Source organism: Taurulus bubalis, assembly GCF_910589615.1.
Source record: "Taurulus bubalis genome assembly, chromosome: 15".
Classification (NCBI taxonomy): Eukaryota; Metazoa; Chordata; class Actinopteri; order Perciformes; family Cottidae; genus Taurulus; species Taurulus bubalis.
Window position 1 is genome coordinate 14,703,955 of NC_136603.1, and position 58,085 is coordinate 14,762,039.

The following is a 58,085-nucleotide window of genomic DNA, read 5'->3' on the forward strand; positions in this document are numbered from 1 at the left end:
TGTATGGTAGGCGCACTTCCTGCCATAGAGCTGGGGCTGACCTCCTAACAAAGAACAGGTTCAATCTGCCTCCCCTCCCCCAACCCGGGAAGCTGATGAGGGTCACATGACCTTTCTAGACAGCACTGAGGAGCAATGGTAATATGTACGGGTGGGGGAAGGGTGCTGCGAGTCACACGACTCTTGTTGTGCCGTTATTAGGCCAGGGAAGCGTGTGGAAAGCTCAGTTTGTAGCAGGGGAATATCCAGTCGGGTATCTATTCCTCATTGTGCTCTGGTGTCCATTGACATATTGGATTTAGTTCCCTAAACCCTGCTGCTTTATTTACACTGTAAAGAGAATAGGAGCATTAGGCCCGGGCTGTCAGAGCCAGTCTGGAAGAAAAGGCTTTGCTATTTGTGTGTGTGTGTGTGTGTGTGTGTGTGTGTGTCATGAGAAAGAAAAAGCGAGCCTTGTGTAGGCCCTCTCACTGTACAACACCACCCCCACTGTCTTCCTCCCCTCCCCCTCTGTATGCAGGAGGCTTTCTGTGGTACACTGTTATGTCATACGCTACAGACCCATTTTCCAGACAAAGCAAAGTAGAATGAAAGAAAAGGACATCTGTATTTCCTGGTGCAAATGCTTTGCGCAAGCAGAGAAAAGTAGACATAGACTGAGCAGTTGACAAAGTGGAGCTCCAATGAAACTATACAGTACATTAGCTGCTGAAAACATGTTGTTTTTATACCACTTGTTCACTGAGTCAAGATCATTTTCACAAGAACTTGAGAATGTCAATTTAAGCCACTTCTCACCCATGATCAAATTCCTTTATCAGAAAAGGGGTAGGGGGAGAGAAGGCGGGAAAAGCAGACAGCTGTCATAGATTCAGGGGTTGAGGACAAAGGTTAAGGGTTGGTGACCTGGGCATCCAACAGACTCGCCTTCCCTTTCCTCCCCCTCCGGCACAATGGAAGTCATTGACTTTACAATGCTTTTATTTTTTCTTCTTACAGTGACATTTAAATCTTTAAGTGGCAGATTTGAAATTCCAACTCAAGCTCTATGTTGTTCAGAAGATATATGTCTGCAGTTTATCAATATTCTTTCCTCTTTTGATATTAGATGTTAAAAATGTTTTTCTATAGAACATCAAACATAGTGCCTCACAGAAGAAAACGTACGTATTCGCTTCCTTGCTGAGAGTTCGATAAGAAGATTGATACCAGTATATAATCAATCTTTTTTCAGGGAAAAATATGTTTTTTTTCAAATTGTCAAACTATTCCTTTACCCCAGTTCCCATTTTTGTGTCAGCTCTATATTTTAGACTATATTGCAATGATCCTTAGTAGTTAGTCCTTTTCATTAAGACATTTGGACATATCCAGAGAGTGTGTGTTATAGGACAAAGGTCACATGGGTTTCCATGAAGACCATTGTATGAGTTGCAATGTTAAGATGTTATGCATGATGGAAAATATTTCTGCTAGGTATCACAATGTATTCATTTAGTGATTGAGTTTGATAGCACAATGGTGAAGCTGCACAATGCATCCTCACTGAAGATAAAACCATTAGCACTTTTGTGATGTGTCACACTAATGTGGCTGAACTCAAACGGACCATGCAGTCAAAGGTCAACTCAAATATGTCCATACCTAAAACAAATTATTATCATGTTGTTTGTTTACCTGCCATTACAGACTGTGTTATTCCTTTGATTTGTTTTTCTAAGTTCCTGTAAGTTAGTGTTGAGCGACCTCAAAATAGCTCTTTAGAAACCAGGCTGGGCGGGGTTTGCTTTTTACAACCTGAGGGCGTTGTAAAACATTCCTGCCGTATGATTTCTAGCCAGGGGAATCTCACTTGAGCTGTGATCTCAGTGACACTGTATTGTTAGCTCAGAGGCGGGGGATGGGCATGTCTGCTGTGCAAAGGATCACTGATTTCAGCCTCCTGCTTTGTCATAGCAACATAATGCTGTGTAATGGGCCTCCACTCAGCAAACACCTACAACTATATTGTGACATGTCACTCTACATGATCACTCTCCTGACCTCCAGGTTCATGACATTTGAACAAGGTTGTCACGGTTCTCGTTGTTCCCTCTGGATTTAAGTGATGATGACAACGAGACGCACACAGATGTACATGTGGCTGAGAATGAGGGGGTTGTATAACACACAGGAAAGAACAAATTGTGTTATCACACATCAAGATACAAGTCATTCATATGGAGATTGTCAAGCGCCTCGTGATCTGATATGTAAAATAAATATCGTTAAAAGAGCATTATCATCTGTCAACATTTCCTTATCAAATTATGTAATATGCATGAATAAATCCCGCTTCACTATGTAAGAGCTGTGTCTGTGTAAACCCATTTGAATGTGTTATTCCTCCGCATGTGTGTGAGACAGATACAGAGAAAGAGAGATTGCGTTTCGAAACGTGTTTTATTTTCCATTATCTCTGAAAATTGTTTGCCTCAGACGAGAACAAAATCCCCCTGATAAATTCCCCATTGTCGGGTATTAATGCTGGATCATCTCCTGGAAAATATTGTAAGAAAAAGAGAGCAAGAGAGAGAGGGGACAAAGCTCTTGTCTGGACCTAAATTTTGTCTGTGCACACATTGCCATCTAGTGGTCCAAAAGGGTACACTGCCCATTAAAAAGTATTGAGATCACATATTTTTTGCCTTTATACTGTGAATACACAAGTTGAAATCAGTGGTGTTTCATAACTCCCCCCTCCATGCCTCGTCTACTCATTTGATGCAATCTGAAATCAATCATCAGCACACTTTGTAAAAAGGTGCTATTATGGTCATCTGGCCTGCTTACAACCACCTTGGGATACTCAGCTGTCAGTAAACCATCACTGTATGGACTGAAACCACAATGTAGCTCCAGCTCGAAGTGGGTGGTTTGTATGTGAATAACAGCTTGTACTGGACCATCATCCTCCACCATTGCACAACGCTGCATTGTTTCGTGTCGTGGTGAAACAAGGAAAATGTTTCATGCAGGCATCTATTTAGAAGTCCTCCACGCCAAGTAGGTTTTTCCAACCTCATATACAAGACAAATATTTTCACAGGGAATGTTAGAAACTCTTCTGAACTCACCAGGAGGGAATACACTTGAAACTATGAATAGACACAAGAGTGACTGTGGTTTTTATCAGTGAGACCGCCTATTTAGAGATATTTTCCACATTCTATTTTTTATTCGTTTTGAAACATAAACATCCACTCATGGTTCACCTGAAAGGATAGCAGTGCACAGAATCATAGGCATAAAGGCATAACTCAAGATACCAGAACATCATCAAGTTATTTCCCAAATCAGAGACGCTGAATAGAAAGCACATTCAGACCCAAATGATGAGGCATACTGTAAATCTATGTCAGCGCCTTTAATCTGCAAGAGATGTGCACAGCATTTCTTTTAAATTATTCTCCCTGTGGCTAACATATCAATACTGAAAGAAAATATTCTGCTGATGGAATTGAATAATTAACATGCTTGCGATGCAAATGAACTTGCTCTGGTTATTGCAAATGAATATGACAGACATTGACTGAATGTTTTAATATTACTGCCTACATTTGAAGCCTGTGTCTTGCCACAACATGTTATTTGAGCTGGTAAAAGAAACAAAAGAGGATCAATAAACAAAATACCTTTTTAAAATAGCTTTTCCATGTGTGTTTCTGTGCGTGTGCCACTTCAAGAACAGTGATTTTCATAACTTGGCATGTGATGAAAGGTGTTTAATCAACTGCTTCGTGAGTATTGACTTGAGAAAGAGTTAAATGTGTTCTGCATCTACCTGGTGGATACCACTGTCTGTTGCAATGATGTCATTGTTGTAGCTTGCTTTATGAGACAGAGCTTATGCTTTTTTATATAGCGCTGGCTGTTGATTTGCCTGAAGCCATTTTCTTGATATTAGTATTTCTCTGGGAATGGGATAGGTGTGCATAGCCGTTACAGATTAAGCAATGATAATGTCAGGTGTGGTGGAATTATAGACTCTCACAGTTTTGTCTGTCATCGAATGGGAGGTCTTTGAACTTTCCTTTCTCATCTATTAGCGGGTGTCAACCTGTTCTGTAGCAGGTGAAACTTTACTGTTAAACAAAATATGCAACTTTATTGGGAAGATCTGTGTACCCTGTTTATTCTATGAACCCTTTCCTAACATACCGCTTGTATCCATTGTTAAAACAAAATACAAAATATTTCTGGAACAACATGATAATATAATTTCAACAACATAATTACTGCACCTCCAGTTCATAAAACTTAAACTCTCCGTGTTGAAATCCTCCCTCCGTCTGAGCTCATCTCTTTTGTTTGCTCGGGGTCGTCTCCTCTGATCCGGGTGGCCTCTCATCAAAGGTGTGAACTAGGAGTCCACCTGCAACTTTAAGCATCAAAGATACTCAAGTGTTTGATCACCCTACACCCTCTTTCTCTGGAGTATGCGGGCTGAAAACAGATACTGCTGTTTTATCTTTAAAAGATGTCTTTTGTGAGATCATATGATAGAAACCCTCATTATTGCAGCTGTATTACTGCAGCCGGTCCACCGCCACACCAGCATATCAAGTCATCTTGAAAACCAACAAAAGAGGCTGCAATGTCCACATGGGTGCTCTTGAACACATTTAAGAAATAATCATATTGATTGGCTGTGTTAAACTGGGGTTATTATATTTTGTAAAATGTGGGCAAATTGAGACTGGCAATTGGGGGATGACTGAAAATTTGAAATTCTAAAAAAGCTGCATTGATCTACTGGTTTGTGTTTGAATTTGAGTAATATCTTCTCTATCAGTCACGTCATGAAGTTGTAATGACTGGGCGCACCATGCAGGACCAGAACTGCATCCTTTGTTGTGTACAGGTTTTATTGGATCATGAGCCAGTTCATGCCCTTGCAGCTTTATTTACATTGGTAAACACATGTTGTCAACGGTGACTCGTTGTAAATATAGGCGTGAATGCAGCGATGTGACATAGAGATAAAATCCTGTCAGACAATTCCCCATCCAGACACCTTCATAGTCTGAGTTCACTATATTGGTGGAGGCTTTTCCCAGTCAATGAAAGCATGGCGTCGGAGGGGTACGTGTCCCACAGGCTGCAGGAGACATCAGGACCGCACACAGACAGTGTGTTTCCTTCACTGCGCACTATAAAACCCCTCACCACACATGGATGTAATAAGCCAACAAATTAAGCCATTATACTGTTTTTAAGGTACACAGACATCCGCGTTTAAATATTTTAAGAGTGGCAAGGGATCTCTCACCCCGACTAACATTGTATGTCTGAGACCACCAGGGAAATGATAGCACATCCATCTTATCTTTAGAGAACTGTGGGATGGTGAGTATGATAAATAGCCATACTTTTGCAGAACCATGATGGGCCAGTGCTCTCTTTACAGCGGCCTGCTTACTCTCACCGAGCAGTAGGGTGAGTATTCGTGAATGACATTGGGGATTTTCTATCTGATGGGATTCTCTTGTTTGATTTCAGGATTCCCCATCATAGAGACAGTTGTTGCGGTTCAGGAAGTGCTAATATGGGCATATCACAGTTGCGGGTGCAGAGGCATGGGTCAAATCGTTTGGCACACCGTGTAATCGGCCTACGGCAAGATGGCGACCGAATCCAAATCTAATGATGCCGTGTAAGTGTGTGTTCACTCCCACTCTGCACTGAGTTTAAGAGCAACACCTATAAAACTTCATTATGCTGCTGCTGTAATGGGGTTCAGGGAAGTACTCCATGAGCTGACAAAAGCAGGAGTGTCTTGTAAACCCTCAAGGGAACTTTCTAATTAAATGCTCACTGTTTAACTCCAATAAATAGCGAGGATTTCAAGCTTTTCCTACATGTCATATTTTCTCCATACCTCAGGCCAGAAGTTGGGAGTCCAGCTTGAGGAATTTAGTCAGGATGGTTTTAATAGTTTTCCGAGTAGATTTGTTTTTCCAAGCTACTGTTAAACTGGGAGGTGAGAGCTAATGGGAAAGGGCTTCCCTGGGATGTTGGCAAGCTTCACCAAGGCCATATGTGAGGGTTTGATATGGAAAACCTGGCTTCTCCACATTTCAGATGAGTTGTGTCATCAGTAAATGGTGGTTGGGTTAACCCTCCTGCTTCGTACACAGGTGTGTACCTGGGTTTCCATTGTGCATGACGTGTGAGTATGTTGTTGGGGCTTTCGGATGACGCCAGGAGCTGGTACACAGCCAACACATGAATTAATTAATGAAAGGCAGGAAGGACACAACCAAATAAGATAAATTAGTTCATAACTAGTCTAGGCACAACATATTAACAAATATCTCTGTCCATGTTCCTGGGCTTAAATGTAAAATTATAGAAATGATTCGTGTCTGTCCGTTATTTACCTTTAACTAAGATTTGTGAAGTCATGAAGGGCACTCAAAGGAAAAAATATCATCGGGGTTATCTCTGATTGGACTTGAGACTTTAGCCAGAAAGACTGTGTTTCCAACTGGAGGTGTGGAGAGGGCAATTCAATGTGTGAATGAAGAAATGTGTTATCTCGTTGGATTATGGAAAATGAAGGATTCCCATGATAGGGGACTAAACATCAAGATATCTTGGCATCTGCTGCTCCTTTATTTACTATTCTGTCTATTGTGAGCCCACCAACTTTATGGATGTGAAATATTAAATTGCTCTCCAGTGTGTTGCTGTATTGTTTAATGTATTGTATTTTTTCAATGACTGACTAAGTTAAAAACTAACAGTACAATATCAAATATGAGTATATATATTGACCATGTCCCAAGTAATAAAACACTGTAGATCAATGGTACAAATGGTGCACGGTAGGTACAAGATTCATGGTTGAGCTTAACAAATAATAATTATCTCTTTTTTCTATTTTTACTGTTTCACATTCCCTGACGTTTTATATAACAAATTATGATTATAGAGCAAGCTTTCCATTCACCCTCCTTATGGAACAACCTGCCCATGCTTTTGCACGGCGTGCAGGTCTCTGCAGCAGCCTACCTGCCTTAACGCTCCTCGTGGCTGTCAGTCAGCGCGGGATCCTCCAATCACAGGGCCCGTGAGCCCGTGACTCCTCCCCGGTGTATAATTGAAGTTTCTTTAGTTTCTCCGGAGGAGCCTGCACGCAGTATTGTACGATCCGTGGAGGGATTAAAGCCACAACCGCGGGATCATGTTTTCCAGGAGCCTGAGCGTGTGTGTGACGCTGTGTTTGTGGATTACAGCGTTAATGAGCCCGGGAAGTGTGTCCGCGAGGAAGCAGGACGACTCTTTCTTCACTGCCAGCATTTACCGAGCAAGATGTGCCTCGAGATGCCTCAGTCTGCACATCACTCGCATCTCCGCTTTCTTCAAGCACTCTCAGGTACGAGCACGCGAACTTCTGGCTTTGAAAATGAGAAATAATGGGGTTTGAGATGTTGTGTTTATGAAATGAATGAGCGCTGGTGGAATCCTCCCCTCATGTGTCAACCCTGTTTCTCTGGAGCCCATCGAGAGGAGACAGAGCAGGTCACTAACGGTGCTGAAATACTTTCACACTTGTGTTTTCAGTCACTGGCAAGTATCCTAAATCAGACCTCTCTCAACTAAAAGTGTCACCAAAATAAAAGCACCAGTTGCAGAGATAAGCATCTGCATGAAGGGTTAAGTTGCTTATAAAGTTGCCACATACTGTTCGCGTATGGGCCGCTTTAAAATATATTAAATTATACACATTGCAGTATTGCGACTGAGGGATGATGGACGCCTTTCGGTGGAGCCAGTTTCCATTCATTACTTGCTAATCACTAGAAAAGGAGACACCCGCGTCTGTCAGTGCAAATGTGATGGACTCAACTCCCGCTATGACTCTGTACAGCGTTACTTTTCTGTTGCCCAGTTATTTATAAGGCATCTTATATGAGAGGGAACACTGCTTCATGTGTATATAATTTACATGAATGTCCCCACAAAGCATGTTGTGATGCAGACTTATCGGAAGCCTACTATAAATTAGCTTTTTTCTTTTGTATTATTTGGTATGTGGTGTCAAAAGTTGTTTTCCACCCTCCACTGGACACACTGTTCTCCGCCAGGACTAAAGGACTGGTCCCTGATCCTTCTGCGCTCTGCTCCTTTTCACCAGCTATCTATCTGGTGACCACCTTTTATTCTCACCTCATTTGCATTTGCAAGGCTCGTCTTTCCCAAGGTGCATTAATGCATCCGTAATTGTCCGGCAACATTGTGGCGCAAGGTGAATTTGTCTTTAGGTCTAATGAATCAACAGAGTACATTGCGTGTTTCTTTGTCACCAATTAACTTTACTTTGCAAGTCCTGATTGCAGTGCTCAATGCATGTCCGTGGGACACGGAGACCCACTGTGGTTAATTCTAGCAATGTTATTAAGGGAGGGAGATATACACCCAGGGGAGAGGGATGAATGCAGTTAACTGCATTTGTTTGGACAGAAAACAGCAGTGCTGTGCATCCAAAGGACACATATTGAAAACAGTGTTTCTTAATTCACAACTTGGCAAGCAGTGTTAAGGATTTGTTTTGAGAAGAAGCCAGGGGTGTATTGCTGCTCTGGATTGCAAAACCGGGTAATTAAATTAGTCACCAGATGACTGAGAAGTCAAATAACTGATGAAGTCTCACCTCTAATGAACAGCTAATAGTGTATATAATTGACTGCAGAGCCTCTGAGTCTGAGGCAGCCTTTTTTTCAGTGAGGGGCAAATGAGAGGGAGATATTTGTCTAAAGGGAGAAGCATTTTTGTGGTTAGTGATAAGCAAGGTCGCTTGAGCAAGCTTGTGGGTCTAAGAATAGAATGCAATTGTTGATAATCTGCGAGGACTGTCTCATGCGGAGGGTTTGCAACAGTCCTTTCATGTGAAAATGGGGGGTCTGGTCAGCTGCAAAAACATATCCCCCCTCCAGTCCACCCCCTCCGCCCTCTACCCCCTGGCCCTGCCAATAAATGCCAGCATCACACCTCATAGGCATGTAGAGGATACACACTGAGCTACCGATGCCGCTTCGCCGAGGTCACCTTCCTGCTAAATGCTGGCGCCCAATTGTGCTAAATGTGATAAGCTCTAATGTAGTGTTGCCATAACACTGGAGCATGCTCAGTCAGCACAACCTACAGGTGGATCTGCTTCCTCTGCCAGATCTTATTACAGCAGCAGGCCGACAGGCAGCAGCAGCTCGGAGCTCCACTCCAGTGATTGAGACGACATACCTCTTAATTCAACTCGGACATCCTTCAGAGGTCACTTAATACTCGATAGGGAAACCAAGACACACAACACTTTCCATTTTAATGGAAATAAAATGCCTGGCTGGATGTCAAAGCGGTGACTTTTGCGTACTGTTTCGTAATGCTTTACTGTGTTGACTCAATTTCGAGTAATATGGACCACTACTTATGTTGGTCACAGTACAAGAAACAATTTGTCTACTTAACACATTTAGCAGCTGGAATTTAAAACTCTGTTTTTCATATCAGATTTTATATGATCACTCTGTGAATACTGGAATGATACTTGGAGAATTTAGCACTTGCAGATGTTCTGAACACCCACGTGTCTTTCCTTTTTCATGTGACTGAATTGGAAGACATATCAGAGACTTTGTTTTAATTGTCGCAATTATGAATTAGTGTGAAATGGAAACAAGCATGGTGTTGCAGAGTTGGGAAACACTTGGGCTGTACATTGGTTGTCAGATTTATAGCAACTGCAGATTTATTGATATAATCATGTTTCCAAATACAGATTTATTGACATTTTGCTCCACATTTGGGGAAATTGTCACCCCTTGTACAATAGACAGAGGGGAACACCCAACCATAAATATTAGCCTCGGATACTTTAAAATATTAAGAGCGAGCTGGGAGCCCTGTGCAATAATGTATTCTGAAAGCATCAGCCTTGTAGTGGATTATTTATGTGGGGACCTGTGAAGCCAAAAACAAGGTGTGTCCATGAGGTCTTGTTATTACACTCAAAGCAATAAAACCATTTTAAATTCAGTCATTCATTTCTACTGTGCCGCACGGTTAAGTCTAAGCATCTTGTTTGAGAGATTTGTGTTTTAAGCGAAGGGAAGAAAAAACAGTGGAAAGTAGTTTTTCCGTGTCCCCTTGTTTTCGCCTTTGATATTAAATAACATGCGGTGGAATCAAACCTCCGCCAGTGCTTGTCTCATGTGTGGAGTTTTTCATTAGTGAAGACAGCGGATGAATAGAGGACTATGTAGCTTGGCCTCACCTCTCTGTAAACGCTTTTAAAGCATGACAGTCCTGTCGGTAAATCTCAGCCTCCAGTGCTGCTACACCCTGAGCTACCTCATTTGACAAATAGCCTTCATCGCGAAGCGCGGACAACTTTGCACCAGTGTTGTTTGAGATCTCTGAAACACCCTTTCATGTTGACATTAGATGTGCGCTGGACACATTAGCTCACTTTCAGAGGTCTGTCAAATAATTCAGTTCAAGTGAATAATTGATCAGCAGAGTGGCCACAGCCCTCACACCCACTCAAGTCAAAGCCTCAATCTTGAGGCCCTTTATTTTAGTGCTGCATATGTGCCCTTAAGGATCAGTTATTTTGGTGTTGCCCGAGGACCTCTGGGCTGTCAAAGGACACACAGAGACAGAGGCTGTCCTTTGAAGTCCCGTCTCCCGTTTAACTTGACCGGAAATGTACAAGGTCTCAGAGAGCAGCAGTATTCCTCCAGTAGTTTACTGCCGGGAAAACATATCGGCAAGATTAGAGAGAACTCAAACACAACTCATCGGTGTAATCTGAGATCCATTCAACTCAAATCAGAGTCTCAGAGGAAACAAAAGATTCCCATGTTCAAAAGGTGGAACGCTACCCTCAAAGATAAAAGGGGTTTTGTCCATGTTCGCCTTAGTTGTCTAGACAATACAACACGCCCATGACCACCTGCTCGGTCTTCTCAGCTGACAGCCCGCCATAATGTATCTCTGTGATAAACCCTCTGTTTACACGACTCCCCCGGTGTCGCCAACAAAGCAGAGAGTTCACCTCAGCTTCGCATTCATAGGCCACTGTCTGGTCTTCTCTCCTCGACCCCATCACACGAGAGGATATCTGGAAAGCATTCATTCACTTGAGTCCTTGACAGTCCTCAACACTGCATAATGTTAAGACTGCAGAGGAATGTCATGGTGAGTCAGAAGGATGAAGTCCTGACCTATAATTATTCCCCCGTTGGTCCCTGACATGGTGGGGTCAGGCCTGGGCAGCTGGGGCAACATCCTGCTGAGCTTCTCTGCTATAGGGATGCTGTCACGCAGCAAAATTAGCTCCTCTGTGGATCTGGCCCTGTTGCCATTGATGGATGGCTTAAGAAAGGTGTAAAAAACAGGATTGATGATTTAGAACATGGTCTAGAGTTGTGACTATCTGTATGAATTACCCAGAGGCTCAGACTGCCAGCCTAAATGTCAAGGTTTTATTTACGGAGTGTCACCAACGGGGGTTCGGCAAGGTTGGTTTGATCATTTTCTATAAGTTAGCAAAGTCCACAAGGATTTTAATCATGCGATATAGTACAGCATGATGTATTGCTAGTGAGGAATAATTCATATTTTAATCCACATTCGGCCAGGCAGAGGGAAGGTGTTCCACGACCCAGGAAAGGGCACAGAACTTGCTGATGCACTCCTCAGCCAAGTTAGTGCTCAGTTCTACTTCATTTGGTAAAAAAATGAAACGACTATTCCTAGTCTCCTTGGTGCCCAGACTCATATTTTTTTCATCCTTATCAACATTTTTTTTGTTGAAGAGATTCTTCCTTTGAAGCCATTTGACCATTATCCTTGACACTAAAAGCACAGCACTTACTGGTACTGGATGTCAAATTAAACCCTTTAATGATAAGTTCTCTCCTAAGGTCTCATGGGAAATTTCTTCTGGATTACATTGTGGAAAAGGCTTTGAACTTGACATTGAACTTAAGCAGACTTTTTGCCTGCAGAGCCCGAAAGTTTGGCTGCTACATTTCTTTCATTGAGAAATGCAGGACACATCCAACGTTGAAGCTCAGATTTAGATCATTGACTAGAGTGAATTCATTTCACGAAACTCTGTTTCTCTGTTGAGAATATTTGCATTAGATTTGTATCACTTGTCCAGAGGTGTAGTAAACCGGTGGTCCACAAAAATCTGTTAGTTAACTTTGATGTCAATTTTTCTGACGCACATCACATATTTACATCTCGTCTCTTTCATGTTGACCAACTGCTCATTTATTTCGAGGCACTAGCTTGCGCACTTGTGTTTGCAGAAGATGACAGCATAATTCCTCGCCCTAATGGAATTCAGGAAATGACCACTTGCACAAGCCATTTACCCCCACTGGTATTTACACATCGGGGATTTATAAATACGCAGCGCTATTAGGACCAAATGTTTACCTCGCTGACACGCAGAAGGTGGCACTTCCACGGCAATTAGAGGAAATTGGCAGTATCTGCAGTATACAGAGGAGTGCTGACATCAGTTCTCGCCTCAGTGACCTTGGGGACGTCTGTTGAGAGATCAAACGGGCCCTCAGAAAAGCTCAGTTCACCATGCTCTGCTGAAACTGACCAGAGGTTTTCCCCTGGCCCCGGTGCCGCTGACCCCACTTTCCTGCTCGGGTTACATGCGCTCAGAATGCAAAGCTGACTCTTTGAAATATCTCTACTGTTGGCATTATTGTTACTCAAATGTGATCGGAGATGAGAGGGTCAAAGCTGCAAATTAATTTCATGACTTGATAATTGAATGAATTGATTGATGATATTTTCCCTTCTCTTTTCGCAGAATAATGGATCCTTGGTTTGGTGCCAGAATCACAAGCAGTGCTCCAAGGTAGAACGTTCTTTCCTTCTTTTCACAAGTGAGACACATGCCACATACAGCGCATGCCTCATTATCAGATGATAATGCAATATAAAGTATGCAAGTCACGACATGACTAGTTTTGTCATGCCTGCAGAATCACTTTGAGAGTTGTTGACATAAACTGAGAGAATGAGAACAACTCTTTTCTTCACTCCGGCTTTCATTGACACTCATTTCCTCCTGTAATGTAATGAAATACGATTTGAAAAGATTAAATGCACTTCGATTTATTAAGGCAAACCATGACTTTTTTACTTTTTTTTTTTTTTTTTTACTACTCGTGCCATTAGGAATTTCAGTCCGATGCATTACGCTACACCTCCCGCAGGGCTTGTTTGTGTTTCGTGCCCCGTCCCAAAGAAGGTTGATACAAAGCTGGCGTTGACAGCTCCTCTGAAAAGATGGCGCTGACATGTTCTATCAGACTCTCCCGGAGCTGTTGACAAGGCCCTCGGAGATGTGCCGTATAGACTGCAGACAGAGAACACTATGGAGCTGAAATAAAGAGGATGATATGCTAGCCAAGTAGAAATCTGAACAGCGCTCTCTGTAGCTGTCAGAGGTTCTCGTCTCCTCACACACGGACCGTGAAACCAGGATTCAATGCTGTTTGCCGATGAGGATTCAAAGTAGGTCATAGTCAACACATATACATTGTCTAAATAAAATACAGGTGGGGGTGACAACAAATTAGATGTAGTGCTCGTATGTATTTAGTGTTTTCTTTTCACAAAAAAAGTCCACAGACCGTGGTGTACTTATGGAGGAATGCATGCTGGGAGTTTAGGTCGAATAACAGTTTTGCACTGATGGTGATTAATTGGAAATTCAAGAAAATTAAGATTTTTTTTTTTTTCAATGCTTACTTAACACGGCCTCACATTCGGTGTAGATATTAATCACAATCAGTGTCTATTATCAACCGCCTCACAAAGTGACCTCTCGTGTTTGATTTCTAAATTCCTCTTTTGAATTTCAAATTGTTTCCTTGGCAATTTGCATTTGTCTGGGATACAGCAGAGCCATTGTTCTCCGTGCTTCCTACTACGTCTGCAAATGTATAGGTTTCTTTCCTTCCCCAATTTAGCAGATGTTCACAAGATTATCATATCACTGAATGCATCCTAATCTGTTTGAAAAATGTGAGCTTTTGTTGTTATATCTTGTTTCTTTATTAATTATGAAGTTGTATCATTGTACTTACCATGCGGTAATTTGAGGGTCTCGAAGGCCGAGCACCATCCACTTCAGTTTGTCCTTGAAACAAAATGTGCGATGAAGAATATGTCCTTTTATGTTACCTTAAACCTTCTGTGACAAGTTAATGTAAAGGCAAGCCTCCTTTGCGTGCACCACAATGCTGTGAAACTTGTTTCTCTCCTTTCCACTGTGATTTCCAACATCGGCTCTTGGCACTAGCCGCTCCCCAGTCGTTCGGCAGAGTTTTATGTTTGAAAAAGTCTTTTGCTGGCTGTGAGTCCGAGCACAGCATACTGTTTTCATAATCAACCAAACTCTGCAAATGTCCCAAAAACCTCTTTATGGACTTCTTGTTCTGCTTGCCCGTAACAAGCATGTCAGTTAGCACTTCTTTATCCTACTGGTCGTCTGCAAATAAATGAGGCTGGATTTGATGTAAGCCCTTAAAAATAATGACATGCTTGTGTAACTGCTGCACAAATGTGGTGCTCGGCCGCTCTGTCGTTCCAAATCGTTTCAAGGGCTCTCTGAATTTAATCAATTTAATTGTATCCTAGGTTTTAAGTTCAGCCATTCAGGATGCGGGCCAGGGCACGATGCTGGCGTTTAATTTGCGGCCAAAAGTCAATATTTTGGTAGCAAACACCACCACACTTCCCATCCACATCAATGACTCGAGTGCACACTTGGGGCCTGTGTCAAAACACAGAGCTATTGTAGCCACTTTAACAATTGTACCAAATGGGCCCATGCTGTACAGTGGTTCCCTGTGAATGGCTCTACAGCCGCTGATTAGCCTCTTCACTTCATGAACAGCACACAGTCAAACAGAGAGACAAAGGCAGTGGCTCCCGGGGAGTGCGTTAGGGCAGAAGGGCTGTCCACCCAGCGCTCTGTTAAAGGGCCTCACGGAGCACCCTGCCTGTGAGGAAAATGTGAGGAAAGGCTGCCTAATAATTTAGACAAAGATGCGGTGACCCTGTCCATCTGTCTGCGTTTTAGGAAATAAAAAGCCTCCCGCATCCATTTGTGAAGACAAAGTCATCCCGGTCATCTCGTATGCAGTGTCCAGAGCCGGCCCCGCTCTCAGAGTCCCCATTGTCATGGTAATTAACCTGCTTGCCCCCTCTCCAGAGCGGAGCGAGCTGGCATTTGGAGAGCCGGGGAGTCATTATCATGCCATAACATTGGACCAGCAGACCAACTCCATTCAGTGGGGAGACGCCAGGATAACAGACATTTTCTATGAGCTATTGTCATTTTGTCTCCCTACTGTTAGCGCTCCCCACTTGAGCAGTTTGAATGTGTTCCCTGAAAGTTTTCAAAACTCCAGGGTGTTCTCTTTTTTGTGCCGGTGCAAAGAAAACTGATTTTGTGCGTGTGCAGAGTGTGTGCGGGAGCAGCCAAGAAACTTTTTACATTCAGAACGATGGCTGATATTAGCTGGGTTTGCTTATATCCCTGTGGGTGTTATCCATGCTCTGAATCAAATGCTAGGATGGACTTAAGGCAGTTAAATGCCGCTCGACAACAAAGCGGAGCACTTCATTACTCACACTTCTCTCAGGGAAGGAGGAGAAGAAAGGACATGTGCATTATGCCTGGATAAGTTGGCCTTGGGTGAGTCACTGGACCGTGGCCATCACTTATATTTCCTGAGGAAGAAAAGTGTCATATTTTTCTTGTAAACACACTGAATATCCTGAAATAAAAAAAATGCTATGCTTTTTCCCTCCGGAGAGACTGATCTCTCAACGAATTAGATTGGGTGATGAATACTGAGCTGAAGAGAATTAAATATAACAAAACATCTTTTAGAAGCAGGGGGATTTTGACTTTTCCTTATATCTCTCTAAACCTGCCAAGTCTCTGCCCTTTTATTTATCGAGACTTTCCAGAGGGAAAAGCTTTAGAAAGCAACATTGTCTCGTTGCCATTTGATGGAAATGAGTCGTGCATGTCTTTCATAGATGTCTCACATATCCCAGGTGGCTCTTTTGAGCACTCCTTCCTCCCAATCAAACCCTGAGCTGCACATACCAGCACAAGAATAAGAAGTGTTTACTCTTTTGGATTACATGCGCTTTCTCCCTCACATGTCGGAAGCTTTGGAGTCCTTTGCCTGAATAACAATCACTGGAATGCTACTATGTCTCATTCAAAAGTGTCTTTCTTGTCAACCCCCCCCTCAACCCAAACACCACATTTTCTCACGGCAAAATAATATGGTCAAATTTCCCATCAGTTTCTCTTTTTTTTTCTTCTTCTTTTTTCTTTCGGGTCAGTTGAACCCATAAAATGAACTCACAAGTTCCGCCTCATTCTTCAGTTTGTATGGATCATTATTAAAAACTAAAATAACGGCGCACTCTTTGGAGACTGGTCGCTTTCACTCGAAGCTTTGCAAGTGTGTCAATGCAATTCACAAGTCTTTTGTGTGGTCATCTTTTCTTTGGCTCTAGGTAGTATGTTTAAAACAAGCTGTGATAAAGTGGGTGCTGGTTGGTAGGTTTACAGCTGGACGTTGCTTGGATTGTTAGGTGCCTAGAACGACTTCAAAGCACCTTTTGGTCATGCTGAGGCCAGACGCTCGTCTCACCTCCCCGTGTCAGCCACATTACCAGCACCAACACCTCAGCAAGCCGGACTAGAAATCAATCTGTCAAGTGGGCAGTGTGTCTGGATCGCCAGTCTATGGTGCTGCTAAGCAGAGTGTATTTGAGAAACTGTTTTTTACCAGTTTGACATCACTGATTTTCTTATTTCATACATGTACATATATGTGGAAGAATTCGGAGGCGGTGGTGTTTCATGTGACCATCGCTGTGCTTTCTCAGAAGCCTTTATTCTTGTATGCTATCTAGTTTGAGGCAGTGTTAGTGCGTGTGTGTGGGTGGCGGAGGAGTGTGAAGCAGGGCTGGTCAGTCCCAGCAGGAAGGACCTGATCTGGACATGGTTGTTAAGTTTCATTGGCCAAAGGGGGGGTCGCTTCATTGGCTGCTATCTGTGGAGCTCATTATTCACATGGTGGGTGGCAGAGAAAGAAAACCCCCACAGCAGAAAACTAAAGACGTGGCCGCAGGAGAGGAGGCGAAGAGGCAGTGGAACTGCAGTTTGAGATGTCCTCAGCAGAGAAAGCTCACATCTTAAGCTGCTCTCTGCCATGCTGTCTGGTCCACATCTGAGTGATGCGTGCTCCAGGAAATCCTCCATGATGAAATGCACTCGCTGTCTCACACCAACCTGTGCTTGTATTGATCCCACAGAGTAGGGGCCTTTTTTTTTTTTAATAGTGGCAATATATTTTCTGAAATAATCAACCTTTCACAGATAGACTCATTTCACATGTCCTCCCCGTCAGATGGGATTTCATTCCCTTGAAGGATTAATGTAATCAACGCTGCTGTAAAATCCTCTTTTCGCAATAATGACCAGTCACACTGAGACAATCTGCTGTCATCCAAGTGTTTATTTTCTTTCCGAGGATGGATTGGATACATATATATATATATATATATATATATATATATATATATCATAGATCTATCATAGATTACAGCACCCCCCTTCACGTTGACTTTGCTGTCTTCTCCCTCCCAAGATTACATGTTTAGAGGTACTAAAGCAAGCAATTATTCCAAGGCTGTATTTATGGTCTCTGTTAATATATCGTTACAAAATAGTCGTGCCAGCAGTCAAGAGAAGATTAGAATGTAAGATTCTTAAAGCTGATGTGCTTAGTAGATGTGGGTTCATCAATTTATTCCAGTTTCACTCAAAGCTGCTGCATCCCGCAGATAAATCCCACAGATTGTGTGTGACAGTTTCAGGACGACGGAGAACCAGAATGTGTGTCAAAGACTTGCTGATTGACAGTCTCTTAACCTTTGCCCTGGACATGGCTACTTCAGCCGATTTATTTTTTACTTCCCAGACTGTACATGCATCAACGATGATGAAAGCCGCCGTCTTTGGTTTCTGTTCTTTGTTTTCAATATAACTCGGAGCGTTGTGCCCCTCAGCTTGCCCAGGTTCGCCCTCTCTTTGTACAGCCGTTGTTTAGCTTTTGAAATACATAGAAAAGAGAAATTAATCATCACATCAGGCAAAGAGAATACATTATATCTCTATTATTGGGCTGCACATTGTTTCTCAATTTGTATGTACGCTGGTGTTAGAGGAGGCTGGGGAGGGCAAGTAGGATTAGTGAATTTCAAGTGTTTCTGAGACTCAAATAAACAAGTGGAGATAGTGGTTGAATGTGACTGCAGCATGGGATTAGGGGGGCTTTACTCCCCTCAACGACGTGTCGTGTTTTACATGTTGTCGGCCTACATTGAGACACAGAATCTCCTGGCCTCATTATATTTGAGATGAGGAGCGGATTGAGACGGCTTGAGTGGTCACTGTTGCTGTAAATAAACTGTGCAGACAGTTCCAACGAATGTCTTTGGGCCGAGGAAGCGTTTTATCATTTGATCGCATTATCAACACCGCTACTGTGCATCTGTCACCGTGACATTATTCAGTGCGACGGCCTGGGAGTAGATGCAGTAAATCATGTCTGATCTGACGCAGGGTTTTCGGACCGAACGGACGGCGAGGGTTTGGTTTTCCCATGCCGCGTCACAGAGAAAGGCCTCCTTTATCCCCAATCTGACGCCACATGATGGATACATCCTGTTGAGTCTGATTGTCACGAAATGTAAACTGAGCGCAGACGTAGGTGATAACTGAGGCTCTAGTTACAGCCACTGTAAGTTTGACTCTTGTCGCTGCAGAACATAACATCATGAGATGGCAGAGGACCTGTAAGAGAAGGAGCCCTCACAGAGGAGGGGGGCATCAGTGTGTGTGCGGTGCATGGGGGGGGTGTGTCTGGGTGAAACTTCAGAGTCATTAAGTATTAAGTGAACTGCTATTGCATTCCACAGCACACAAAGCACAATTCTAGCTCCGCTGTGTGGGCTTTTTTGGCTCATAAATAAGGCAGGCACCTCTGATTGTGGAGTAAATGTATAATTCATGCACTGCCCCTCCTGCTCCTCCTCTTTTTCTTCTCACTTTCTGCCAAGCTATTCCTTTTCAGCTCTTTGTTGTCTGCACCCTCAACTGCATTTAAATTAATAATTAAAGTGATGCTCAAAAGAGCGTCTGACACTACCTGCTTGGTTACTCACCGTCTGCGAGCCGAGTTTTGAGAAACAAAATAAAACGTCTTGAACGGATATGTTTCAGTTCACCCCCACTGGAGCTGGAATACTACACTGTTTTGGTTGGTTGTAAATATGAAGGAATTATGACACTGGCAACGTTTGCAGCCCCTCTTAGGACTATTAAATGCTTGGAGATTTGGAGAATATAATTGCAGGTAGTTGTGTATTTCATTCCATTTAGACAATGCTTTCTACCAGACATGGTCAAAACCATTTAGAGTTTTATTTTTCAGGTGCTGCAGCATGTTTTTAACAGAAAGCTTGTCCTTCCACAGACCAGCTATGACAGAAGTGATGCAGGCATCTACGGCACCTAATGACAAATTCCCATTCAGTTTGGACACCTGCAGCTTTGGGAGAAAGACGGACACTGATATGTTTATCTGGCACCCCATACAGGCATCATACACTTCAGCAGTGGGAGCAAATTATGTAATTATGCTTATGTAATTGCAGAATAGAAAACCTCACAGCAACCACTGCGGTATGGTTTTATCGGTGCACCCCCTCAAATATCAGACCAAAACTTTGTATGAATATTTAAGATGAACTTTCATTGACACACACAGCTTTTTCCTGTTAGTTCACGTTGCAAATGAAACATCAACATTGACTGGGAATAATTCCAACAGCTCGAACACAATTAACTAAATCATATTTTGCCATTTAGATAAGCAACCTTCTGCTCATTGGGGAATCTCATTTCATATTTATCAGCACCCATGTGAGCCTTGCTGTGGATAGAGTTGCACACTCGCATCTCAAGTTAGCAAGCTGTTAATCTTGTTGATCTACTTGATCCAGTGTCTGCTCACACACTCACTCATTTACAGCAGTGCAGAAATTAATGACGCGATATCTCATGGATTTAAGACACTATAAGGTCGCGCAGAATTGAGGAAATGGCGTGTCTAGACTTTATAACAGCTCAGGACCGGGAGATCTTCTTCCTGATTTGCACGCCATATTTTTACAGTTGTTTGGAACTCAATGGCACGTCAGAGATGTATTGGAAAGCCTTGCTATCGTATGATTTTACACTCTTACAGATCACAGCTCCAGAAACTGAAGAAATAACTTTCAGTCTGTGATCATCAGCAACTGCAAAGATTTTAGGCAGGCTACTCTGTTTTGTTTTTGGATGGAAATCAAGCTGACTTTAAATTCTGAAAGGCAGCTTGAAGTAGGGCCTGCATGAGAATTGTGGAGGAAATAGGAGAAATCCTCATTAGTGATGGTCCTCATTGTGGCTTTCCACAGACCGGCAGAGAGTGCAGCGTCATGTCCATTGTAATGCGGATGAATTTGAAAATATGTATTCACCTGTCTAAAGTTTTTATCCATCTTAGTGCTTTTTAGTTTTACAAATGTTCTCAATGCCAAGCAAGTTCTTCCATCTTCTATCATGGGTTTCCAACAAAGAAGTTGTGCACCACCACCACAATTTGGAAACAATGTGTTTAATATGCTGAATATCTTTGGGCTTGGGGTGGTTGATCGGATAAAGCAAGCAATTTGAAATAGTAACTGTGGGCTCTGGTAAATTATAATGGGCATTTTTCAAAGTTCTGACATTTGATTGACAAAATGATTAACTGATCAGTTAGTGGTAAGTTCTGTTAGTTGCGGCGCTACTTGAAAGCTAAGTTTCGTGACTTCTGACTCCCTGTAAATTGCTTTGTGTCTCAGATTGCCAAAACCCTCCACACAGGTTTCCATTCTGTTTATAATAACTAAATGCACAATTGAAGTATAAAAAGTGAATTTGCCATAAAGGCTTTGTGCGGTTTAAGGCTTAATGTCGTAGAGCTTATTTTGGGCATGCAGTGCTTTGTGCATAGGCGGTGTTAGGAAACTGGCTCTTCAAAAGGGTAAAACTCTTCCAGCCATCATCAGTAAAGTGTTCTTTGATAAAATGTCAAAGGTACGCAGGGTGGAACTGCTTGCATTCAGACATGGTGGTTGGGTTGCTTGCAACTCTTCCTCCACCACCTTGACTAAATATATATTTTGCCAAGATTGCATTGAATGGCGAACTCAAATCCAGGCTTTAAAATGTCTCTCCATTATCTGCAGACCGAGATGGGATTTTTTTTACTAGTGCACAAAACGTGTACGTAGCATCGCCTGTGTTGTGCGGTTGGCTGTAGGCCTAGAAAATACACAAAATAAAATAAGTTAGAGGTTACAGAAACATGGCCCCGTAACATTGCTGGCAAGTGAAAGTGCGATGGCCATGTTTGTGAAAGATGTATCACATGATAAAAAGATAATTCTTTGTTTGCTCTGCAATGTGAGCCCGGTGTTTTCAAATGTATCTACTTTGGAAAGAGTTTTGGAAAACATCCATTTTCTTCTGAGCATGTTCTCCCTGGCTAAGTGCAGATAGAAGGCAAAAAAAGGAGGGAAAATATGTGTTTTTAAAATGTGTCAAGATTACAGCGGACGTGGTCTAGGAGTGTAAGAGAATGAAAGGCCGATAAGAAACGGTGGTCGACGAGGGGAGATGACAGGCAAATGAAAGTGAAATAGAGTGAGAAGTGAGGGAATATGTGGAGTAAGTGCCTAATTTCAGTAGAGGGGAGAGCAGAGCTCGACGACTCGCTCCCGGATGGGTCGATAGATATGAGCAGAGGGCCGAGACCTGCCGGAATAATTGAGTCCGGTTGCAGGGAGTGTGAAAAGCGCCGGGGCAGCAGAAAATAGCCATAACTCACTGAGATTGGAGGAGGTGGGATTTACAATATGGGTGATCAACAACAGAGATTCCTCTATATCTGAGTCTCCCAGAGAAGCAGACAGCTGCTGGTCGGCCCCAAGGGACCGCAAAGGCACCTTGTAAAAGCCTGTTGGCACCACTCTAGCTTCTCTGACCATCAGTGCTGGGATTGATACGTTCGGCTCGGATAACAGTGAAAAACAAGTTTGAGAAGTTCATATTTTTAGATGCAGGAACCCACATGTACGGGTGCATGGTTTTGTGTCTGCTGAATTTAATTGACTAAATAACAGAATCAGTCATAGCCGTCTCATTCATCTTCCTATGACTGTACTAATGTGTTCTGGCAAAATGTCATCTGCATCAGCATGAATTACCACCCATCATTTATTTTGCATACACTGTGTATTGTTAAGCCCGGGGGCAATCTCGACTGATAGAAGTTCATGCTTCATTAACTAAAACAAAGCACTTTTGTGACATTTTATATATGTGCTTTTTCATAGTTTATGTTATTCCAGTCACCCACTTGGGGCAGTTAGCAGTTTTATGATGGGTGGAGATAACTATGCTCCAGTGGCGGGGAAAGGTCGTTCCGTGCACACTAACCAACCAACCCCCCCAGTCTCTTTCCCTTTTCTTACCCCATCTTCCCCCTCTTCACCCCCTCGGCCTCGTCCCAGTGATGACAAAGTGAAGATGGGCTGTGGCATTGGCTGCCATTCAGCCTGACTCTCTCATCGGCCCCACAGAATGCCTTTCAGGGTCCCCCAGAGTAACAACTGCTGCGTTTTATTACAGCGTGAAATGGGGAGTGAAAGACCGCTATGGATGTTCCTACTTAACCATGCAGAATGTGTCACTGTTGGGTAGGAAGATAAGGGGACAAAGGGGAAATCAGCCGCTCAAATGCTTTTGTTAAGACTAAGGGCTCTGGTAAACAGAAGCAACCCCATGCTCTTGTTTACATCTCAAAGTAGAACCAGTTGTGTCTTTTAAGTAGAAATTTGTTCGGAGATATGTTAACATATCATTGGATGATTACATGCATTCCTTACGCTATTCAAACAGATGGTAGCTGTGTTGCCAGCTGGAGAGATTTGCTTGAGGGAAACCCAGACATTGGCACCCAAACCCAGCAGATACACTATGTCCAGCTCAATTATGTCCTCTACTCCAGTTCCATGGTCTGTTATCCCAGAATAGATCTCAGAAGTCACACTATCCCAGCTATCGACGGCGCAAGATGACCAGATGTTTGAGGGCTCCAAGCCTCGAAGGGGCCAACTAATATTTGCCAACTAATTGCACAAGACTTATAGAAACATGTCATGGCACTATCCAAGCGTGCTTTTGTCGGCATTGGTACGATGGTTTTACATCGAGTACCAAACTCTGCAAATAGGAATCAGGCAATTGATTGATGAGAGCACCTTTGTAATTATATACAGCCGTCCTATTTGCTTTGGCAAGACATCTGTCGTCGGCCCTCCTCTTCCCTCCTTGAATGTCAGGTTGTGGGTGTGGCTGGGGTGAAACGCTGACAGATTGTCAGTTTTCAGCACACCTGCAGGGAGCTCTCACTGCCTCCACACAAATGCTCATCGCTTTTTAAGAGTGCCATTTACGATGTTACCGCTCATTCAGCAAAAAAAAAAAACTCTCCTTATGATATATAAGCTTTTTATATACAACTTCCTGTTAGATTTCAGCAGCCTTGAAGAGTTAAAAATAAAAACGGAGACTCTTAGGGTGAGACAACACTATGAACACAGCCAGCATTCTGATCTGTGTTGCAATATCTCTGGTACGCAATGTGCGGTGTTAATTCATGCTGCTTGGCATGCAAGCCCGAGCATCTCGAAGTAACGATGATTCAATTTTCACTTGTATAGTTGTGATTGTGGTGAACCAGAAAAAGATTCATCCTCATGAAAAGCCAAAGGAATGCATTCAGTCCGTGCACACAAGATCATTCAATGAGTAAAATGAGCTTGATCCCCTGGCTTATGTGTGTATGTTCAGTGATTTGTAGAAGGGATTTGGGGGCTTTAACATGTGCGTCTATTGGCTGGACGTCCTTCAGACACTGGTGCGGCACACAGTTATTGCCTCAACACCTCATTGTTCCTCCGCCGTGATAGTGTGAGGCTGGGATGCTGATGTTGCTGCTACTGCCCGTCTTCGCTGCAGGCTCTCCTCTCAGAGGACACAATTGAGAATGGGAATTAATGATATAAGGTCACCATATTATTAATAGCAGATGATGACAAAACTGCATTTACTCTCTGGGTGCTGAAGCATAGCTTTGACAGCACAATTGAGCTCATATGTCATCTTAAATCTCTGAGGTGTTCCAGTGGTTTCACCTGATCAGCTCTGTGGAAACCGCATTACTTTCTTTTGGAGCTCTCAGCTGTCATAACTATACACTCTCCCTCCAAGGTGTCCAATAATCCCTCCGGCACTTGATATGTTATAATATCACTAGATGGATGTCTATATTGCTATGAAGTAATTAAGAAAGTACCTTCCCTCCCAGCCTCATCCACCGTCTGGAGCCGGCTGCTCCACACTCAACACATTGTCCACACAGGGCTTCCCGAGATGAGGCTGGGCAAAGCCGAGAGCTGAAGCTCAGTGTAATTGTAGAGCTGGCAGTGTACATGATCCTGATTGCAGCATCGTCCTCCAGAAGCAAGGTTTATGTTTCACCGTGTGCCCGTCCATCGCACCCCATAAAAAGCAAATAAACTTTTCCCTGGCAATGGCATAATAACGACGGAGTTGGTTAATGAGCAAATTAAAGTCATAAATACTACTCTGCCCCCTGACTGAGATGTGAAATTTCTTACATCAACTTAAAATATACTCCTTCAGTGGGTGCCCTCATTTCACCACTCCTCAGTACGGTACTTAACATAACACTATGTTGTTCTGATTACCTTTTTTTCGGGAGATTTATCTCCCTCTCCCACTGAACGAACCTATTGGACTGTCCCAGATGAAGAATGCGTTGAAAATGTACTGCTGGGCCTCTCAGTAGTGTAACTGGTGCAGGAGTCTAAATTAAATAGAGTTGAATGAGTGACTTTGGCAGGTCTCTGGTTGGTGTGGTTTGGGCTGCTCCCAGTGCAGCATAGAAGCAGCCTGGCAGTGGTTTGACTGTTTGACTTAGCCTGCTCTTCTCTTTCACACCAGCTCTTTGTGGCCAGCAACGGGAGCATATAAAACCCTTGCTTCTCTCAGTCCCATCTGAACATATTCTCTTTCCTACAGCAGCATCTGCCTGATTCTATTGGACAAGCATGGACCTTTGTGTTGAATTGCGTTCGCTTTTATTGAATTTGATCCATCCAGTGTGAGTTGTAGTATTTAAAGCAAGAGGAGTTTGACTAGATTGGTGAAGTTCATTTTCAACATTTTCAAGTTTATCATCCCATTATGTTTGGCAAAATGACTTTGAGTTCCACTCATGCTGAGGTTTTGCTTTTATCCCATGCCTATGCCAAGCATTCAGTAGATTTGTTCCACGTGTCAAATAAGGGAATCCCAAGAACATTAAACCAAGTGTATCATTTACGAAGCACTCTCTGTCCCGCGTGGTAAAGAGAAGAGAGGTTGGTGCCAGTGCCAGAGTGTATCAGGCCCAGACATGAGCAGCAGAAGTGGTGGGATGAGAACGAGGCGTCGGATATATGGGAGGTTAGGAGTGTTAAGGCATGAAGAAAGAACCCGTCAGGACACACCAAATCCAAAGCATCAGTAGATTTCTAGATGCAGCAAGGGTGTGCCTGACTGCTCATAACGGACAACCCCATTGCCCTATGTTTGCTTTTCGCAGGAGATGGTTTATGTGCTTTGAAGGTATGCCAGAGATCTGTAACAAAAAGAGGTGTGACTGGTTGTTTTGAACGTGCAGGGGAAGTGGCTGAGTGAGGTGTCTGTCAGGCAGCCAGCGCCCGAGCACAGAAGGCACCATCTCCGCAGCATTGGCTCTTTGATGTGGCTGGCTCTTTGAAGAACTGACACCCTTCTCTCCGTTTCACAGTGCCTGGAGCCCTGCAAGGAAACCTGGGACCTGAAGGAAAACCAGTGCCAGGATTTATGCGAGGTAGGTCACTACCACAAATATCATGGTCGCCTCAGACTGAAGTGTTTGAGCTTTTCATACTTAGTGGGAAAATTCAATAAGAGGAAAGTTTGAGAGGAGTGTGAAGTAACTCTTTCTGCGCTGTAATGACACTCTGTGAGGCTGAATCAAAGCGGTTCAAATGCACCCACCGCTCTGGTGAGTCATACGCTGAAATGTAAACAGGACAATCCCTGTTTGCTCACAGAGCTGCCTGTTTGCAGGCAGGCAGGTCGGTCTGTAAAAGTAATCTGACATATATTTTCCCTTCCTCCTTCTCATCCTCCCCCTACTAGCCGCTCTTTCCCAAGAAACACTACGAGTGTCTTACGAGCTGTGAGTTCCTAAAGTCAGTGGAGGGGGTGAAGCAAGGCGACTGTCCGGCCCCAGAGAAGGCCAGCGGCTTTGCAGCAGCCTGCGTGGAGAGCTGTGAGGAGGATGGAGAGTGTTCAGCCGTGAAGAAGTGCTGCTCCAACGGCTGTGGCCACACCTGCCAGCTGCCAAAGAACCTCTACAAAGGTAATATTATAAAGGGTATAACCCTGCACCACATTGTATTGCAATATCATCTTTTTGACATTACAAATTGTTATAATTGTAACACGTTACATTTCTGAAGGTTTTTTTTGGTTGACCCCACACCTCCACGCAATAACATATGTAACGAAGTGAGATATAAATTATATGCAAGGCATTATAAGTTAATACAGTTTTAGATTCAGTATTGCTATTGACTTCGACATTTTACTGTTAATATAGTCAATATGTTGTCTCTAAGTTATTTTATGATTGATCACAACCCCAAGGAATTTTGTCTCAACAACTCTTTAAATTTTATCATCACAGTGTCTTTATTCAATATCCCCATCTAATTTGTTTTGATTACCCAAAAACTATTTGCAGACTTTTAATCATCCATGGCTATCCTATGTATTTATCCTTCCCCCAGCACTTCTTAATAGGACAATGTTTATTGTATAATAAGAATGTGAACAAAAAATGCATCATAGGCCTGATTAGGATCATCAACAAACACCTTATCCTGGCTGTTGGTATTCTTACCAATTTACAGGAAGGCAGTAAACCTTTAAATGATGTACGATCACAAAATAGGAAGATGATCACTGATTAAAAGTTGATTAACCACTGGTTATTGGGTCATGAACATTTGTGAAAATGATGTCAATAAGTGTGGCAGTCGTGTGGTAATAGATTTCCTTAAAATTATAATAACAGCATCAACAACAATAATATAAATGGATCAAATGAAAATTTGTGTCGTTCCTAATAAGGAACCAACAAAAAATTAGCACCTGAACAACTTCAAATAAATGATAACGTTGCTCTGTTACTGTTGGATGTGTAAATAAGCAACTGCTAAAAAGTTTGACATATTACCATTAAAAGGTGATATGTCAATGTTGCATTCAAAACTAATCTCCGCTTCCCCCAAGTGGCCCAAAAAATGTATTGCAGGTTTAAATGAAAATGAATTGATAGTTTATGATGCAAAACACTAATGAGAAACATAAACACAAACATCATTTATTAATTACAGGAAGAAGGGAGTTTGACAGGGAGCCAGGCTCACCGACTAGGATGCACTCAGTGTTACACGTTACACTGTGTGCACTGATAAAGTTGCTTAATTGTCTGTGCACTCAGCAACTCATCTCTTCATTTAATCATTGCTCCTGTTTCCAAGGGGGACCAGATTAAAACAGTTCTCCAGCTGAATTATGGATACTCCCTCCTCCTCTATTTATCTTTCTCAATAAATGACGTGTCATAACTGGTAATGGTCCAATGCTAACGTGTGGCTTTTAATGTGATTAAATGTTGCAGTTTGCATCATTTTCATAAACCGTGTTGAACCAATTCATCCCTCACTGTCAAACATTAGTTTTAAATCTCGACGACGCAAATTCCATCTTATCTTGAACAATTCTTGACAACTTGCTCAGAGTCATAAATCTTTATTTCATCTCTTTGTATTGCGCTTCACCCACACATCCCTCGTGCTGTTCCTGTTGTAAATTGGAATATATATTCAGCCTTGAATTTGCTGGATAAGCTTGAGGGTTTCACAGACACAGATGTACCCAGGAATCTTTGCTCCAGTAAAAGAGTTTAATGGTGCTGCCCAAGGCGTCCTGATGTTCTGAGGGTGCTGAGCTGTTATGTGAGAGAACCAATAGCCTCTGAACTTGGAGATGGGAGCTGGAACTATATTATATACACTATCTGCGCACAATTGCTGGCAGCCTGAGGCCATAACAAAGTTGAGGAGATGTTGAAGTGAGAGCGCTGGAAAGATGAGTCTAAATCAAGCTTTGAACCGCAGCAGTGATCGACTGTGTGTGCTTTGAATTACACTGCAGTATACGAGTAAGCATGTTTTACTGTGTGTAGTCGCAAAAGCATGTTATTTTGTGCACACAGAAGAGCACGCTCGTATTTTCATTTGATTTGGAAATGCAAAGATGAACAGCACGTTAATCGGAGGAAGATGAAAGCAGGCGTAACCTTGAACAATTCAACACAGTTACCCAGTCAATGAAAACCATTCACCACACTGCGAGACCTTCAAATCAAGCAGCCTACACGCTGATTTTTAGTCCAAATGCTGAGCTCATGGCGGTTCGCCGTCAGCGCTGCATTTTCACTGAATTACACTGAACGTTCTGGTGAAAGTCCGGCTGGAATTCAGTGTTAAAGGTCTAATTAGTTGCTCATGGGTTGAAGAGCGTAATCGTTTCTATGTGTGCACAAGTCTGTCTGTGTGTAGTCTTTGCCATGATGAGCCTTGATGCTGGAAGCCATTAGCAAACACAAGCGAGGAGAAATGAAGCGTTTCCCCCACTGAGATCACTCTCAGATGTGTGTGTGTGTGTGTGTGTGTGTGTGTGTGTGTGTGTGTGTGTGTGTGTGTGTGTGTGTGTGTGTGTGTGTGTGTGTGTGTGTGTGTGTTCAGGTTAGGGGACCCAGCCCACATGTATGTCATTGAAAGAGAAAAAAAAGTCTGAGACGCTGGACCCCCACTGGGTTTTTGATGAGCAACAAAGCTTCTTCTTTTTTTACATCAATAGAGCCTGATGCTGTTACACTTCATCTGTAATGCCGTCTCGAAGATGTATGTGCGGGGGTGTGCTTCCGATAGCTGGTTTATTGGGCTCTTCCACGTCTTCCATTTCCATATAGTTCTCTCATTTCAAGAAACAGCCTGTGATGTAACCCAACTTACAGTATGTGTTACTGGAGTGTTTTCTGATCAAAAGCAGTGCACATTGCTGCACTATACTGTGAGAGAAACTGGCAGAGGAGCTGGAGGGGTGGTTCAAATAAAAGAATATGTGAAAAATGTAGATGTCAGAGGGAAATTTAATTCAGCGAGATTTATCCTCTCACTGTCACAACAATTCAGAGAGTTAATCCGTCCATCAGATTATGGTATCTCCTCATGCTACACGCAGTGTTTGTATAGTTTTTCCCTCAACACTTGTGATTAGAGCAGTCATTATGAAAGTATGTGCGTGAGTATTGAGAATTATATTCCTGGAGTGTAATTGATGGCATGATTAAGACATGAATGGACGCCGTACTCTTGCTTCAGCAGCAGTTACATCACGGTTTGGAGGAAGCGTGCAGCCATTGAAAAATGAATGCTGTATGATTCTTGGACCAAACCTGACCCAAAAGTTATCTTTGGAAAGAGAAAGCTGAGGGAAAGTGTTCGTTGCCCTCCCACGTATTGCGGAAGAGAGATATGTGTGTGTGTGTGTGTGTGTGTGTTTGCATTTTTGTGTAGTTTGTGCTTTGCAGGAGTACTTGTGTGACTTTGTGGAAAGATGAGCTAAGACAGAGGGAGAGGTAGGAATGCTGTGGTTACCTTGGTGTTCAGTATTGCACAGGAAATGTGACACGTTTGTTCGCGAGCAGACACACACACACACACACACACACACACAAACACACAGACACACACACGACCGCAGAGCTGTGAAACCACAGCACAATGACCCCCAGCTGTTCGTGTGCAGAAAGCTGTTAGCAGCGGGACAAAGTACTGACTCCATAAGCACGTGGCTCAAGGACCGTCCTCAATCTTCGAGGATTTTATATGCATCAATCACTTTTTACATGCCTTGTGTGAAGACTGAATAGGGATATAAGACGATTAAGCGCTCTGCATACAAAACACAGTCTTGAATATGTTGTTTACCGACACGCCGCAGTAGCCTTGAGCATGTGTTAATGCTGTTTATAAGTGCGGAGTGGTTGTGGGCCGCGCAACAGGGACAAAGGTCCAACATAGCGGTCTGAAGTTGATTTATTGAGAACTGCGGGATGTATTCAGCCTTCTACTGTACTTTAAAACTCGCTTTTCCAATCTCCATCTCATTATCACTGTGCCCGACGCTCAATCAACAACTCACTACGTCTCCACCACAATAAATTTACTTGAGGGAGTCAATCTGACTTGGCTGAGCATTTGGCCCAGTCCTGCACTTCATAAATCCCAAATTTATTGCACATGGCCACATCCACTTCCTCTGAAAAGCTGAATGTGAAGCTCAATGATGCAAATGAACTTTGTAAGCATGCGTGTATGTTTGCACGAGTGTATCTTGTGTCTGCAAGAGAGGGAATCATTACGCCCACCGTCTCGCATACCTAGATGCAAACTATCTGTGTCATTACTAAGAAGCGCAGCTACTAAAACACGTTCCTCTGGCCAGGAAATATCACGATCTGTCACAGTAGAAAGATGATGCTGTTGACCCGCAGCATGAATTAAATCTATTGCGGTGAGGTCATGTCTCATTTTCAAATCTGAATCTGTTCAACTCTGATGGTGTCATTTATCTTTCCAGTCAAGAAAGGAAAACAACACATTTCATGTAGAAGTTCACCTGCAGTGTTCCACACAGTGGTGATATTAACTCCTCATGGTATCGTCTGTCTTGCTTGTACTTTTAGGAGTCCCTCTGAAGCCCAGGAAAGAGCTAGGGTTTTTGGAGCAGCCGTCGGGTCAGCTGGAGATCCGCTGGTCCTCCAAGTTCAACATTTCCGTGGAGCCCGTCCTCTATGTGGTGCAGCGCCGCTGGAATTATGGCATCCACCCCAGCGAGGACGATGCCACCGAGTGGCAGACTGTGGCACAGGTAGGAATCTACACAGCGCACATGCGAAAGAAACCCTGAAGCACGTCAGAAAGATGAAACATGTTTTGCTTTGTAGATCCCATCAAATGAGGGATTCTTTTGATCAGACATTTGGGATTTGGATCACTAAGAAATGTCAGCTTCACATGTCCCGGCGTGCCACATGCTGCAGCTGTGAAAGTGCTGCAGTGCACTGACAGACTGTTGCACACGGTTGCACATTCCTCACAGTCACAGTGGCTTTGAAATTTTGGCAAAGAGAAACATACAGATGACTGATGTGGCAGCGAACTCACATGGGGCTGTGACCCTGTATGAACCCTGACCCCTGTGGTTTTCTCTCCCACCCCCCCATCTGTCCCTCAGACTGCAGAGGAGCGCGTCCAACTGTCCGACATCAGAGCCAGCAGATGGTACCAGTTCAGAGTTGCTGCAGTCAATGTCCACGGGACCCGCGGCTTCACTGCGCCCAGCAAACACTTCCGCTCCTCCAGAGGTCTGTGTGTGTGTATACATATGCATGTGTGTGTGGCCTTAAGTTCCTGTTTGACACCCAGTGCCCTCCATTTGTTATGGTTAAGACCTTGGAACAGGTGGAGCCTTTGGGAAAGAGTTTTAATAGCTGATTTAATTTGTTAGCTGACCATACAAACCAAGTGTATGTGGTGGAGGTTTCTTTATCACAGACCCAAGGGAATTTTGTCTTTGGATTGTCTTGAAAAAATAAAAAAATAAAAAATCAGTTTCCATTACCTGCACCTTGTCTCTCTTTAGAGCAGTGGTTCTCAAATCGGGGTACTAGTACCCCAAGCGGTGATTTAAAAAAAGATATATTTAAAATAAGCATAAATTCAAAAATCCTTTAAAAATAGTTATTTAATAAATATTCAATACAATATGTGTACGTTCTTCAACTGAATTGTAATATTCTATATTAAATTAGACACTGATGGCACAGCGCTGTGTATTACGTTTTTTCAAGCAAAATTGCTTTGCGCTGGTTATTCCACAGCACTGAAAAAAGGTTGAGAACCACTGCTTTAGAGGACAAAAGTTTTAGTGTTCAAAATTGGTCAGAAATCAGATTGTGACTGAAATATGATTGGTAAAGCCAAACATACATCTATCACTTCTGACTGCGTGGGTTCACACTGCTTAGATGTGTTTATTCAAAACTGTATCAAGGAAGTTAACCTTTGAATTATTTTGTTAACCCTGTTAACCTGGATTGTAAGAGCTTCCCCTACGCAGCTTCAGCACATTTACCCAGTGAGCTAAGTGGAAATGGTAATTCATGCAGTTGCCAAGTAGAATGTGAGTAATGAGGAGCGACTGGGTGTGGAAAACGTATTTTTTCTGCGTTGAAACCAGATATTTATTTATGTCTTCAAAGGAGGGGTTTCCCCCTTTTTATGGTCATATAAAATGTAATATGTCTGAATTAGTCAGGATATTGCAGGTTTCAAATGAATGCAAGTGTTGTCTTGCTTCCAGAGGGAGTGACGTAACGTAGTCGCGCTTCAGATCTTTGCCACAGATTAGAGAACAGGCTCTGATGGCATCCTGTGTTGCCGCTCTGCTCCTGTACGCTGCACTTTCAGCGTTGAATGACGCTGAATCCCAGTGTTGTGCTGCAGGTGGCATTTGTTAAAGCAACGGCCAATTGTAGTGTGGTTCCCATGGATTACTGAGTTGTGAATATAATGTGTCTAGATTGAATCTGATCCAGATCAGATACAGTGTTTGTTTGACATGTAGAGGCAGGACCTGTGCCCGCCAGTTCAGACACACGCAGCCCTGAGTTAAGTGTCTTTTCTAGGTATATTGCGTAAAATAGTGTCTTTGTTGTATGGACCATTTTAATTTGGTCAACTATCTAATGCACCATGCACATCAACATACTCTACCAAACCAATGTCATATATTCATCCATACATACATAGAGTTGTGGAGCACTGGCAAACACCTGGAGTACTACCGTGTTGTGCCGAATACTGGACACCTGTGCCAAATACAGAAAGTATCGGTGTGTTCTGGTGGCGTGCGTGTGTGCGTGCTGACCTGCCCTGTCATTCCCTCGTCATGCATTTACTCCCCAGAGTGTTCTGGGAGGCTGTCAAACAGCCAGACACCAGGTGGGAAAAAGATTCTGCTGCAGGGATGGAAGCCGATCTCCAATCAGGCCAATCAGTGCCAGAACGTTGATAGATTGATGGGAGCTGTCATGGATTTGATGAGCTCCCATCAGCCATTCTGTCTTGCCATTGTTATTTATCTAGCGAGGCCATATCATCTGATTGCAATTTTGCACTACCATTCTCTGTTAAGGCAATTTTTAAGAACGGACTGCTTATTTATCTTGCACAGCCGATATCAGCTGGTCTGGAGAACCGATGTGTCCACTTGTGCTGTTTGACTGGATTAAATGTGCTTCAGGTGGGAGAGGGCAGGAGGAGAGGAGAGCCGACCGGGCTGTGCCGTGAATCATTTTCTCATTACGGGGCCATTCCCTCTGGTCTGGCATTTGGCATGTGGCCCTGCCTCTCCTCCTGCACTCTGAGGCTGACATCAGCTGGCTCACAGCACATTCAGCAGGGTTCAGAACCATCTTTACACACACACACACACACACACACACACACACACACGTTAGTTAGAGTACAGGAATGCTGAGTCTGGAGCCAAAGTGAGCTGCATGTGTTTGTTAACCCCTGGCCTGCACTCTCGGTCCTGCCGAACGCCGTCATAGACGTGACATGACACCTGTCATAACATCTCGTGGCAGATTGTCAGTGGAGGACTAATTGCTTCACACAGTGTCATACTGGTCCCCCTCCCTAACTCCAATGCCGACTCGCGAGTGGTGAAAGGTGCCTTGGCCTGTAATGCACTCGACCTGAAATTATACTTGCCTTGGCTCAAGATTTGTCACATACAAGAACCAGAGGCCTTTTTTGTCTTCCACTCTAAACGTCTACAGATGTACCGCGCTGACTGTGTTGTTTCATCTCGGTGCTATGTCTACAGATCCATCCGCCCCTCCGAGCCCGGCCAGCCTGCGTGTCAGCAACGTGACGCTGGGTGACGAAGGCCTGGTGACAGCCCGTCTCAACTGGACCGTGCCGGAGGAGCCCGATATCCCCATACATCACTACAAAGTCTTCTGGAGCTGGACTGTGCCCACCAAGTCACTGGTGCCATCCAAGAAGAAAAGGAGAAAGACCACCAACGGGGTAATCTCCTCACCCGTCTCTCAGTGATGTGTTCTCTCTCTTCCTTTTCCCCTCTCTCTCTCTCTCTCTCTCTCTCTCTCTCTCTCTCTCTCCCTCTCTCTTTCCGCAACTTATCCAGAATGATCTCAGGATCTTTTCCTCTAGCCTCATCACATCACTGTGAATGCCTTCAGTGGAAGATAAACACGGAATAGGAATTGCCTTTATTTATAAACTTGCATGGCTATCAATCACACACAGATTGATACAATGTGTTATTCATTGTTTTAATATACTGATGAAAGAAACCTTAAATGCACTATTAAGCTTTGAAAGAAAACACATTAAGTGTGATAAATAGCCATATTTATAGTTATAAATCACAATTTCAAGGTCTGTGTTTCTTAAATATCTCAATTTGTAATGTTCCCTTTTTTGCAGTTTTGTATTTTGGAACTTTCGTTATTTCCTAATCAGTTTTTTTCATTGTGTAATCAGCTATTTCGGAAGTTGTGCACAAGTTTATGTATTTATTTGTTGTATTTTAAACATAGATCTCAATAGTCTCAAAGTCAAGTATTTATATAACTATACTTCATATTCTATTAGCTTTTACTTTAATGCTAATAGCATATTTAAACTAAGGCGAGACTTAGTGTAAACAGAACAAAACATCTAAGAAACATTCTCTAATAATAAAATAAATATATATTTTTTAAGGGAAATAGACACGATTCCTACTGTTAATGCCTTGAATCATTTTAGTTTGCATAATGGAACTTTCTCAACACTCCAGAGTGAAAGAAGAGTTTATGGCCCTTTTGGAGGAACGTAACATAGACAAAGCTCCCCACTTGCAATCACAAAGAAAGGATAAATGCAATTTGGTTTTATATGCTTAAACAAACAGGCAAGCTAAAGGCTTACAAAGTCCGACTTCCTGGCTTGGACAACTCAGAAAGCCACAGAATAATATTTTGATAGTATTTGTTGTCAAATGTAATTGTTTTTAGGATAAACCCCTTGACCGTATAGATAAATCGTAGACTGTCTTCATAAATTACAGACTCTCTTCGTGAGCCATTTGCACAATACATCCAATATCATGTGACCTGATAGCACATACCTGTGGTTTAGTATCTGTGAGGAGCATTTCATTCCAGACTCGAGCAGAAAGACAGATTGTCTAGACGGTTCACACACACCTCTATGGAGTCTTCTCCTGAATTAGTCTATGAAATGCGTCGCAGATGTGGCACACAGGAGATAGAGGTGGGAGACACCAGACACCCATTGACACATGTACTACTGGTTTCCACTTTGGCACCTCGGGCCTTTGAAAGCAGCCTGCTGGTAGAGGAATGTCAAAACACGCACAGTCAATAACAAGAATTCATCAAGCTCACACTGCTGGTGGAATGCTACAAGTCCAACACAGTGAGGAAGCCCTGGGAGTCTCTGATAACACGGCTCCCTCACGAGGGCCTGAAGCCTATCTCTTCGCCACGATACCTTCCCCAGCTCCACATGTGTTCCTAATAAGCAGGGCTTTCCCACAGGCCCCGGCTGGCTGAGCTGGTACTATGACGGGTACCATGACGGCGCTTTGAAAGGAGCCTCAAGTGACAGTGTGATAACATACAAAAGCCAACATGCAAGTGTTTTCCATTGCTGCAGGCTCACAGCTGGGTGCAACTGGAGGGACTGCAACAAAACTGCAGTTACACCGTGGAGTTGCAGGCCGTCACCTACTGGGGACAGGTGCGTCTGAAGAGCTCCAAGGCTTCTCTCCACTTCAGCACCAGCAAGAATAACGAGTCAGGTAAACATTGGTGCTAATATTCCTCGAAAATTCAGCTGTCAGGCTTGTTATGTGTTTTTAGAAACTGGGGATGGCACTTCACTTTGGTCCAGACTAACTTGTGTCGACATTTATTGATTTGCCGTTGTCTAAATCACCTTAATTTTGGTTAATAGTTGACTCAGAAAGTGACATAGCCAAGGCTACGTGGCAACTTAATCATGGGTAGTAAGTGCAATTAAGATTAAGGTCATGTACTACTAAAAGTATTTGACTGAATCAGTCTAGCAAAATCCAATTTTCTTTTTGTTTGTTTGTTTTCCTTGAGAGTCTTCAGGCAAACGATCATCATGAGAATTGCAAAAAAGAAGAAATGGCCGAGGTGCGCTGACATCACATCTGCATTTAGTCGAAGCTCCTCTGTGTTTAGGTCTCCAGACCAAGCCTCAGCATTACGAGTTTGTTCATTTTAAGCATATGTGTCTCAAGAGGGAGTTGAATCTCTAACCTTGGCCGTGTTACGCAGTACCGTGTGTACCCATTGAGTTACACCACGTTTATGCAGAAAGAACGTGTTGTAGCTGCTGTGATATTACAAATAAATAATGTGTGTTTTTGTTACCGTGCTGGAGAGTTTGGCACAACACAGTCACTGTCTTAGCTACAGCAGCAAATATTTCTCTTTTCTCTTCCCAGTAAAATCAGTGCTCAAGTCAAAGAAGGAGGAGATTTCCCCTCTTGGTTCGACCTTGGCCAAACGCCCCTCTGGCCCTTTAGAGGTAGGCACACCCTTCTACCAGGATGGCCAGCTGCAGGTCCGTGTCTACTGGAAGAACCGGGGAGGTATGTACTCTGCAATATTGATTTACAGCTTTGTTGGAATCTATTTAGCACCCCATTATGCCCATCAATCACTATGACTCACGTACACCATAATTAAGTGTTAGGGACGATTCTCAGTGATTCAAACAATGGAAGATTCCTTTTTATAAGTGTGGTATCAGATGGTGTAAATTAAATAAATGATACAATGTGTCATTGTGAGAGCCCAGAAAATGTGAGAGCTGGGCAAATTGGTGTAAACCGGCACATGGACTGTTAGCACCGAGCCACCGTTTAGTAACAAGAACAATAAACGCAGAGCCTGAGCCGTGCGATGAGATTTATTGACAGCTGTATTTAATAGATCCTCTCCCCCTCGAATTAGAGCTGAAGCGGTCCGTTTTGTTTTACAAGACCTGATGTCATTGGGAACAGAAACAGTTGTGGGTTGCAGCACCGCAAAGGGTTAAAGCCAGTAGGAATGCCTGTCCCTGCGGCGTCCATTCCCCAACCCTCACCAGAGTGGAAATATGGAAACCTTGAAAGCCATGCTCTCAGGGTAACCTGTCAAGTCCCATTCACTGGTCTATGTTATGTTACTAATATATGTCATCGCCTAAGCCAAACTCCACATCTTAGAGTCAAGAATGCAAAACCTGGCTGAAGGAGGCCTGGTGAGACACCAACTGCTGAATCAGAGTGAGGGAGAGACAGAAGGGGAAGATGGAGTTGGCCCAGAGCTGTTAGCGAGGTTGGCCTGGACTCAGAGAGCTGAGTGATGCTGACGGGGATCAAGTGTGGCTTGGGAATCACAGTGTTGCAGTGCAGAGTTAATCCTGGTCCAGCTTCTCTCTCTGTCTCTTGTGTGCAGTGCTGGTCTGCCACATGTATGTGTGCCACTGCCACTCATTAGTGTGAAGGATGACCCTGGCTTTGACTCTGACAACCTGGGTTCCACTACTGTAAACATACAGACATGCAGATGGCCCGCAGAGTTATAGTCTCTGGACATCTGGTTTGTGAGAAGGGACAGGTTAACTGAACCATGATTAAACTCTCACTCATTGTCTCTGTGATCCGCAGCAGCCCGGCCTCTGGGTTGTCTCCATCAGACGAAAGAGAACTGTACTGTACAGCAGCTCAGATAATATATCGCTGTCTGCCCAACACCCAGAAAAAAGACAGTAGTCCGGCCACGGCGGCACTTTTTAGGCTCGCTTCCAGCCATGATTTATCGAACACTGCTGAGGTTCTGTTCCTTACCTGATTTCCATGTCCCGTTTCTTGTTTTACATACCACTTCCCCTCTCTGTCAGACCCGGCTAAGCATATCTTGTTTATTTTTTCCCCACGATTTCCCGGTTCCCTGTAATTCCTCTCTTCTGCTTCCAAAGAGCTCAGGGGCTCCACGTGCCAGATCTGTGTCTAAGCCTTCAAAGGACCCCTTTTATCTCCCCCTCCACAACCCAGGCCCCCGCCGAGGGGCGAACATAGGATAGACTCAATTATTAATTGGAGAAATATTTCACATATTCAAGCGACACAGTTAAAATAATAATAAATCTAGCAACATAAGATGAGGGTGATGGGCAGATAAACACTGCTGATGAGCTACTGTACAGTAATGAAGCGAGTGAGAGCTTCTGTGTAGCAGCATGACCGAGGCTGTCCCTCCACTGATGAGAACGCAAATCCTTCAAGTTGAAGTGAGCTGAAGTTTGGGTTGGGAATTAAGCCTTCAGCAAAAAAAGGAAAGGTTTCGGAAGCAGGAAAAGCATGTGGATAAACTAATGTAAAGATAAAGAAGGAAGTTCTTTCATGTTTTTATTGAATTTTTTAGAGACTAGAGTTATCGTGATTATCAGTAATGGAAATAGTGATATCAGATCTGAGATAGGGAGTGTTGTAATTTGTGAGATACCCATCAGTTAATAATTTTGGCCTGTATAACTATCTTTTGATATCTGGTTAATGTTCAGTGGGTGCCATGGTGTTACATAACTATGTAAAGTTACACCAGTAATGTCCTAAGGTAGCATGTTAAGATATCGATGGCTACTTTACGTTAACACTATACTTCAGAGTTAGAGGGGCAGTTGTACCTTTCACGTGACTCCCTTTATTTGACCATCATATTCATTTGAGGCTCTTTTTTTTACAAAGCAAGTGAAGACGCATACGTTCAGTTTATAATGCAGTGTCATGCTAAAGGAGGATTGATTATTGATCAGCTTTTTGTAGAACATAGTGAAGACTGGGGCCAGCTTCGCCAAAAGTCCAAAGCACAATTTGTGTTGCTATAAAGAGAAAAGCAGCAAATGTTTTCATTTGAGGACCTATAACCCGTAAATATTAGCAATTTTTGCTTCATAAAGAAATTGCTCTCAGTAGACTTTTTGTTGATACACTAATTATCTTTGACTCTAGTCATTAATACGGTGACACAATAATATAAAACTGACAAGGGCCATTCTGCTCGTTAATACATATTTTTATGAGTAATACCGAAATACATCTTGCTCTTCTCAGTTGTATCTTTTATTGTATGATGTGACATATTGACCCTTTTCATCCTCCCCTTTTTTGACAGACCCCGCTGTGAGTCGCTACCATGTCCAGTGGATGCCGGAGTACTGCAGCCACAACGAGACCCGAGGACCGGAGAAATCTGTCACGCAGGTTAGTCTGCGTCAGCCATTTCACACACCTTCCGACTGCAGGTCAGACCACAGAGTGTAAAGCACAGAGCTGCAGCGTGATCAGCAGCTCTGTGCTATGCAAAGCACGCGCCTAACCTTTTGTCTGATGCTTAGAAAGGACAGCACCGCTAAAGAAAACAACTCTGCTGAGTGAGCCTGAAGCCCTGTTGCGTTGGACTAGACAAAGTCCTGGCTGGTGTTTTGAATATTATGACTCAGTCGTGTGGTCAGGCATGCAGTGTGTTGGCCAATAAAACGCATTTACTTAAACAATGTTTCCCGGAAGGGGGGGGGGGGTGATTCACCTCCAACGGCCCCAGCCATGCATTGTGCATGGGGCTTTTTCTTGTAGCGTGCAGTGGAGTCTGTGTATGGGTTGGGAGCGTCTGTGGGTGTGGGGGGTGTGGGGGTTAACTGCTTGGGCTCAGGCTGATACAGGATGGCAGAGGCCTGGCAATCAACACATTCTTTGGGGACCAGCGCTGTGGTTGCTAGGAAATGTACATTTTCTATAGATCGCTGGGAAGGATTCCAGGCTTGTGCTTTTATGTGAGCACAGCGCCTCATTCCCTTTTAATCAAAGCTGTTTCATATCAGAGAGAATATACACACACACACTCTCAAGGGACTGCCTATTAATGTAGAACTTCTTTATTGCAAATGCAAGATCTAAATCTGCTAGTCAGCAGGATTTTTTTGTTTTGTTTCCTCGAATCAGATGAGAAAGGCGTTTTCTTGTTGAAATCAATAGATGATTAAAGTTTGAAATGACTGTTAAGTGTAAGACGGCAGCAGAGCATTCATTAACAGGGATTTACAGGCCAGTCTGTTAAAAGTATTCCCTTTGGTTGCTGCTTCTTAATTAAGTCATGTTTATGCCACATGTGGAAGCTATATAAAAAAAATCATTTATATTGTAAGTTGAATAGAAGGATAGTGGTCTAACCCCTACCATGTGAGTGTTCAAAGTGATCCTGTAATGTGGGGCATGTTCCTGAGGCCTGAGCGGGAATGTGATCTGCCCCGCGCTGTGTATTTAATTATCTCTGAAGCTCCATGGGACCTGACCTGGGTGACATGTCAAAGTCATCAGGGCTGAATGATGTGTTTCTTGGCTCAGGAGAACTACATCAACCTCCCAGGCCTGCTGTTCTCCTGCAAGTACAAAGTCACCGTTCACATGCTGAAGTCTAAGAGACGCTCCAAGGACGAGAGCACCACCTTCCTCACACCATCCTGTGCTACCATCCGTAGCAAGACTCACAAGCACATCCCCTGCCCGGGGGAGGGAGGTGAGTACTCAGCTGTGTGCGGCGTATACAGGTCATATTGAAATTGATCTGTATTAGTGCTGACAGTAATCAGACACCGTAGCATATTATTATCATCACGATGGACAAAATCTATACACTCAACATTTCAGGAAATGCACTTACTTGCTTTCTTGCCAAGAGTTAAATGAGAAGATGACACTCTGGTGTCTGTACGGGAAATATGAAGCTACCACGTACCACAAGAAGCATGTTAGCTTAGCTTAGCTTAGCACAAAGACTGTGACCAGGAGAAAACAGCCAGTCTAACTCTGTCCAAAGGTAACAGAACCTGCATACAAGCAGCTTTGAAGCTCACTAGTTACAGTCATAAGTGGTATCAATCTTCTTGGCAAGAAAGTGCACTTTCCAGAATGTTAAACTACTTTTTTAATAACAAAAACCCTGACTGAGACCACCTTTCTCCTCACAGCTCCAGGGGTTCCAAAGGTTTTGGCTAAGCCAGAGAACCTGACGGCCTCTTTCTCCATCATTGAGGGAAACATCACTGGCAACTTCCTGTGGCGCGTGTCTCGGGTGGCTCTCCATCAGCGAATCACAGGCTTCCAAGTCACCTGGGCCGAGATCACCACAGAAAGCCGGCAAAACAGCCTGCCCAACAGCATCATCTCCCAGTCCCAGATCTTGCCTCCAGTAAGTCTATTTTCATTCAAACAGGATTGATCTTTTTCTATTTTTACTCCCATAATAGCCATAATGAAGGCTGTTTTTTTTTTATTGCTGCCAAATGAATATGTGTCCCTTATCCCAGGGACCATACTGTCATGTATAGTCTGTAAATTGTCCCTACGGTATGTTCTAGTATTTTCAGCTTTTGATTTCACAGCATCTGTCAGAGGTGAGGGTGATTTGAGGATAACAATGTTGTGGCCTCCTTGCACAGATCTTTGGATAAGCAATGGTGTGTGTAGACAGGCACAGGGAGAGATCTGAGGAGGTGTTGTGTCCTGCTGGAAGTTTTCCTCCTCTACGTCTGCTTGCACGTCTTCCTCTTTCATCCTCCGTGAGAGCTCCCAAAAAGCGTCTCTTTGACATAATCTGCTCCATCAACAACACGTTCCGCCTATCTGCACCTCCCAGCCTCTAGAGCTCGTCTATAAATATACCCACCCACCGCACACTTTATCAAGCTGGCAGCCAAAACGGAGAGACAGCAAGCCTTATGAAAACAAAGTCTTTGTTTTTGTCCGTGGATTGTGAAACGACATCTCTGCAGCCGATACTCCCCTGTTTTACGGCCCATTCAAATGCATGTTCTGTTGTATTTAAACTGATTGTGTGTCTTTTGCTGCTCTTCTCCCTCACTCGGCAGGATCATAACTTGCTCGTTGTGTCCAACCTGCGGCCATCCACCTACTACAGACTGGAGGTGCAGGTCATAACAACTGGAGGGGAAGGTCCTGCCACCGTCAAGACCTTTCAGACCCCAAACATATTACCAGTCATTCAACACCGTAAGTCACTGTCACCGTCTTTGATGCTCCATCACGTCCTCTAATGTGATTTTTTTTTTACTTCCATTAAAGTTTGCTGTTTGGTTTTATTCAGTGGCTGTTACTGCTCAGTGCTAACAGCATACTGTATATCTTTCATTTATCCTTAAAAGCAATAGTTTGATATTTTTTTATTTAAGTTAAAATTGTTATAGTTAGATTAGAAGATTGATACTACTCTGACATCTGCAATGAATATAAAGCTACAGCTAGCAGCCGGTTTGTTTTGCTCAAAGAGGAAAACGGGAAGAAACAGCTTTGTCCTACGTTAACAAAATCCACCGCCACACTTCTATAGCTCACTCATTAACATGCTACTAGCAACCGTTCAGAGCCGAGAACTGGTCTTGCACAAATAATCATTTACCTGAAAGAAAATATGCATAGTTCCCAAAATGTCAAACTATTAATATCAACAATGGCTCATGTCACATGCCTAGTAGAAATGGGTCACCTAAAGCGATGAATAAACAGAATTACAGCAGTTCCTCTCTGGAGTGTTTTGGTATCCTTCAGCTGGTTTTGTGTCCCGTGCCGTTTTCCAGACACAACGAGCAGCTTTTACTGTGAAACATTTCTAAAAACCTATACTGTTAGGCTACTTGCCCAGCATCATAGTGGAGCATTTAGCAGCTGAAGAGTTTGATATTTTTCCTTAATGGATTGGTAGAGAGCAAAACAAAGCCAGAAGAAGAGTGGATATTGGTCTTACATCCAGAGTTCCAGAAACACAACTCTAAATAAATGTAATTTCAACTTTGTAAAGGGGTAATATGTCAATGTTTACAGCTTGTTTCTGCATCCTCCAAGTTGCCAAAAAATCTGCAGTTTTAGGAAAAGATGCTGTGCTTGTGGCTCATTGCTTTTTGTTCCGCAACATCATTTGTACAAAGAAGACACACTTAACGCTGGATGTTTAGCTCAGCAAAAAGAGAGGATGTAAAAAGTATTTATGACCTAGATAACAGGTTATCCACTGCCATGATTCAACAACAGCCAGTAGCAAAACAAGCACATTTATACTGCATAGGTCTGAAACTCTGATAATGTGTGTTTTTCTAGGGCCCAGGCTCCGGCAACACCACTCCCACCACCAGAAGCCATCAGTAGAGAGGCACTGAGATGCAAGTTGAGGCAAACCCAATAGGGAGAAGCATCAGTGGCTCTCTGCTCCTGTCTGTCAGGGAAGGAATGTGTGGAACCAAACAGAAACACAGTGCACCAGACCATGAACTGACCCCCCCTGCTTGTGAAATATGGGTCCATCTTCTCCTGGCTCCACAACACATCAGCTATTCCTTCTTAACCCCTCTCCCTTGACTGGTGCATGTCAGCGGACGGGTTGGTCTGTACAGTGAAATTTATACTGCAAGGTCTCATATTCTGCGTTTGTTAGTACACAGCTCCCCAAACTCATCAGGTTAGTAAGTTATGGGAACCCCTTAAATAGTTGTGATCCAGCTGTCCTCATACGCAGCCACACGGTATTATCAAAATTCCAATTCAATCAGTTGATCAGCAAAACGCAATTAGGTCATGGTCTAAAGAAAAACATTCAGTGATGATTGAACATGGATGGTCGGAAATGCCAGAACTGTAAAACATTTGTTTATTCACGAAGAAAGAAAAGTAGAAATTCATCTATTTATTTTGTGTTACCCATTAAAGAGGCGCTTAGGCATACAGTCAGTACTGATGGATAATGTAACTAAAGTCATTGTTGTCTAACCCAGAATATTTCACATAGTATGTTGCATGTAGTACATTTGATTTTTTGAACTGTAAATGAATTACTTGCTTCAAATTGAAAGCTCGTAATGGTTTTGCATGACAACCGTTAGCATTCTGTTGGCATGAAATAATGTCTGTGTTACCTCTTTTCAGTATGTTAGCAATATTTCATTAAAAGATTAACAAAGAATTATATTGGGAGTAATACGTAATGTTTATTAATGAAATTATAACTTGTGTGGAAATGATGAATTGTACATGTTCTTGGCTGTAGAAATATTTGTCGTGGAACAGTCAGTGAATGTCTATATTTATTTATGTGTGTATTACAAAGTTTGGTTTGGATGTGTGTGAATGTGTATGTTCCGTGTGTTCTAGTCTCAAGTTTTTGAACCGGCAAAAAAATCTTGTAAAGACATTTTGTAAAAATGGAATTGTAAATACAGTCTAATGTTACATGTTATTTTTCCATGGTAGAAACTGTACAAAATGCTAAGTAATAAATAATCCTTAACCAGTTCTCTTTGCTGTTTGTTTAATTGAAGTAAACAGACATGCTTCTCCTCCTCGTGCTCAACTATTTGGCAGTTAATGTTGCTTATTTTGGCTGTAAGAGCCGTCATGGCCGACTCTGAGTACAACATATTCACTGATCCGTCTAGGAGCCTGATACATTCACTCTGCAAGTCCAAATAAACAGGTCATCTAGCTCAACAGCCCGAGTGGATTTACCATCGCTGAGGTCGTCACCCTTCAGCAGAATACTTTGCTTCTCAGAGCACTTTTGTGTTAGAAAAGCATTAAGTCCCTCCGCTGCTCAGCAGCCTTTCACCCTCATGAAATTAAAAGTGGGAATGTTTACAAGCAAATAAAGCCAAGAGTGACACTGTGAGAGTTGGTTCTATATATGTGGGGCGTATGATTTTACTTCCTTATGTGTTGGACCAAAGACTGAGGACACATACATGCAGAATAATGTTTAATAGTGCACACATGCATGAATGTAGGCAAGTTGGCATTCTTGTTAGTAGTAGTTTATTTTAGATTAAGGCTTATTTACACCACAGATAAATGTGTGCATTGTCATTCAATTAAAGTTGATGTTGCATACATTTCCACCACAGAGACCTACAAATCCCCCACGGCAACAAGAGCTGTTGCCAAAAAAGTATTCTGAGTTTCCTGGCATTCACGACTTCAAAAGTGAGTTTTTGTTTTCAAGTCAACATGGAGGGAATTAATTAGTGCTTGGACTTCATTGCTCCTCTTTCATGGATAGATAAAACAAATTGTGCATTCAGATCAATTACATACATTATTTTACCAAAAATCATCCAAAACTCATAACATTTTCTATTTTTAGTTACATTGTTCTTCATTTTTCCAATTGGTGCAATTTGAAGATCCAGCCTTAAACTGAGGCATTTTCATGAGTTTTGTTTATTTTACCCTCCTGAGCCATGTGCAATTGTAATTTGCCTGAGATACACCTAGGGAAAAAGAGTCAATTTTCATTCCAGTGTGCTGCAAGCAGAGGCATAGTTTCCTTTTCTGCTGTTGGAGGTTAATCATTGTCAATTAAATATTGCAAATATGTCAGTTTTGAATGAAACATTTGATATCCTGCACTGTATTGATTATGTATGTGTGTTTGCATATGTGTGCGTGTGTTTGTGAGGAGATTTTACTGTCCAGATGTTTAGATCTCAAGTCGGTTCACGTCACCATTTTCCAAGGCGAGCGACAAATTATTCCGAGCCCTTGTTTTCACACACTCAGTCTCTTCAGTCAGTCAGTGCTTCGCCGCTCACTTCTCAGGGATGTTGTTTATGTACAGTTCTATTATGTCACAGGAGATTAGTTCCTCTTGGTCTGTGCACGCTAATCCCTCTCTCTTTTCTAGGAGCCGGGCCAGTGTTTAGCCAAGGCTCCTTTCTGTGCGAGCCAGCCCAGCCCCTCTCCCTTTCAGGCTGTCACAGTCCCTCTCTACACACCCCAAATACCATGGCCCTCAAGTGTGAAAACCTCAAAACAAAAGAGCCTCCAGCCTCTTTTGAGGCATGTTGCAAGACGTCCAAGTCTCCAAGGACATAAAAGAAAGGGAAAAAAATGCAACAACTAAATAATGGGCCAGTCGTCAGAACAAAAGCTCTGTCTCTTATGGTACAAGGCCAGTGAGGGCTTATTCACTTTGCATGCCATTACATCCCTATTGTGAAAGTCAGACAGGGGATATCGCTTTCACATTTGAACACATATTTCTGAAAACAATATTATTCATTTGGCTCTGGACAATCAAATATTTGCCCGTCTCCTAGTTGACATTAGCCCTAATGAGAATAAAACAGTGAGTTCATTCAGAGGATCGCAACAAAGATAGTCTGTTTCTCCCACACATTTCCTCTGACCCCTTTGCACCCGTTCTGCAGATTAACATTGCAATGAGCCATGCATTACTATTTATCAAATCTAAGCCACTTTTATGGTTCATCCTCCAATAGTTGACAGAACAACTGTAACATTACTCCCCAAAGGATGGGTGGAATCTAAGTTTTGATGATAGGTATGAGCCTCACATGACTTTGAAGTATGAGGCAACAAATTAAATGGATGGACTTTACTTTCCCTTTTCCGATGACACCTATCGTAACCTGAAAGATTTGAAAGCAAGTGTCTGTCTCATGTGAGTTTCAGGTCAGTGAGATCTCTGAGCAGAGCCAGGCATTTGTTCCAGATTACTACCACATGGACGACATCCATTTGCGCTGGTACTCCTTCAATATGATGAGATGGAATACATTGTCTGTGAGATTGATGAAAAGTAACCAGGGTGTTCCCCCCCTCCATTAGGAAAGGCAATGTTGCTTTAATGCTGCGGTATGGTAAGAAATCTGACCTTGCCCTGGGCAGTGGCATGTTTATGGTTAGGCTCTGGTGAGTGGGACCAGGCAGGGGACACATGAAAGGATCTCCCTGTCAGGCCGCAAAAGATGTTCAGTCCAAGTCTAATGAAGACCAGAACACATGGACAGACCTGAGTACATGCCACACATTACACAAGCACTGGAGCTACAACACTGTTGATAAGCTTAGTATTTGTCTTTTGTTCTTTGAAGGCTGACAAAGGGAGAAGCTCCATAAGTGCTGTGATTGAAATGTGAAAAGTGAAAACATCAGCCCGTCCAAAGGCAGACAGATAATGTGTTTGTTTTTCGTAGCCTTTCATTTTAGCAACAATTTCCTTTGCCTGTGTCTCCACGGGGAAGGTTATTTCCTCGTCTCTGTGTCTGGAAAAGCTTTCTTGGGTTGTATAGATCAGCTGCTGAGCTGCTATAATACAACCATAACAACATTATTTTGTATAAACAAAGTTACCGGCTTATAAGATACACCTGTGCTGTGCTATCAAATGCGGTGCAGAAACATAGCTTCCAATAACTCAAATCTCATAATGTTCATTTTTGTTGAAACTGTCAGAAAGCTATTGATGTGAGACACTTATATTGGGACAATATATAGAGTTTGTACTCATGGTTGAATGCACTTATTGTAAATCGCTTTGGATAAAAGCGTCAGCTAAATGAATTGTAATGTACATAAGCAAAGTACTAGAAGCTGTTAATTGACAGATACATGTAAAAAGTACAATATTGTCTCATAAAATGTTGGGGAATAGAGATATAAAGTGGCATACAAGGCAAATATCCAGGTAAAGTTTCTAAAAACTGTACTTAAGTGCAGTCATTAAATGTACAAAGTTCTTTCCACCCTTGAGTGCAGTGTAATGCAGTGTGGTACAACACCACGGCTAGCAGCCTCGACAACACCCATTTCAACACCTCTCAGTCAACAAGTCTAAACATTAAGAGCTTCACAAAGAGAAATACACTTCCATCATCCTGAGCTGAAACACACTTTGTTCAAAGGAGTTGCCGTCCTTTGGAGTTTGGGTCAAAGGTAAGCAAGAGGTCCAGTGTGTTTGTGTTTACTAAGAAAACGTCACCAGAGGAGTCGTTATCCAGATCCCTCTGTCCAAACCAAACATCCTTCTCCACAGGCGTACAAAGTGGAGCGATCAGGCAGGAAAGCACCATCCAGCTGGCTAATAGCTGTTTATAATCTCCTCTGATTAGTGTTAATCCCCTTAATGCTCCTTCCTGAGAATAAACACATGTTGACCCCAGTGACCCGCTCCTAATTAATGAAGTTTGGTATGCTATATAATTTATTCATTGTGGTCAATCCAGTGTTACATGAGCTTGTAATAGAGCTCTTAACGATACAATTTATAGGTAATAATTACAACAACAGCAGACACTTTTGAATTGTGATTCCTGGCTGCTGTCTGTTTTTTCACAATACAATTCTCCCCCGGGCGTGACTGTAGCGATGAGGGGCAACTTTCCGTCTTGTGTTCTTCTTTCCTGTGAAGTCAGTGAGCGGGGTCGGTAGCCGGGCCTCAGAGGCGAGGCAAAGTTCACAGGTCAGCGTGTACCCAGGAGGATGGACGGCAGCGTGAGGGCAGGGCCCAGGCTCGGGGACAAGGGGAAGGGTCAGGGGTTGAGTTCAGATGGAATCCACACAGAGGATGTTGAAATAGATATTGTCAGGGGAGGAGAGCGCTTCTTTTACTTTTCCTGCAGGCCTGCCGCTAAACACTCCACAAGGCAGGAACAGCATCAGAGACTATAAACACATCTCCGGCTCTGAACACTAATTCAGAGGTGTTAATACAATGATGCATCTGCAATCCAAAGTGGCTGTTACAGTAGCAGTGGAAATTATGACAGGTAAATTGATGTGTAAACACTGTGCTTCAGCACCTCCGCTTGCTCAGTATGTCCAAATAAACGTGCGTGACAAGAGCTGTAAAAAATGTGTTGTGAGGGCTGGTTAAAGTTTTTTCTACAATAAACAAACACATTTGGTTCTTACTTCAGCTCAATCACAGTTGCACATTTTAACTCAGAGATTTCTCTAAGGAACATCTGCTCTGTCTCAATCTTGATTGTTCCAGATTAGCAAAGGCTATCAACAGTCAATCAATTTGTCTGTCTGTGTTCTCTCTTCATGTGGGAGGACTGCTATGGATCACCGTCTGGTTCATACCCCAAATAGTACACGTTACTGTTTGTTGGCTTATAGAAAGATGGCATCAGAGGTAATTATTGCTCACAATAAAGGGATATATATATATATATATATATATATATATATATATATATATATATTTCAATTTCTGTTAAAATCAATTGGTTGTGCGTGGAAAATCCAAATGAGGCATGGGCTGAAAAGGGAGCATGAAATTGATTACTCTGTAGAAGAACGGCTTATATGTGCAATCACAAAAGCTTTTACAGGCCACCAAACACACGGAGCAGCAATTGACGCCACAAATAAATAAGTACCAGGATAATCCGATTTTTTGTTTTTATTTTGTATTTATTTTGTTGATCTAAATACATTAAAAACAAAGCCTGCACATGGCTCAGTAAACCACAATGTTTATATAATGAATATGCAGTATTTTGTTGTGTCTGTGTGTGTGTGTGTGTGTGTGTGTGTGTGTGTGTGTGTGTGTGTGTGTGTGTGTGTGTGTGTGTGTGTGTGTGTGTGTGTGTGTGTGTGTGTGTGTGTGTCCTCTCAGGCTAAGAACTCATTTCCACTCTTGATGATCACAGGCACCATTGATTGTAATGCTGATGAACAGGCTAGTTCTGCCCGTGGCGTACAAAGGAATCTGGACATGTTTAAGGCACTAACTTTCATGTTTCTTTTTGTTTTATGCTGGTATGAAGTTGAATGCTGATGTTGCGGACAGCTGGCTCTCATTAACAAAACATGATGTCAAACAGAGGGCTTGGATGGCGAAAGTCAACTGCTCCTATACTCTCTGGTCGCCGCCGTCTCTCGCCGTCTCTCGCCGTCTCTTGCCGTCTCTCGCCGTCTCTTGCCGTCTCTCGCCGTACGCCAGCCATGCAGAGAAGTGGTCGACCTGGTGGACTTGATACTTCAGCTTTGGTCAGAAAATGCCCTGCGAAGAATTCAACAAATGAATGATAGATATATGTGTGAAAGATGCCAAGCATTCTCTGCACTATACAGATATACACTTGTCATCAATGCAATTTGGATTTCTGATATCTGCATGTTAGAAACATTGGGTCATAAGGGGTTTCTAAAAGCTAGACCTAATAGATTTATTGATGTAAATACATTTTCATTACTGCTTAATAGACAAGTGAGAAACCACTTGGTAGAGCAAGTTATGCAAAAACAACCATTGGCTGGTGTATATGGTCCTGCAGCATATTCATGTGGTCTTCATCTGGTTCCTTGATGCATTAAGAAGGACCATGAGGGTGCCCTGGTCACCGAGAGGTTACTGGTGCGCGCCAACAGGAACTGTGTCATCCCCGGTGCGCTTCAGGCATGGGGGGCTTATGTTGCATGTCAATCCCCCCATCGCACTTTCCCCTTGTTTCCTGTCATGTTATACTGCTGTCTATCTGAAAATGGGATTTAATGGCCAAAAACAGGACTGTTGTAGTAAAAATAAATCCCTTTAGTACTTATTCAATAACCAATAAGCCAATTAAGTATGTTGCTACCACATGAATAAAGGTTAACAGATTTTTAAAACTTTATAATAAGCCTTCAACTCTGGCTAAATCATGTTCTTTAGAATACACTATTACTGAAGCAACATGATTCAATAAATCACTAACCTTGAACAAAGCCTATAAAAACACATTAGGAGGTTGCTTGTGCTTTACTGTAAACTCACATGAGACTAAATTCTCAGTGATGGCTGATCATGTCCTGCCGGGAGGCACAGGCTGGTCTTGTTTGTCTCCGATAGTTAGGGCAACAGTGAGCAGAACAGGATGGTTTATATCTCATCCATACCACTGTCCTATTTCACAAGAATTACACATTATTGAAAGGACGATAGGCATATATACAGTGGGTATTAGCAGATATTAGGCGTTAATGTCTTTAAATTGTGTTAAAGGTGGATCAGCAATATAGAACAAAACAGTTACATCTTGTCCATAAATCCCTTGTATAAATGCACCAAGTGTGCAACATAAACAGTTCTGTTTGTGTTGAGGTGTTGAGTGGACTCGAGATTTAGGTGAGCTGAGGGAATCCTGTGATTCAGTGTCAGGACGGGCCACTGTGCCCGTGCAGCCGGTAACACATTTATGGTACTCAAGAGGAGAAAAAAAAAACATATGGTATACATGTTAGGAAGGTTTGCACAGCACGGCTTGATGGAGGATGATCTCTCTTTTTCCACACTTGGATGGTAAGTGGCTGTTAACCACATCCCACCTTTGGGATAAATGACATTATCAGCTACTTATCTGAGGACAATCTGCTTTTCATCGCTTATGACAGAAACACAGAGCATATTTTCCACACTCAGTTTGCTTATACTGACATCTGATTACTGCAGGAACATATATATATATATATATATATATATATATATATATATATATATATATATGTATATGAATTGCTTGATGTCTAATTAATTTACTCAAGGGGCTCCGTCTTATGAAACATTATCGCTGTCATTCGGCTGAAGCGGAGCACCTCAAGAGAGATGATTACTGGAAAAGTTCCAATCGTATTCATGTGTGCAAAACAAACAAACATTTTCCTTTTTTCAATTCAGAAACAATTTACTGTTTAATATGATTTGTGCCACGTCTACCAGCTTTCTCTATCCTCACATCTGTGACTACACAATGCTGCCAAAGATCCTCAACTCAACCCATCTTTGTGCTCGTCTCTTCTCTCACAGTCTTTTAAGCAAAGCTCCAAAGACAATGAAATAGTGTGCAGATCTGATTGAAAACAGACTTCAGCATGTGAAACTAGCAATCTCTCAGATTTGTGTCGTTCCAGCTTGAAAACAAACTGTTTGAAACATCACAGTAATTTGATTAATATGGATTGACAGCCCGGTGAGTTACAGTCAGTGCGCCAGTGGGAAACGAGTGTTTCTGATTTCTCCTGAGAATCCTTCACCTCTCCAGGAGTTTTTTTTTTTAAATATAAGGGCAGTGCCTTTCATCTGCTCCTCCATGCATGGCTTCTAATGCGTTGCAGATTATCTTCAGCTCTGACAATATTTTACCGTCATCTCTTTAGTGGCTTTCAGGAGTGCCTGCCAATTAATCTTGAACTTTGTTTCAAACAAAGTCAACCGAATGTTTGATACATACCCGTATATATGTCGAAAAAATAATGTTATGAATACAGCAAATATCATTATCCAGGTGATGAACTGCATGGATATATTTTACAACCTCATAAATTGGTTACATTTTCCGTATTTGTGGGGACACACCATTCACCAGTGAACTGTAAGTATTTTGTGCAAAGAAACCAGCAGAGAAGGACTAAAAACAAAAATTACAAAGTAAAAGAATAGTTCTACATTGTGGATATTCACTTTCTTGCCAAGAGTTAAATGAGAATATATACCAATCATGTATGTACTATAAAGTATTCAGTATTAAATCAAAGTATTATTATAATTATTATAGACTGTATAAGAAGTGACCAAAAATATTTAACTAAAAACTTTCATGAACTAAAAACACACGATGAAATGGTTTAAGTTCTTGGATGAAAACATGGACAACTCCCGGACTGACGCTGTGATTGCAACCGGTCAATCACGAGGTAGTCACGCCCTAAACCATACCCTGCTTTATTGTCTACTTTACTCCAGAGGGGTCCATCATTTATGAAATGACCATCATGTTGTTTTGAAGACTTGAAACTAGAGACCATAAACTCATGCTTATAGTGTTTACTGATGCAATAAATCCAGTGAGAAGTAATTTTCTTAAAGACTTTCTTTTTATATCAGACTTTTTTTTTTGCAGTCGCCCATATCGTTAGCTGTTTTCATCTTTGTGCTCAGCCATGTGAACCATTCCCTGGCAGTAGATGTTTATCGATATATGTGGTAACGATCCACTCATATAACTCTTGGCAGGAAAGCGAATCGGCGTATTTCCCAAAACGTCAAACTATTCCTTTAATCAAACTGTGTTTCAGACCTCTCATGGTTATCTGTCCCCTTGCTGTGTTCATGTAAATTCCTCTATGGTTTTATTATGTCCATAAAACATAATCAACCATTTGCTTCAGGGAACTACACTTTGATGCTTGATTAACTCGATTAGTAGAACAGGAAGCCACAATATGTAAAGATAATACAAAAAAAGCAAACATTATATTAACTAACCACTGTAGTGGTTGCTGTGAAATCCCTCTAGTAGTCCTCTGGCCTTGCTGCACGATCTGTCTTTCATAGTCGACCGGCGCTGACTGCCAACAATAGCACTCTGACGGATGTGTCTGGCTCTTGTTAGCAGAGGATAGGTTTGTGTCAAGCACAGCTTTTCTGCAGGCTGAGCCGTGTTGTTGTTGTGGTTGAAAAACATCGTGGGACTGTTGTGTGCAATCGCTCACTGACAGAGATGTCGGGGCTGCTAAATGACACACTTCCCATCAACTGATCCTCTGCCAGTGTGAGTCATCTTTTTCTCATGGGAAAGGCCCAAAAGACCCAGTCTTTCAGCAGGTGTCCAAAGCTGTTGTTTTTCTTTCTCATCACTCATTTCTGAGATTCTTTTACATTACTGCTTGCGTATTTGATCCTTCTGTCCACCCCTCCCACTCGCTCTCTCTCTTTCTCTCTCTCACATACTTACGTACACACACGCACTCGCACACACACACCCGCACGTGCACGCACGCACACACACACACACACACACACACACACACACACACACACACACACACACACACACACACACACACAAACACACACACACACTTTTGCTCTTTTCTTACAAAATAAATAGTGTTGGCCTCTGGCATTTATCAAGGATGAAATGTATTCAGAGAGAGAGCCTTTGAATTCAAGCCTATTCAACATACTTCATGAGAAAGAAATTGAGTTAAACTTTCATACTGGGTAAAACATTTTTTTACAAGAAAAGAGGATTATATTTCTTGACTGATTTTTCTGCTGTACTCTGATCCTCTTTCAATTGACTAAAACTTCTTCCAAGTGCAGTGTCACTGAATATATAGTGTCACTGAATATATAGCCAGTGACTTTTCTCTCTTGAAGGTCTACCAGCTATTGTGGGTCTGTTTTTAATTGACTCATTGTCCACATGGTTGGTGGATTCACGGGCATTGCCATGGGCAGACTTTCCTCTCATCAGAAGCTGCTGTTGACTCTCTGAATCTCAGATCTGAGGCCAGAAATTGAATAGATAGGGTTTTGATTGATGTTTAGAGGAAGTCCCTTTTCTATTTAAATATTCATTGGTCTGTAGCCTGCAGGGGTGAGACAGGAATCCAAAGCAAACCTGTGCACAACAATAGCAGCTCAGAGTTCCTCCTGTCTGCTTCTCATTACAGCAAATACAGTCTCAGAGCTACAATCCCTGCTGCATTCCTGCTCCCAGCTCCACTGGCCTCCACCTAGGGTATTTGGCCTCTGAAGACAGCATGGAATGAAAAGACACATGTTTCCTCATCTTACTGTTTTGGTAAATAAAAATCAATCAGTGTCAAGGCATGGGAAAGCATGAATAGGTTCCTATTTTTCAGGATTTAACTGGTCGCTAGGCTTCATTTTCCTGCAGATTGAAAGTGACTGTAATGCTACTTTGTTTGAAACATGCAACTCATATTACAGGTGTTGCCTTTGGCGCCATGTCTCCACTCCTAATGCACTTATATTCTTTCAATCCCACCGAATCCCACTTAAAACGTGTCAATCACAGCATTCCTGTCGCTACGACATCACATACTGTCATGGACTCCCCAGTCTGCTGTGCCAAAAAAGATCCCAAACCCACAAATCATGTGAAAGAAAGCAGCATTATGCGTGATTTAGTCTGTGGCTTTTCACTCTTGGATAAAGGCCCCCAGTATGATAATACGGGAGGAATGCCTTTAAACTTCATATCAAGTGGCTTTAAACAATTATAGCCTGCATTAGCATGTGATGACGTCCAAACCATTAACAGCCGCTTGACAGCTTCACGCAAACTAAGACAGATGAAGTGACCTGCTACAAAGAAGAGATGTCATCATTTTGAAAGAGATCAGTGATGTCCAGCAGGTGTCCAGCAAAATAAAGGGCTAACTTCGTCTCACTGCCTCTCACAAGCAAACGTGGAGGTGGCTCAGCCAAAATGCTCTCAACAACAACAGCGCTGACAGAGCTAACAGTGTCGGTAAGCTAACACTCACCAGGACGACCTGTCTTTTGCAACGACATTATCAGCTATCAGTGGTTCACAAACACCAAGAGAGGGAGGGAAAGGACCGGGGGAGGCCCAAAGTTTCAAAGATAGTTGTTTGCGGCAATATGAATGTTCTGAATGTTGCAGATAGCTCCTTTAGATTCCAAACGTCATCCTAGCTCTCAAATACAACCTTTGAAACACATGGATCGTTAAAGGTGGTGAGCTGCCAACAAACCAATAATGCAACTCTTTCTAAGGAAACACCTCCTGATCTGAGGAAGAAGGATGCCTCATTAGTGTTACAGCATCTCACCACAACGCCAGGTAAGAAATCCTGGATGCCTTGAGTATTTTAATTGCCAATCTCTGTTTAACTGTCAGCTTACAGCTGTGTAAAAATCCACCACAGCCTTGCAAGACACTGATTAGAAAAAGAGGCTGTTGGAAATAAATGAACCCACTTATTATAGGCCAACAAACACAGACACAATTTGGGTTAGAGTGAGTGCAGCCATCTTTGGGAAAACAAAGGTCCATGATTTGTCTGAAAAACGTGTTTTCAGCACGGAATATCTCCTTTCTTTCCATAAACACATTCTCAATCGAGGATTTAATTAAGCGAGGGTGAGGGTTTGTTTGAGGAGTACCGGGAAGAGGCATAATAATAAAAGCTCTGTTATAGAGCCAGAGAGTCAAACAGCATGCTGCTAAACACACAGCTCACATTTCACTTTTTTTTTTTAAACATTGTGTGTCATTTTTCTACACGTCTTAATTTATGAGGTTTGTGAAGCCATTCGTCCCTGATGTTGATGCCAAAGGATAATACTTGGCCATAGAAAATAAAGATCCTTAAGTGGAATCAGATATTGTCTTTGTATTTCTTGCTAAGTTGTATTGATTTGTTCTATTCATTTTGATTGAGTTTAAAGTTACTGCAAAGAACATTTATTATTTTATGAAACAGTCTGAAAGTATTACTGATGACTGTATATGATCTTCATAAGATAACGAGACCATCACGGAGAAGATTGGCTATTTGTATTATTCTTAATGCTTGTCATTAGTGACACAGGGGCGGATTCTGCCCAAAATCAAGTGAAATCATGCAGGTTCAACCAAAACTCCTTGAGTTCAGACTCCAGCATGGCCTCCAGCAGCGACCAGTCCACCGCGGACAGACACAGATCCAGGCGTCGCAAAGTCTAGCGGGAGTGTGGAGAGCTCAGCACACGGGCCTCGCTGCCCCGCCTGATCTCGCTGGGAGCCAACACCGACACCATGCTGCTGAAGAACCGGACCGTAAAGTTTGGTCCGCCGGCGGTAAGGGAGGTATGGGAGTACCAGAAGCAGGACTGACTGGAGCAGACTGCCTAACACCTGCTGCAGGGAAATGAGAGGCTTTCTCAAACACTAGCGCTTTTGTCCACAGGGACCGCCAAAAACGACACAAAAGGAAAGCTCCTTGTAGTGACTTTAAAGATGAAATACATACCAGTGATACACTGATAAATATGCTTTGTAATATATTTGTATCTGTGTCTTGTAGTTGTTTATAAGACAAGAAAGCTCAACAAAACCTGTCAGTTGATTCCCAGCAGTGTCTTTGAGGTGAGTGACAAAGTGGAATGAAGCATAATATCCCCAGGGTCCAATTTAGTATTTGAAAAAAATAAACATTTGCCAAGCCCAATCTTGTGTGACTGACTCTGTGTGTATAGTTCTGGGAGAGAGCCAGTAGTATTTCTACACTATAATTAAAATGATAGGTATTCAGGAAATCAGTTGCTCTTTGACAAGTTGATGATTTCATTATTCAGTCTTCTTGAATCCAGAGAGACTCTGAAGAGACTCTGCTGCAATATAGTGAGGAATGTAGACTCACAGGTTCAAGTAAACACTGGCTACTTTAAAGAAATATCATAATTTGATGGATTTCGTATTCCATTTTTTTAACCTATATTGTCAATTTCAATATTATGAATAGAAAATGAAAAAATAATGTTCTCATATTCAAAACAGTAGTTGTTATAGTCCCTCAAACTAAATTTGGAAATCAGAAAATAATGTACACGGTTCATTTAATAGCTATTTTGGAGCGTTCAATCCTATCATGTGGTCACCAGAAGTACTGTAATTTGCCCAGTTGTCAAGCAATTGCAGCTGTTGCAATTTCAATTATTCATTAATTGTATTCTAAGATTTATGTATCATGGAGTTATCTAAATAAATCATTGAGTAGGAAGCATTAAGACAATTATATTTGATCACTAAATGCAGATCCAAAAGGAAGAAGA

General features: G+C 42.5%; 1 protein-coding gene across 1 annotated transcript; it reads left to right on the forward strand.

Moving 5' to 3' along the window:
- Nucleotides 1–7,228: 7,228 nt before the first annotated feature.
- Nucleotides 7,229–45,004, forward strand: anos1 (anosmin 1; the record flags this gene model as incomplete). The annotated part of the gene is made up of 14 exons (XM_079230704.1): nt 7,229–7,420; nt 12,884–12,931; nt 26,151–26,213; nt 26,528–26,750; nt 31,212–31,396; nt 31,763–31,892; nt 34,424–34,629; nt 36,286–36,430; nt 37,106–37,252; nt 39,822–39,910; nt 41,051–41,222; nt 41,674–41,894; nt 42,574–42,715; nt 43,817–45,004. The coding sequence occupies 14 exons, from the start codon at nt 7,229–7,231 to the stop codon at nt 43,873–43,875; spliced, it is 2,022 nt and encodes a 673-aa protein (XP_079086830.1). The 3' UTR covers nt 43,876–45,004.
- Nucleotides 45,005–58,085: the final 13,081 nt, after the last annotated feature.